Source organism: Muscardinus avellanarius (assembly GCF_963383645.1).
Source record: "Muscardinus avellanarius genome assembly, chromosome: 2".
NCBI classification, from domain to species: domain Eukaryota; kingdom Metazoa; phylum Chordata; class Mammalia; order Rodentia; family Gliridae; genus Muscardinus; species Muscardinus avellanarius.
Window position 1 is genome coordinate 21,006,123 of NC_137787.1, and position 71,336 is coordinate 21,077,458.

Consider the following 71,336-nt stretch of genomic DNA (forward strand, 5'->3'; position numbering starts at 1 on the left):
AAATACTTAGGAGAAAACAAGTTAAGACTGCATTATCCTGTAACTCATTACCAGTAACATATTGCAAAGCGAAACAGCTTGGAAAAGAGGGTGGGAGGGAAGGGGAGTGAGGCAGGGAAGATAAAAGAAAAGGAATTAAGTTGATCAAGTGGAATTCTTTTTTTCTTTTTTTTAATTCTTGGGAACTATAAAGTCCTTGCAAGCACAGCTCGTTTCTGCAGATTATTTTCCAAACGTGTACAAAATGGAACCCAAACGGAGAATCCCTTAAGAACCTGGAGAGGTGCAACGTGAAGGGCTACGATTATCCAGGAGCAAGTTCCAGCCTTCGGCCACCGGCGCGTCCTCCGTTCCCGAGAGTTAGCGGGATGAAAACGTCTTCCCCCTCCAAAAGCAGAGAGAAAGAGTGAAGGCTGGCTCCTGGCCGCCCTTTACTCCTGCCCCGCAGTCTACACTAGGGTGGGACCCCAAAGGGACACTGAACAGGAGGAGGAAGGCTCCTCAGGCAGAGGCACCGCAACCACGGCGCAGCCGCGATCCAGAGTCCACACGGCGGTCTCTGCCTTTCCCCCTGTGAACACTCAGGCTGGACCTGTGCTAAGCCCAGAAGGACATGACATGTACCAGGCAGCTGGGAGAATCACCGCCCAGTTTCTGGGTGGCTCAGAGAGAGGTGAATTCCTGACTGCAATCGTTTCCCAGTACCACTTAGTAGTTCAGGTTCCCACCCAGTGGACCCCACTTTGAGCGTCCACCGAGCAGTTTCTTAACCTTTCGCCAGAAGGGTGGGAGGTTTAAAGCATCTTTAGAACTCTCAAGGTTAAAGACATTTCTGCTGCTATGTGGTGGCTAACTTGGGCCTGGTTCTAGGCATGGTAAAGTGGTTTGTTTTTTTCTTTCTAGCTTCCACTCTCTCTGCTCACAGGATGTGGAGATGAGGACACCGCTTGTGGCCCACTCAGAAGTGAGACTGTCAATGCCACCTTCGGTCCAGTGGCTCCAGCCCAGCCCGCCGGCTTCACCTGGCACCGCTGGCCAGGCCACCAGCACCACTTTCTTCTTGGTGAGCGTGGGGGAGGAAAGTGGTCCTGCTCTACTTACGTGATTGTTTTCATTTCTTTCTTCTCGGCATCTGGGCGTGCACGGTTCAGCACCTTGAGAAAGTCCGATGTTTTTGCCCGCATACGTGTGTGAATATAGGCCTGGAAACAAGCACAGCAGGTACTGAGCGGTCCTGTTCCAGACAGAAAACTTTGCTTTCATTAGGGAAAGCTACTGGGCAGGTTTGCAAACATACACCCTCGGGATTGACCCAGGCCACCAGGAAGCAGGATGGGGAGCAATTCTAGAGACAGTCATTTCTCTGCTATAGGCAAAGGTGAGGGAAAGGGGAGGCAACTTCTTCCTTTCTCTGTCTCTGTCTCTGTCTCTGTCTCACAGTGTTGGGACTCAGTGCCTCGTGCCTGCTAGGCAAGCGCTCTACCAGCCCCTGTGACTACGGACTTCAGAGTCCTGTGAGCAGCCTGGCCGCCTCACCTTAGAGCACTTGATGTGGTAGTGCAGGTAGTCCCGGAACGTGTGGATCAGGTTGATGGTGTTGTCTCGAGCACTGGCACTGGTGTGGCGAGGGAACAGCACTGAGGGGAGGGCACAGACAGGCATCAGGTGGAGCATGAAGGCCAGGAAGCCTGCAGGCAACGTCACTCTCCCTGCGCGAGGGGCCCTGGGGCTCAGCTCTCCCGAGACAAAGCAGGTGAACAGCAGAGCCAACGTGCAGCCAACGAGCACAAGCAGGGAGCTCCCGGTAAAAAGAGGTGAGACCCCGGGCGCTCATTCTATGCTGGACTCTATTCCCTAAGTGCCACACGACTACCAGCTCCTGCCTCTGCAGCTCAGCAGATTCCAGGGTGATGCTAACTAGCTACCCGGGAAAGAGCAGACTTTAAGAAAATAAGGCATAGGAAACAAAGCTACCTGCCCTGAGTCCTTGGCACTGAAGTAGAGCAAGCCTTTGGAGAAACTCTATTCTAGAGAACATATTTTTTTATTTTCTGGTAATGGGGACTGAACCTAGGGACCCTCTACCTCCAAGCTACTACCCCTAGCCCTATTTTTCATTAAAATTTTTTTTTTTTTTTTTTTTTTTTGGTGGTACTGGGGTTCCTGGAAGCCCTTCTACCTCCGGGCTACACTCCCAGACCTATTTTTTATATTTTTATTTGGAAACAGGGTCTCCTAAGCCAGCGCGCACGGCTGGCTTCGAACCTGCGCGATCCTCCTGTCTCTGCCTCCCAAGCGCGGGGATTACAAGCGTGCGCCACCACGCCCGGCCTATTTTTCATTTTGAAACTGGGGTTACCAAGGGTGGCCCTGAACCTGTGAATCTCCTGTGTTAGTGTGGCACTGCACTTGGATAAGCATTCTATATTCTTGCCAGGAAAACAAAAACTAGAGTATAAGGATGTGAAGCTCTTGGCAGCCCAGACAGAAAGAACTGCTTTGCTTGGGCCTGGGCTCCAGCCACCTGCAGTCTTTACAATAGGACAACCCATGTCCTTCCTTTCCCTTGGGCTTTTTCAGAGTTTCTGTACCTCTGAACCTACTCTACCATTGAGCTAACAGTCAGCAAGACCCCCAGAGTTCAAGGGTGAGATTCCAGCTAGGCATGGTGGTACACACCTGTAATCCCAGCATTCAGGAGGCTGAGACAGGAGGATCGCAGTTTGAGAACAGCCTCAGCTACTTAGTGAGGCCCTTTGCAACTCAGTGAGAGCCGGTTTCAAAATAAATAAAAAATAGGGCTGGGACCAGGCATGGTGACACATGCTTGTAATCCCAGCATTTGGGAGGCTAAGAGAGGAGGATCATGGTTCGTGGCCAGCCTCAGCTACTGAGTGAGGCCCTTCACAACTCAGTGAGACCCTGTTTCAAAATAAAGAATAAAGAACCAAGCTGGGATGTAGCTCAGAGGTAGAAGGCCCCCAGGTTTCATCCCTAGTACTGTTAAAAAAAGAAAGAAAGAAATACTAAACGATGCCCAGCATGGTGGTGCACATCTATTATCCCAGTACCTGGAAGGTGAAGACAGAAGAAATGCAGGTTCAAAGCCAGCCTCAAAAATTTAGCAAGACATTGCTCCAAAATAAAAAATAAAATAGAGCTTGGGGTGTAGCTCAGAGGTAGAATGCATGAGTTCAATCAGAACTCTATTTGCTCAGCAGTGCTGATATCTCTCTCTCTCTCTCTCTCTCTCTCTCTCTCTCTCTCTCTCTCTCTCTCAAAATAAGAAGTTACCCCTTTTTCTTTAAGACTTAAGAAAAAACAGAAAAAAGTTACTGTACAAAACAGTACCTGAGCCGGGCGTGGTGGTGCACCCTTGTGATCCCAGCATTCGGGAGGCTGAGATGGGAGGACTGCGGTCATGGACAGCCTCAGCTACTTAGTGAGGCCCTCCGCAACTTAGTGAGACCCTGTTTCAAATGAAAAAGAATAAAAAATACAGCAAGGGGTGTAGCTCAGAGGTCGAATGCCCCTGGGTTCCAGCCCCAGACCCGCAAAAAAAAAACCCAAAAACAAAAACAAAATAAAAAACCAACAGTACCCGGCCTGTTCTGTAACCAGTGCTCTGCGACATTCTTCCACAGTGCCAGCAATGACAATGTGAACAAGCTGATACGCCTCCTCTTGCCCACCTTAGAACATCAACCCAGGCTCTCCAGATGTAGGCCTTCTGCTGTGTGCGCCCATCAGAGCCACACGAGGGGCAATCGCGCCCTGCTCACCAAAGGTGATGTAGCCAATGTTGTCGCCAACAGCGGCATCCGTGTCTTTGAGCTCCAGAGGCGGCTCCCTGTGGCTGAAGAGGACCTGTGGGGCCGTGTGGCTGGCTCTGCGTCCTTCTTTGAACTCCTGTCGAGACAAAGCAAGAAAAGTTGTGAGCGAGAAGCAGCAACTTACGCTGTGGGGTCTGTCCCGTACGGTCTCACCTTCGCTGCTCTCTGAACAGCGGACGGCTAAAAATAAACGACACCAAACCTGAACCACTGCAGTGCTGGCTGCTAAAAGTGCACTTCAGATTCACAAGGGAGAGGTTACAAAGTGCTCAACTAGCCAGATTTCCAAACTTTGATGCAAACTAGCGTTAATCCTCCCTTCCTTCCTTCCTTCCTTCCTTCCTTCCTTCCTTCCTTCCTTCCTTCCTTTGTCAGTACTGGAGACTGAATCTAGGGACATTCTATCCCAGCCATTTCTGAGACAGGGCCTCCCCAAGTTGCCTTGGCTGGCCTCAAACTTGTGATCCTCCTTCCTCAACCTCCTGAGCAGCAGGGAATACTGAGGTTATGCCACTGTGCACAGTTCCTTTCAATTATTTTAGACTACATAAGTAATAAGATTATATTTAAGACTAATTAGACAAATTACAAAGCACTGGTAAAAATTTTAAAAAAGCAATATTGTTGGGCTGATGGCATATGCATGTAATCCCAGCACTTAGGAGGTGGAGACAGGAAGACCACAGGTTTGAGGCCAGCCTCACTACTTAGTGAGACCTTCTGCAACTTTGTTGAGACCCTGTTTCAAAATAAAGAATAAAAAACTGAGCTGGGGGTATAGCTTGGAGGAAGAATGCCCCTGGGTTCATTCAATCTGCATCATGGGGGGTGGGAGGGAAGCAATGTTGTTTATTATTGCCTTATGATTTAATGTGAGAAAGGTCCCTGAGGCTTTAGCTGAAGGCTTTCTCTTTCTGGTCCTGGAGACTGAACCCAAGGGCCTACCCTTTATATTTTGAAAGCATCTTGCTAAATTGCTGCGGCTGTCTTTGAACCTGCAATCCTCATGTTTCAGAAGCCCAAGTGCTGGGATTATAGGTGCCTGCCACCACACCTGGCTTAGTTCAAGTGTAAACTCCTGTTTGTGCACGGAGAGCCAGCCCCTCACAAGTTGACCAATTTCCCATATGTTCACGATCTCCACCTCTACCTTCTTCCAGTTTCATAAAGATCATGCTATTTCTGGAAACCAGACTTCTGCCTAAGTCTTGTTTCACTGAGGTGTCTTAGGCCTGGACTGTTTAGAATTTGTCAATAAAAACTCTAGACCAAGTGCCAGGCATGGTGGTGCACGCTTGTAATCCCAGCATTCAGGAGGCTGAGACCAGAGGATCGTGGTTAGCGGACAGCCTCAGCTACTTAGTGAGGCCCTCTGCAACTCAGTGAGACCTGGTTTCAAAATAAAGAATAAAAAATAGGGCAGGGGGTGTAGCTCAGAGGTCGAATGCCCCGGGTTCCATCCCCAGACACACACACACACACACACACACACACACACACACACACACACACACAAACAAAACAAAAAAACCTCTAGAGCAAATTTAAGCCCTGAGAGCAGAAGACAATGAAATTAAAGAAGGTCACTTGTCTTAGTGTTCAAAAACAAAGTGAAGAGCTGGGCGTGGTGGCGCTCGCTTGTAATCCCAGCATTTGTGAGGCTGAGACAGGAGGATGGAGGTTTGTGGACAGCCTCAGCTACTAGTGAGGCCCTTCACAACTCAGTGAGACCCTGTTTCAAACTAAAGAATTAAAAAAAAATAGGGAAGGGGGTGTAGCTTGGAAGTCGAATGCCCCTGGGTTTCATCCCCAGACCCACAACCCCCGCCCCCCACCAAACAAAACAAAAACAAAAACAAAAACAAAAAAAAGTGAGAACTTAGGCCACGAGAGTCTGATTTCTAATTTTGGTTCTTGGATGGCCCTAAAAGACATATCAACATGTTGTGCTTTTTTAAAATACTATATAGACTGAACACAGAGGCATTCTTCTCCAAGCTTTTTATTTTGAAAACGGTCTTGCTAAGTTGTTGAGGCTGGCTTCAAGCCTGCTCTCCTGTCTCAGCCTCCCAAGCACTGGGATTACAGGTGTGGGCCCCCTACCCAACTTGCTCATCACTCTCAACAAATGTATCTGTACTCATCAAATTACCACAAAGGACTGGAGATTTAAAACTCAGGCCATTCCGTCCACATTCTAAGCTCCAGACATCAGGCTTCTATAGTTCATGCACACCTAGGTAATGGACGAGCAATACAAACCATCCTCTGGCTCATGCAGATCCCTAAGAACAGAACTGCATTTTCTAGCAATGCCAGGAACAAAAGGGTGGTTCAGATTTATCGTGTGGAGTGTGGGGCGCGGCCTGGTGGTGGAGTGCTGGCCTAACCTGTGTGAGGCCCTGGGCTGCCTGCCAGCACCACCTCACACCCACACACCCCCAAAAGGACTCGGGTTCATTGCGTGGGCCTTCCGAGACACGGCAGAAGCATGGAACGGAACAGGGGGCTTTCCAAGGGCTGCTGAAGGTTCCAAGGACCCTGCAAACACTCACACAGCCATCTGGCCTGCAATGTTCTACAACGCCGCCTCGCACAGCCAGGGACGGCTGGCTGTTCTTTTGCTGGAGCCGTCATCTCTTTCCCCAAACTACTACCATGATGATACTTTACTATTCATCCCCACCAGGTGGAACTCCTCGTCAAAGCTCCTGCTGTAATCTTCTTTGTTTCTAGTCCTCTGCTCATCAGAGCCTACCTAGCACAGGCCTGCCGAGGCAAAGCAAGCGCTTCTGCCCCAGTTGGTACAGGATCGCTGTACGGTTAAAGGAACAGAGACGCTGTTTCCATGCGCAGACAGAAAGTACACACACCGCTCAGCAGCCCTCAGTAAAGGAAAGACGTGTGGGAAGTCCCACGGCCTGGTCTGGGACGGGGCCTGTTTCACAAGCCACCTCCATGTCAGCCCCGCCTGGTTTCTTGGGGCTCATGGAAGAGAAGCGACCATGGGCTGTATCAGGTCAGCTTCCTTCTGAACATGTTCTGTTCCCCAGAGGAAAAGTGTCTGGCGAGGCAGAAAGGAGTCAAGCTAATACAAATGGAAATCCCAAAGGCAAAGCTTCTGAAATGGCCCTTCTTTAAAAAACTTTCATTTTGCTGGGCAGGACAGCGCATGTTTGTAATCCCAGTACTTGGGAGGCAGAGACAGGAGGATCACATGGTCATGACATGGCCAGGCTCAGCTACTTAGTGAGGCCCTCCACAACTTAGCAAGACCCTGTTTCAAAATAAATAAAAAATGGCTGGGGGTGTAGCTCAGCACTAGAACGCCCCTGGGTTCAATCGCGTGCACCACACACACATACACACAGAAAATTAGTCTCTAAATAAATTAGGTACATGTTTTCTGGGCGCGGTGGCGCACACTTGTAATCCCCGTGCTTGGGAGGCAGAGACAGGAGGATCGCGCAGGTTCGAAGCCAGCTGCGTGCGCTGGCTTAGGAGACCCTGTTTCCAAATAAAAATGTAAAAATGGGTCTGGGAGTGTAGCCCGGAGGTAGAAGGGCTCTCAGTCTGTATATAGAAAATAATAGATTGTGTGTGTGTGTGTGTGTGTGTGTGTGTGTGTGTGTAGTAATAGGAAGTGAACCCAGGGGTGTTCTGCCTCCAACCTACACCCACAGCTCTTTTTATTTTTTATTTTGAAACAAGGTCTTGCTAAGTTGCCAGGGCTGGCTGCGCCACCATGCCAGGCTGGAAAATAACACATTTAGGACCTGTTCAAGCTGGGTATGGTGACAATGGTATACACCATACTTGGAGACTGAGACAGGAGGATAACAGGTTAGAGACTAGTTTCAGCAACTTAGCAAGGCTGTTTCAAAACAAAAAATAAAAAAGAGTAGGGGTGTAGCTTGGAAGTAGAATGCCCCTGGGTTCAATCTCTGGTATTCCCCCCCCCCCACACACACACACACAGACTTGTTCAACAATATACCTCTGGTTTGGGATATTATCCTTTAGATAATCCTGTCTTTGCTTCTGGGTTCCCATTCTTCAACTATACTGAAAATCAATAAGCCAATCAATCCACCCATCTTCATTAGGTAAACCCACCAAAGTGCCCTTTCCTCTCTCCAGCTAGGATGTATTCCGAATACTGCTTCTTTTATCAAAATGTGATTCATCATAGGGAGTTTAGAGCAAATCCAAATAGATGCTAAGCTTTAGGATTTAGTATGTGATAATATATAAAGTTACCTTTTTTTGTGGTACTGAGACTAGAACTCAGGGGTGTTCTACTTCCAAGCTATACCCTCAACCCTTTTTTTCCCTTTCTTTTTTGAAATAGGGTCTCAGTGGGCGTGGTAGTGCAAGCCTGTAATCCTAGCATTTGGGAGGCTGAGACAGGAGGATTGCAGTTCTCAGACAGCCTCAGCTACTTAGTGAGGCCCTTTGCAACTCAGTGAGATCCTGTTTCAAAATAAAGAATAAAAAATAGGACTGGGGGTGTAACTCAGGGGTAGAATGCCCCTGGGTTCTATCACCAGTACTGCAAAACAAAACAACTATTGTCTCCCTAGGTTGCTAAGAGTCTCATTAAATTGTTGAGACTGTCCTCAAATCCATGGTTCTCCTGTAGTCTCCCAAGTAACTGGTATTACAGGTGTGATCCATTAGGTCCAGCTTAAAGCTAATGAGGATAGGAAGGGAGGGAGGGAGGGAGTGTGTGTGTGTGTGTTTGTGTGTGTGTGTGTGTGTGTGTGTGTTAGTTACTGGTGAATAGAACCCAGGGACACCCTACCTCTGAGGTACACTCCAAGAACTATTTTATTCTTTTACTTTGAAAAAAGTCTCACTAGGCTACGGATGACCTCATTAAGTTGCTGAGGCTGTCCTCGAACATACACTCCTCCTATCTCAGCCTCCAAAGTACTGGGATTACAAGCATGTGCCACCAACCCCAGCTTGAGGATAGGCTTTTAAGTAACTGCTACTAGAATTACTGTGTAGCTGTTTAAAAAAATAGATGGACCAATGGCCAGGCGAGGTGGCGCACACTTTTAATCCCCACGCTTGGGAGGCGGAGACAGGAGGGTCGTGCAGGTTCGAAGCCAGCCGTGCTGGCTTAAGAGACCCTGTTTCCAAATTTAAAAAGTATAAAAAATAGGTCTTGGAGTGTAGCCTGGAGGTAGAAGGGTTTCCAGGAACCCCAATATCACAAAAAAAAAAAAAAAAAAAGGACCAAGCGGGGCGTGGTGGCGAACACATTATAATATCGGTACTTGGGAAGCTGAGACAGGAGGATCACAGGTCCATAGCCAGCCTCAGCTACTTGGTAAGCTCTTCTGCAAGTTAGCCCCTGTTTCAAAATAAAGAGTAGCCAGGTGTGGTGGTGCATGCTTGTAATCCCAGCATTTGGGAGGCTTGCGGTTTGCAACCAGCCTCAGCTATTTAGTGAGGCCCTTTGCAACTCAGTGAGACCTTGTTTCAAAATAAAGAATAAAAAATAGGGATGAGGGTGTGTAGCTCAGAGGTAGAATGCCCCTGGGTTCCACCCTCAATATCACAAATAAATAAATAAATAAAATTAAAAAATAATAGGGCTTTGGATGTAGCAGAGGTAGAATGCCCCTGGCTTCAATCCCAAGTACCACACACACAAAAAAACCCCACAAACAAACAAAAAAACAAAGCTATAAAAATAAGAGGTAAACTGCTTTATAGACTGAGTATAGACTCAAGTAAATCTAACTATCGACTCAAATTCTAGAAGCCATAAAAGAAAAAATTTATCAGTTTGATTACGTAAAGATAAACCTGTCCATGAAAATCCCAGAAAACAGTTTGACAAACTGAAAAAAAAAAATAAAATAAAAATAAAAAAACCGAAATCGCAACTCATACTAGGGATGTAGCTCAGCGGTAGAGCGCTCCTAGGAGGCAAGCGCGAGGCCCTCGGTTTGACCCTCCGTACTGGGGAAAAATTACAATTCTTCTCAGAGACGAAAGGTTAATCTCTCTAGAAAGAAACTGAGAGCTGGTGGTGTAGCTCAGTAAGTACAGCACTGTCTAGCATGTGTGATGCTCTGAGTTTGATACCCAATGTTGCAAAAAAAAAAAAAAAGAGTCAATCTTCTGCTCGGCGTGGTGGCACACACTTGTAACCCCAATACTTGGGAGGCTGAGACAGAAGGATCGCAGGTTCAGAGCCAGCCCCGGGAACTTAGGCCCTCTGAAACATGAGACCCTGTTTCAAAATAGAAAATAAAACAGGGCTGGGGTGGGAGGCAGCTCAGAGGTAGAATTCCCCTGGGTTCAATCCCCAGCACCCCCCCACACACACACACAACCCTCAAATAAATAAAAAAGAGGGGGGGCCGGAGAGATGGAGGGAGAATGAAAGAAAAGGAGAAGGAAACTGAGATCAGTGACTCCATAGAAAAACGAGTAAGGGACACAGACATTCCAAGCCCGGCGTGGTGATGCGGCCTGTAATCCTACTACTCAGGATGGCCAGTTCGCCGCTAGCCTCGGCAACTTACTGAGCCCCTAAACAACTTGGTGACATCCTGTTTCAAAAAATAAAAAGAAGATGCAAGGGGTGTTGCTTGGAGGTAAAATGTCCCTGGGTTCAATCCCTAGAACCAAGGAGAGAGAAGACAGAGAACCATTTCGTAGGAAAAGAAAAGCAAATACCCTTTAACACGAGAAAAGACGTTTTGATATCACTTCAAAGAAAATATAATTTTTAATCTGTTAACAGAAGAAATCTAAAAGTTTGACAGGACACTCTTGGTAAAAGGGCAGTGTCTGACTGTACAGAACACGGCGCACTCTAGAGTCTGGTGATATGCACCTACGTTACTGACTGTGACCCAGTGTTCCCAGCAAATATCCTACAGGAGCCGGGCGTGGTGGCGCAATGCTTGTAATCCCCGCATTTGGGAGGCTGAGACGTTCGCGGACAGCCTCAGCTACTTAGTAAGGCCCTCTGCAACTCAGTGAGACCCTGTTTCAAAATAAAGAATAAAAAATACGGCAGGGGGTATAGCTTGGAGGTCAAATGCCTCTGGGTTCCATCTCCAGACCCACCCCCCCAAAAAAAAATCCTACAGGTATCATCACAGAGGTTAACAGGTGGGAAGGGCCCTCATAATACCTTCACAACTGCCTAAGAGGCAGACTGTGTCTTGCCCCTGAACATAAATAAACCAGTGGTTTCCATTTCACTTTTCTAGGTTACTGGCCTGACTTTAAGATCTTGAAATATGAAAAGAATTCCAGTTCGTCATATGCTAATTACCATATGCTTTTCGAGAAGTGAGTTTGAAAGGAAGCCGCCTAACAGACTTTCTTCGTGGCTTGGTTGGCATGTCCACAAAGACAATACAGCTCCGCGGGGAACGCAGCCCGAGTCTGCGCCAAGTGACAAAAGCGGAAGCCACGTTCTCATCTGCTCGCGAGTGCGCGCTGGCCAGGCCCACGGAGCCGCAGCAAGATCAGTGACCAGAAGGAACGTCCAGTGCTCCTGGTCGCAGCCCGCTCTCCTAGAAACTTAAAATTCCATGACGAGGGAAAAACTCAAGGCAATTTATTTTGGGGGGAAAATTTAGCCAAAGTCTAGTTTCTGTGGTTATCTTCAACAAATTACCCCCATTCTCGGAATTTGGACAGGGTGGCAGGGCAGATGGCTTTCTGATCCCAACCTTTCTGTATTCCTAGACGCCATCTGGCTTGCACAGCACCAGGAGAGTCACTAAGCAGAAATACTGGCAGTGGAAAAATGCAGAATGGGCTTGTTTCCTCTTTTAAGTAAGTGTTCTACCACTTGTACTTTGAGGGAGGAGCTTAAATTCATTTGCAAAAAATACAAAATTTTTTCCTCAGGAACAAATCTCCAGTAAACTCTCTAAGATAAGGTCTGTTTAAAAGTATAAAAATAAGTTATTTCCCAGAATAAAATGGAACAAAATTGGCAAAAACCCAGCCAAATCTAAATATACACTTCATAGCTTTTAAAATTAGTTCCTCGGTTTGACTACAGACCAATTTCTGAGCTACCACATTTAATTCCCCTGTCAATTCTGCATAAAATCACATGCAATGAATATAGAAAGGCTTACTTTTAGGGCGAGGAGTTATGAATATATATCTGCATATGTAAATTTTCATTAAGTTCAGTACTATCAAAGGCTGAAATGTCAATATTCCAACTTTTCTACTTAGGGACTCCCAAACTAGAATTTCTGATTAATTAGCCAACACAAAAAGCCACCAGAGATAGAACAAATTGAGGACATTAATTTTGAAGATTTCTCAGGCCACTTATAAGGCCACATAGCCACATCACTATTATGTTAAGCACAGCTGTCTTTCAACTCTATTTGGCAAAAAAAAAAAAAAAAAAAAATTCTATTTTAAAATCTCATCACCCTGCCAAGGCACAGAATGAACGTACTGAAGTTTAAAAAACAGTTAACCAGCCAGGTGTGGTGGCGCACGCTTGCAGTCCCCGCCCTTGGGAGTCTGAGCCAGGAGGATCACACAGGTTCGAAGCCAGCCTCAGCTACTTAGTGAGGCTCTCAGAAACTTATTGGGACCCTGTTTCCAAATAAAGTATAAAAAAAATAGGTCTGGGAGTATAGCCTGGAGGTAGAAAAGCCCCTGGGTTCCGCCCCCCCAACCCCGTAAACACACACACACAAACACACACACATACACCCACCCACCCCAAGTTAACCAGTCTACTAGATTCTGAATGCTGAGCTATCTCAGAAGAAACCAGCCTGAGGCTGGGTGTGGTGGTGCATGCTTATAATGCCCGCACTTGGGAGGCGAAGATAGGAGGATCGCGCAGGTTCGAAGCCAGCCTTGCTGGCTTAAGAGACCCTGTTTCCAAATAAATATATAAAATAGGTCTGGGAGTGTAGCCTGGAGGTAGAAGGGTTTCCAGAAACTCCAGCACCACCAAAACAAACAAAAAGCAAACAAAAAAAAAGAAAGAAACCAGCCTGGACACCTGAACAACGAGTGATCGTGTCCTACAGCCAGCAACTGGCTGGAGACAGGTGCCACAGTGTTTTACAGTGAGCATGCGTGCCTGAGCCCAAAAGCCCAATCACTGTCTTCCAAAGTACAGTGCTCTTCTTAGACAATGAACATCCTTTCTCAGCAAGCACTCTAAGTGACTCACCGCACTCGAGCTTTGTGAACCTGTCCCCGCCAAGTCAAGAACAACCTACAAATACAGTACCTTCTACGTAAGAATTGCTACAGATCATCCTGAAAATCTTAGGACTGAAATAAGCCAAAAGTGGACCTTGCTAGAAATCGGAGGAAACACAAGGGGGTAGAAATGTGATCAGGGCTTAGATCTAAGATCCCATGGTAGGAAGGATACTTAATATTCAGTCATGGTTAGTACATTAATATCCAATTCACCCTCTTAATCCTGTCTTGCAAAAGGCCAGAACCACCAAGAAAAAATATAATATTCAATGAGTTTGGTGTGGGCTGTTTATTAAATTTTACCATCAACAGAAATTCTAGTTTCTCTTTCTAAACTTTTGGTGCAAATATATAAATCACCATGTTGTGGTTTTCCCCCAAGATGACTTCTCCGTACCTGCATGAACACCTTTCCAATGACCACGTCATCATCATCCTTAAACACTGTACTGAAGACTACCGTGACTCTGTCCTTCTTAGATTCAACATACCTGAAGGGAACAAAACCAGAAAAGCATAGAATCAGAACAGGGTTTTGTCAGTAACTCCAAGTACAAGTGAACTAGAAGCCTTCCAGTCATAAGTCTTTGAACCTGTAAAACAAAGGTATGCCGAGACACTAGTATTTGTGGTCAAGAGAAAGGAAGTATAAATGACCATAAATAGGTTTCTTGAATTTGCATATATGGTATAACCCAGAATCTAGAGTTAATGATTTTCAAAACACCACTCATACTATGAGATTTGTAGTGTGGAGGTAATTTTTTTTTTTTTTCTGGTGGTACTGGGGTTCCTGGAAGCCCTCCTACCTCCGGTCTACACTCCCAGACCTATTTTTATACTTTTTTATTTGGAAACAGGGTCTCCTAAGCCAGTGCAGCTGGCTTCGAACCTGCGTGATCCTCCTGTCTGCCTCCCAAGTGTGGGGATTACAAGCGTGCGCCACCACGCCCGGTTATAATTTTTTCTGAATTTTTTTTTGGTACTGGGAATTGAATCCAGGGGCATTCTACCTCTGAGTTACATCCCCAGCCTTATTTTTATCAGTACTAGGGATGGAACCCAGGGGCATTCTACCTCTAAGCCACACTTCTACCCCTATTTTTTCTTTATTTTGAAGCAGGGTCTCACTGAGTTGCAAAGGGCCTCACTAAGTAGCTGAGGCTGTCCATTGATCTGCGATCCTCCCGTCTCAGCCTCCTGAAGGCTGGGATCCTAAGTGTGTGCCACTATGCCCGACTCTTATTCTTTTCTTTTATTTTTATTTGGAAACAGAGTCTCACTAGGTTGATGAGAGTCTTGCTTCTTGCTGAGACTGTCCTTGAACCTGTGATCCTGTCTCAGCTTCCCAAGTACTGGGATTACAGGCATGTACCACCATGCCTGGCTGTGTGGAGATAATTTATGATCTGCAATAACAAAGAGTCTATGGTCAGCCTTTGCTGCTTAATTATCTGTGATTTTTTTTCTTTTTCTTTTTCTTTTTTTTTTTGGTGCTGGGGATTGAACACAGAGACACTACCTCTGAGCTACACCCCCAGCTTTATTTTATTCTGAGACAAAGTCTAAGTTGCAGAGGGCCTAAGTTGGTGAGGCTGTCCTCAAACATGTGATCCTCCTGTCTCAGCCTCCCAAGTACTGGGAATACAAGGGTGCACCACCACATCTGGCTCTGGGCTATTTATTCTCTTAAAAAGATTCAAAATAGTGGTGCCTTAAAGGAAAGCTGGGGTTTTTCTTTTCATCTTTTGTCAACTCAAAATATATAGAGCCTATGGAAAGTGGTCAGTTTTTTCCTATCAACTACATCATGAATTAAGAAATTTTATGAGAAAAAAACTTCAGAGAGATTCAGACAATATATTGAGTTTAAGGTTTAATCACACTGTATTTCTTTCGCTAAGTGCTATCTGGGCATATCTGGGCAAGCTTTAAGACCAAATTCTATACTCACATGGTCTCATCATCCCTATAATGGATGACTGCCCTGTTCTCTCCTTCCTTGCCCTCTTCTTGGAATTGAAAGTATTTCTCAAAGACAGAGGCAAAACAGTTTCGCTTCAACATGCCAGCCTGATGCACAATAGAGTCCTTGGATGCAGGCAGATTTTCAAGGTCGTATAGCAAAGACACATTGTATCCTAGAGGGGAAAAATAACACCCAGCAGTTAGATTAGAAACCAAACCAAACTCTCCCAAGTAAACAGACTAGCCTAGCCCCCCCCCCCCTTTTGTACTAGGGATTGTACTCAGAAGCATTCTACTTCTAAACTACATCCGCAGTCTTTTTATTTTTTATTTAGTAACAGAATTACACTATGATGTTGAGCATCTCACTAAATCACTAAGGCTGACCTTGAACCTGGGATCATCCTGTCTCAGTTTGGACCACTGTAGCTAGTATAAGGAAAAAAAAAAAAAATTTTTTCCCCCCAATACTGGGGATGGAACCCAGGGGCATTCTACCTCTGAGCTATACCCCAAGCCCTATTTTTTTTTTTTAATATTTTCATTTTTGAAACAGGGTCTGAGTTGTGAAGGACCTAAGTAGCTGAGGCTGTTCGTGAATGGGCGATTCTCCATTCTCAGCCTCCCAAATGCTGGGATTACAAGTATGCACCACCATGCCTACCCCCCCCCAATTTTTTTTTTTTTTTTTTTTTTGTGTGTGTGGTACTGAGGGTGGAACCCAGGGGCTTTCCTACCTCTGAGCTATACTCCCAGACCTATTTTTATACTTTATTTGGAAACAGGGTCTCACTAGGTTGCTGAGAGCCTCCCAAGCGCAGGAATTACAAGCGTGTGCCACATGCCTGGCTCTAAGAAGTTTTTAAAAAATTGCCTCTAGAAGGGCGTGGTGGTGCACGCTTGTAATCCCAGCATTTGAGAGGCTGAGACCTGGAGGATCACAATTCGCGGACAGCCTCAGCTACTTAGTGAGGCCCTCTGCAACTCAGTGAGACCCAGTTTCAAAATAAAGAGTAAAAAAATAAGGCAGGGGGTGTAGCTCGGAGGTCAAATGTCCCTGGGTTCCATCCCCAGCCAGACCCGCAAAAAAAAAAAGGAAAAAAAATTGCCTCTAGCCAGGTGTGATGGCACAGGCTTTTAATCCCAATACTTGGGAGGCTGAGACAGAAGGATCACAGGTTCATGGTCAGCCTCAGCTACTTAGTGAAGCCCCCCACAACTTAGTGAGACTCTGTTTCAAAGTAAAAAATAAAAAAATATAGGGCTAGGAGTATAGCTTGGAGGTAGAAGGCCTCTGGGTTCAATCTCCAGTACCACAAAAAAACAAAAAAAGAACAACAAGAAAAAATGCCTCTAGAACCAGGCATGGTAGCCCATGCCTATAATCCTAGTACTTGGGAGAATGAGACAGAAGGAACTCAGGTTCAAGGTCAATCTCATCTACTTAGTGAGCCGGTTTCAAAATTATAGCATGGAGGTAGAACACCTCTGGCTTCAATTCTGAGCACACACACAAAAAAGCCTTTTCAGATTCTGAGGACATTTTACTTTGTCTCAGTGTCTGTGGTTTTCATCCCAGGTACAAAGTTATCCATTTCCATCGGAAAAAAGGTACGGGTTAAGTGTGGGAGGCTGTTGTGAGCAGTGAAGGCATATATGGTATATAAGTGCTGGAACATAGAATAGGGACTGAAATCCAAGCATCATTGTGCCTCTATGGCACGTCAACTATGAATTCCAAGAAACAGAGCTGGAACATTTACATAACCAAGTGATTAATAAGTGCCCCAAAGACTAAATGTTTTTTGTAAGAATATGTGTATACCACAGGGGGTTATTCACATTCTAGGCTACTGATGAGAATAATTTTTTTCTTTTTTTTTGTGGTACTGGGGGTGGAACCCAGGGGCTTTTCTCCATCCAGGATATACTCCCAGACCTATTTTTATACTTTATTTGGAAACAGGCTCTCACTAAGTTGCTGAGAGCCTCACTCAGTAGCTGAGACTGGCTTCAAACCTGTGGATCCTCCTGTCTTAGTCTCCCAAGCACGGGGATTACAAGTGTGAGCCACCACACCCGACTCAATGAGAATAATTTTAATAGGACTGTTTAAATCCCAAACTTTTGAATATCTTTGTTCTATCTATGTTTTATTTTTTTTCGCCAAAAACATTTTTTTTTTTTTTTTGGTGGTGGTGCTGGGGATTAAACCCAGAGGGGTTCTACCCCTGAGCTATACCCCAGGCAAATTTTATTTTATTTTATTTTTTTTTTGAGAGTCTGGGGATGGAACTCAGGGGCATTTTACCTCCAAGCTACAGCCACTGAAACTGGGTCTCACTGAGTTGCAGAGGGCCTCACTAAGTAGCTGAGGCTGTCTGCAAACCGTGATCCTCTGGTCTCAGCCTCCCAAATGCTGGGATTATAAGCGTGCACCACCACACCCGGCTCAAATTTTATTTCTTATTTGGAAGCAGAGTCGCACTAAGTTGAAGAGGGCCTTGCCAAAATTGCTGAGGCTGGTTAGAACCTGTGATCCTCCTGTCTCAGCCTCCCAAATGCTGGAATTACAAGCATGCATCACTATGCCCAGATAGCTTCTAGCACTCATATTAAATTATATTCTAATTGGGGTACCTGAGACCCAGGTATGCATGTATAAAAAGATTTGACAAAAAAAAAAAAAAAAAAAAAAACTAGAGCAAGGCACCTTGGTGGACACCTTAAATCCCAGTACTTGGGAAGCTGAGACAGGAAGATGGTAGGTTTGAGGTCAGCTCCAGCAATTTAAAAGAATCTATTTCAAAATAAAAATAAGCCAGGCCCACTGGTGCATGCCTGTGATCCCAGTACCTGGGAGGCTGTGACAGGAGGATCACTGGTTCCAGGACAGCCTCAGCATCTTAGTGAGACCATGTTTCCAAATAAAAATTAAATTGAACTAGGAGTGGGGCTCAAAGGTAGAATGCCCCTGGGTTCAATCCTCAGTACCATACACCAAAAAATGTTAATAATAATAATAATAATGATAGTAAATAATAATAGACCAGGTATGGTGGCAAATGTTTGTAATCCCAGTACTTGGGAGGATGAGACAGGAGGATCACAGGTTCACAGCCAGCCTCAGCTACTTAGTGAGGTCCTTTGCAACTTAATGAGACCCTGTTTCAAAATAAAGAATAAAACAGGGCTGGGGGTGTAGCTCAGAAGTATGCCTTTGGGTTCAGTCTGCAGCACAGGAAAACAAAACCAAAAATAAATGTAGCATCCAGCTGTGGTGGCGCATGTCTTTAATTCTGGCACTTTTTATTTTGAAATAGGGTATTGCTAAATTGCTGAGGCTGGCCTCAAACCTATAATTGCCCCTCTCAGCCACCCAAGTACTGCATTACAGGTGTGCACCACCACACCCAGCTTCCTTTTTTTTTTTTTTGGCGTGGTACTGAGGATGGAACCCAGGGGCATTCTATCTTTAAGCTACACCCCCAGCCCTATATTTTAATCTTTATTTTGAAACAGGTTCTCACTGAGTTGTAAAGGACCTCACTAAGTAGCTGACTGTGAACAAACCACAATCCTCCTGTCTCAGCCTCCCAAATGCTGGGATTACAATAAAGCCAATACACCTGGCCACACCCAGCTTCCCTGATTCCTCTTAAAGCCCACAATATTATTTGTGTGATACAATTGTCCTTTCTATTTGAGGATTAGTGTATGTATGTATGTATGTATGTATGTATGTATGTATGTATGTATATATATATATATGTGTGTGTGTATATATATATATATATATTTTTTTTTTTTTTTTTTTTTCCCCCAGTATTCTTTACAGATTCCTGTTGAAGCTTTGAATCCAAGGGCTGGGGTCATAATTCAGTGACAGAGAGCTTGAGGCCCTGGGTTCCTTCCGTAGCACCTCCGAAAAACAAAAGCTTCCATTCATAAATACTCATAGTAACAAAGTACATTCTAAAGGTACTTTTTATTTTTTATTTAAACTTATTTTTTGTGGTACTGAGGTGGAACCCAGGAGACTTCTACCTCCGTGCTATACCTCCAGACCTATTTTTATATTTTATTTGGAAACAGGGTCTCACTAAGCTGCTGAGACTGGCTTAGAACCTGTGAGATCTTCCTGTCTCAGCCTCCCAAGCACTGGGATTACAAGCATGTGCCACCACACCGGCTTTAAAAGTACTTTTATTAAATATTTTGTTTCCAGAATCAGAAAGAAATATAGGAGATGCGAAAGAATTCTAATCAGTTGGTGAAGTGGTACAATACTATGAATGGGTCAAATTAAAACAGTGGAGAGAAGCAAGGTGTGACAGGAGGATCATGGTTTTCAGACAGCTTCAGCTACTTACTGAGGCCCTGTTTCAAAATAAATAATAATAAAAAAATCGGGCTGGGAGTGTAGCTCGGAGGTAGAATGCCCTGGTTCAATCCCCAGCAACACACACACACACACACACACACACACACACACACACACACACACACACTATAAAAACTATAATAAAAAAAATACTGGGAGAAAAAGCTAGTTGAAATATCTGCTGATAATAGAGAGACACAGAAATACAGAGACACCTTCCTTCTCAGAACAGTTTGCTACTCAAGGTACCAAAGTAACACTATTTGAGTAACAAATGTCTTGCTCAAATGGTCTCACTTCTTGGTTCTCACTCTGGGGCCCTGTTAAATACCCCAGACGTTACTGCGATGGGCTACTGCATCACAGAGGTGAAAACTGCTCAGCTTTCTGCTTTAAGCCTCCTTTCAAGTGGTGTAACATACCCATGCTACTCAAGGGTGGCGGGGTGCCTTCTAATTCCTCCCGCCAGAGAGAGATCATCTGTTAGAAGAATGGATTAAAGAGAGTGCTGACATTTTTGTTACTTGAAAATAGTGTTGGTGAATATTTCCCTTATTTTCCCAAATATACAATGTATAGAAAAAGGTGTTACTAGGGGCTGTGGGTGGGAATCAGTGTTTGCGTGGTCTTTTCAAAGGCATGTTAATCACCACTGCTAACAAAGGTGGCCCTCTAGCTGAAAGATAAAATAAGAATCATTTCCGGACCTGTCAAGTAAATCTTAATGACACCTGAGTTCTGCACACCCCACTGTGCACCACACTGGTCAAAGCAGTGCCCCTTAAAGGCTATTTTTTACAGAATGAGGATTGGGACCTAGGCTCCTAGAGAAAAATGTGTAAAATGAGTAGTATTTAAATAAAATCATTTGGCTAAAAATAGCATAATACAAATGAGACATGTCTCTTTCCAAAGTTGCTCACATTATTACATACCTGATTCTGGATTTACCAAGAAACTCCCGTACACTCTCTTTAATAACTAGGAAATAAAAACAACAACAGAAAAGTTAATCCAAAGTCTCTGATAATAATAATTTCTTTTGTGTTTAAATTGGTACTGGGAACTGAACCCAGGGGCATTCTACATCCAAGGTACATCCCCAGCTTCATTTTATTTTTATTTTTGGTAGCACTGGGGATTGAACCCAAGGGCATTCTACCTCCAAGCTCCCTCCAAAACCCCATTTTATTTTTATTTGGAAACAGTCTTCTCACTAGGTTGCTGAGAGCCTCACTAACTTGCTGAGGCTGTCCTCAAACCTGTGATTCTCCTCTTAGCCCCCCAAGCACAGGAATTACAAGCATTAGTCACCAACCCCAGCTCCACTTTTTGTTTTTGAAACAGGGTTTCACTAGGTTGCTTGGAGTCTTGCTAAGTTGCTGAGGCTGTCCACGAACCTATGATCCTGCTTCAGTCTCCCAAGTACTAGGATTGCAGGCATACACCACCACACACAAAAGTGTTTGCCAAGCTCTTCCTAGCAGCATTCTGAACTTTCATTTGACAGGCTGAAAATGGAGGTACAGGAACAGATGGTTGCATGGATGATCTAAGTCACCAACAGGTCCCTTATAAGACTGGATTAGAATCCAAAAAGTTAATTTAAGTCCTGTCTTTCAAAGACTTGATCAGTCGGATGTCTTCTGTTCTCCTTCAGGTCTTATATTACTCAATCATCTTTTGTTTTTGAAAGATCAAGATAACTGCAAGTGAGAGAATGTATTGTTAGCTGTCAACTAAACATAGGCTAAGCCACTCATTAAGGTGAATAAACAGATAAAAATGGGATGTTAGAAACTGATTTCTAGGTAAGCCTAATTTTATATGCTTTAAAATTCCTAGCTGCTAGCCGGGTGTGGTGGCGCATGCTTGTAATCCCAGCATTTGGGAGGCTGAGACAGGAGGATCACGGTTCACCCATAGCCTCAGCTACTTAGTGAGGCCCTTTACAACTCAGTGAGACCCTGTTCCAAAATAAAGAACAAAAAAATCGGGATGGGGGTGTGCCTCAGTGGTAGAATGCCCCTGGGTTTAGGAGGCTGAGACTGGAGGATCACAGGTTCAAGGCCTCAGCTACTTGTGAGGCCCTCTGCAACTTAGTGAGACCTTGTTTCAAAATAAAGAATAAAAAATAGGGCCGGAGGTATAGCTCAGAGGCAGAATGCCCCTGGGTTCAATCCCCAGTACCACAAAATAAATAAATAATAAATAAAATTCCTTAGTTTATGACCAGCTTCTAAGCAAAGGACAATGGATAATGGAATCTCAGTCAGTTATTAATATTGGCCAACTCCACAGAAGTTGCACACTACCTGGCTTTCCCCCAAAACCAATACAAACTGCTGGCTACTTTCCATCTTTTTGAAGTAGATGACAGAACAAAAGCCCCATTTGACACTTTTTAAATTTTCTCTCTGCCAGTATGACTTTTTACTTAGTAGAACCTGGTCCCTAATGGACATGGTTTAATTAACAAACTTTTTATTTGGGAAGGAATAGGACTTAAATGTTATATGAAACACATTAAGTGATGGAGATACAGCTTTTTTTTTTTGGTGGTACTGGGGTTCCTGGAAACCCTTCTGCCTCCAGGCTACACTCCCAGACCTATTTTATACTTTTTTATTTTTGGAAACAGGGTCTCTTAAGCCAGCGCGGCTGGCTTCAAACCTGCGCGATCCTCCTGTCTCTGCCTCCCGAGCGCGGGATTACAAGCGTGCGCCACCACGCCCGGCGAGACATAGCTTTTTGAAGGTAGAAAAAAGGAGCTATCAAAGTAAGTAACTCATAAGCATTTTGGAGCCAGGCCTGGTGGCGCACATTTGTAATCCCAGCATCTGGGAGCCCGAGACAGGAGGATTCAGATTCGCACCCAGCCTCAGCTACTACTTAGGCCCTTTGCAACTCACTGAGACCCTGTTTTCAAAATAAAGAATAAAAAATAAAAAAATAAAGAATAAAAAAATAGGCTGGGGGGGTATATCTTGGAGGTAGAATGCCCCCAATTTCTATCCCAGTACCCTTAAAAAAAAAAAAAGCATTTTGGTGCTTAGCAGTCTATATGTTTAAGAGTCAAAACACAGACACGGGTATTAAATACTTATAATGAAGGAGGGAAAGGATCATCAATATTCCACAGAAGAAACAGCCCAAGCTGGGAGTGGTGGTGTATGCCTGCAATCCCAGTACTACTTGGGAGACTGGAATAGGAGGATTGCAGGTTTGTGGCCAGCCCCAGCACCTAATCAGTGAGGCCATTCATAATGTAATGAAACCCTCTTTTTTTTTTTTTGAAACACCCTAACTAATGGCCTGCAAATAGTCCATAGAACAATAATTTCCTAATATTCCAGATATTTATTTAATCATTTTCCTATAGCTGAAAGAAACCCTCAATCTGCAAATCTTGGTTAACTACATGGACTTCAAAACATGAATCCATGATCATACTTTACACAACGGTATTAAGTAAGGAGAATCACGTGTTGTTCTTAGCTGGTGATCCTAGGGACAAGGGGTCTTTTATAGAAGAGGAACTGAAGGGAAAGATTCAAGGTCAGAGCTTGTGGATCCCAAAGAGATCCGACCTTCAAGCATTCCATATACCCCTTCTCCTAAAGAGTTTGGGAAGAAAAAGGTAGCAAACATACATGTCTACCAGAATTTTAACCTTTATGCTACTTTGAGTTACATTTCTATACTGCATGTACTACCGGAACTTGGAGGAAGGGGAAATCAGATTTGGGAGAAAGCACCATCCTTTCCATTTAGTTTAGCTGCGCGCTGCTAAGTTAATATTCTGCGACCTATGTGTCACTTAGAGCCAAATTCATACCCTATTCAACTCCTTGGCATAAGCAGCCAACATTTCCTTATTATTTCCCTTGCACTTTTAACTACGATTCACTTTTAAATTTGTCTTCCACTCCCCCCAACCTGACACCAGGAGAAATGTGGAGGCAACCAGTCATTCTTCACCACTAGATCTGCCCACCTGAGCAGCAGAAACAGTCTGCTTTAAAACAGCCCTTTCAAAAGGGCCTGTGACAAAACGACAGGCCTGCTGCGGCTATCGCAGGCTGGTCACTGTTTAACCAACCCAGGGAGCCATTTGCTGTGCACTCTGCTATCACTCCACCCACTCGAGCGGGTGAGGTTGGCTCTTTGACCTTCTGGTGGCTGTAAGAAAAGCAATGTGTTCTGGAGTGCCATTGTGAGCAAAGCACAGAATGAAAGGGGATGTGAGAGCCCTAACTCCATGATTCCTTCCCCTTTCAGGATTATTATTGCACTTAAATATTTAAAGAGAGGACTGTGTAGGGAGAATGACTACACAACTTGTAGCTGTCTGTTCAAATGTTTTATACTTATTTTGGGGCAGTCACTTTAAGGCTAAGCTAACGCAGGGCAGCCTTCATGACCTTGCTTCCTGAGCTCTCATCTGGTGAGAAGAGTTGGCCACTATCTTTAGATACTAATCTTCCGTAAACTTTAATAAAGAACTAGATATTCTCTTGAAAATTGTGTGTGTGTGTGTGTGTGTGTGTGTGTGTGTGTGTGAGAGAGAGAGAGAGAGAGAGAGAGAGAGAGAGAGAGAGAGAGAGAGAAAGAGAAACAAGCACCCACAAGTACCCTCAATGCAAATTCTCTCCATGTTCCTTGTTTCCTTGAACTTATGGGGTAAATCAACTACACTGGAATAACTAAGAGAAGTATTACCTGTGGTTCTTGGCATTCTGTTTAAGATGCATTTTAGTACGCATGTAGGTATGTATGTATTTATTTGTACAGGGGATTGAACACAGAGGCATTCTACCTCCAAGCTACAACCTCAGCCCAATTTTATTTCTTATTTGGACACAAGGTCTCACTAGGTTGCTGAGAACCACACGAAGTTGCCAAGGCTGGATTTGAACCTGTGATTCTCCTGTACCAGCTTCCCAAGTATTAGTATTACAAGTGTGCACCACCACTACCTGGATGAATTTTAGTTTTTATATAAAAATATCTACCAAGCTTTTGATTATATTCCTTTCCAAAAAATCTCGTTATTTAATTGTAAAAATTATTCCAATCTACTACCCTTTTCGGGAAAGAAACTAATAGCTGTATCTTCATTCAACGTTAAGGAAAGCCTCGTTTGTTAAAACCAAGATATTTGAAAACTGATTCAGGAACTGAGTCATACTTCCTGCTTTGAGACCCAACCACAATGTGTGCACACAGTGTAACAGCATTTTCTTTCTTCCATAAATGGCTTTCCCCAGAGCAGCTACAGTTTAACAGGAACCAAACCTGCTACTTTAGCTATCAAAAGAAGCCAATGCACAAGGCACGGCCACCAAGAGTTTCATAAGGTCTGGACATCTTTTTATTTCCCCAAAGATAGATATAAGGAAGAAAAGCTAGTTAATGAGGTTAGTTCAAAAGAAAATTAACTTAAAGGGCAATCATTTGTGCCTAAACTTCTAGGATGAGAAACAAAAATTATAAAACTTAAACAAAAAGTAAGTTATAGACCTGCCTTGATAATATTCTAAAGTCAGAATAGAACCTGTCTTGTTTTCCCAATATTATTAGTGTGTGTGTTTTACTGGGGATTGAACCCAGGGTCATTCTACCTCTGAGCTCTACCCCCAGTCCTATTTATTTTTTTATTTTGAAACAGGGTCTCACTAAGTTGTGGAGGGCCTTGCTAAGTTATGGAGGCTGGATAAAGACATGTGGTTACAAATGTGTGCCACTACACCTGGCTCTGTTGACGACTTAAAAAAAAAAAGCTATCAAAGTCTATCAAAGTATACTTTGCTCTCTTTTGGAGAACGAAGACTTTTTGTTTTTGCTGTCTTATAGAGTTCACATGTCCTATGTAATTTTAAAAAAGGCAAATCCCTTCAAGATACTAAATAAAGTTATTAAACTTTGGTTAAAGAATACTTTTATTTTTCCAAGATAAAAAGCAAGCAAACAATCAGGGCAGAGTGGTCCATGCTTGTAATCTCTGTTACTAAGAACGCTGAGGCAGGAGGATAGCAAGTTTTTTTTCCCTCCAGTACTTGGGTTGGAACCCAGGGGCATTCTACCTCTGAGCTACACCTTCAGCCTTAGTTTTTATTCTTTGTTTTGAAACAGGGTCTCACTGAGTTACAAAGGGCCTCACTAAGTAGCTGAGGTGGTCCACGAACCATGATCCTCCCACCTCAGACTCCCAAATGCTGGGATTACAAGCGTGTGCGACCAAGCCCGGCTTAGGATAGAAAGTTTGAGGTCAGCCTGGGAAACTTAGTAAAACCTTGCCTCACAAGAAAACTAGAAAATGAGGCTGGGAAGTCAGGTGTGGTGGTGCACGCTTGTAATCCCAGTACTAGGGAGGCTGAGACAGGAGGATCCAGGTTTGTGGCCAGCCTCAACTATTTAGTGGGGCCCTCTGCAACTTAGTGAGACCCTGTTTCAAAAATAGAAAATTGGGCTGGGAGTATAGATTGGAGGTATAATGCCCCTAGCACCAAAAAAAAAAAAAAGAGAGAGAGAGAGAGAGAGAGAGAGAGAGAGAGAGAGAGAGAGAGAGAGAGAAAGACTGAAAAGCTATGTGGTGGCACATGCCTGTAATCTCAGTACTTAGGAAGACGAGACAGGAAGATCACAGGTTCAAGGATAGTCTCAGCTGGTCAGACTCTCATCAACCCTATTTCCAAATAAAAATAAAATAGAGCTAGAGGAATAGCTCAGAGATAGAATGCTCCCGGGCTCAATCCCCAATACCCCACCAACACCACATCTCCCTCTCTCTCTTCTCTCTTCTTCTCTCTCTCTCTCTAACACACACACACACACACACACACACACACACACACACACACACACACAGCTAAAACCTTTTTCTGGGACACATCCTTCTCTTTCTTTTTTGTGGTACAGGGAATAAACCTAGGGGCATTCTACTTCTGAGCTACACCAGTTCTATTCTATTATTTTGAAACAGAGTCTCAATAAGTCACAGAGGGCCTTATTAATTACTGAAGCTGGCCGTGAACCTGCAATCCTCCTGTCTCAGCCTCCAAAGTACTGGGATTACAGGGGTGTGCCACCACACCAGGCTCTGGGAAACATATTTCTGCATATCACTCTGGGAAATGAAGCCAAGAGTCCTTGGTTAGCTGTGCGAGCTGTGCAGAGCATCTCATAGCCGTGGAGCGATTCAGGGTCATGGATCTTGAGTGGCAAGCTGCCAACAAAAGGTATGGGATAAACAGGAGTCCCACGGATGTGGAACTTACCTCATCAGCACCGTGCGCCTGAAGTTCCTTGTAGAATTTCAAAGAAATGCTGACCATTACTTTTGTTTTGTCTCCATTAGGATTTGAAATATGATAGAGGACACCATCAAAATCTGTAAGAACAAGTAAAATTTCTTAAGTACCTGCCTTAGAGACCATAAGGATGGCCAAGATGAGAAGGCATGTAAATAATGTTTACTTTAAATCCACGTGAGAAGTCAGCAGAAACAACAGGACAGAATTACTCAGTGACTAGCTATACTTTTTTTGTGTGTGTGGTACTGGGGATGGGGATGGAACCCAGGGGCATTCTACCTCCGAGCTACACCCCCTGCCCTATTTGTTATTCTTTATCTTAAAGAGGATCTCACTGAATTGCGAAGGGCCTCACTAAGCAGAGGAGGCTGGCCGCGAACCGCGATCCTCCTGTCTCAGCCTCCCGAATGCTGGGATTACAAGCGTGTGCCACCATGACCAGCTTACAAAAGTATTCTTACTCTAACCACATCTGGGTTCTAAAAGAACTTCAACTTTGAGAGATAAAGAAGACTCTTGTAAAAACCTAACTACAACACCACTGCCATGCCAAAATTTTTTAAAAATATCAAATATCCAGTCAACTGTTAAAATATGAATTCTGAAAAACCGGGTGTGGTGGCGCACGTTTGTAATCCCAGCATTCAGGAGACTGAGACTGGAGGATCGCAGTTCAAGGACAGCCTCAGCTACTTAGTGAGGCCCTATTTCAAATTAAAGAATAAAAACTAGGACAGGGGGTATAACTCGGAGGTCAAATGCCCCTGGGTTCCATCCCCATACCCACAAAAAAAAAAAAAAAAAAAAAAAAAAAGAATTCTGAGCTGGGTGTATGGGTGTGGTGGTGCACTCCTGTAATCTTAGTATGTGGGAGGCTGAGATAGGAGGATCACAGGTTTGAGGAGTCTTAGCAAGTAGTGAGACTCTTGTCAACCTGGAGAGATTGTTTAAAAATAGGTATAGCTTGAAGGTAAAATGCCCTGTGGTTCAATCCCCAGTACCACTATCACCAAAAAATATATATAAATAAATAAATAAAAAGGAAATCTGTAACACTGTTGTCTAGTTTGAATTAGGATTGAAGATCTTTTTTTTTTTTTTGTGGTACTGAGGATTGAACCCAAAGGCATTCTACCTCCGAGCTACACCCCTAGCTCTACTTTATTTTTATTTTGAAACAGGGTCTCATTAGGTGATGAGAATCTCACTGCTTGCTGAGTCTTTTCTTGAACATGTGGTCCTCCTGTCTCAGACTCCCACGTCCTGGGATTACGGGTGTGCAACACCTTGTCCAGCCTCCATAGAAGACCTTGCCACTGTATATGGTTCTCTTTTAAGTTTCTTCTAATCTACAGACCTCGCCCCATTTTGGGCTCTCTCTTCCCGCAGTATACAGCAGACTGATTCAGTCTGTGCGACTTCTGGAGCTAGGTGCTGAGTGTCATTATACAGAGTTGGCAAAAGAGACGGAGAGGTGGCGCTGCTAAGAAGGTAGGGAGGAGAGGGACCATGTGCCTTCCATGGCACTCAGCTGAAGCCTTTCGAGATCAGTTAGTTGGGCACTCACATTACAGAGGATGAGTGTATGAGTCCTCATAGCTTAAACAGCAAGCAAGCCGTATCATCATCCAATTCTTATTTTTCTTTTAAGGGACTGGGGATTGAACCCAGAGCTTTCTGCCGCCAAGCTACACCTCCAGCCCTATTTTTTTTATTCCTTATTTTGAAACAGCATCTAAGCTGCGGAGGGCCTTACTAGGTAGCCAGCTGGTCACAAACCCGCAATCCTCCTGTCTGAGCCTTTCGCGCCTGGGATCACAAGCGTGCGCCACCACACCCGGCAGCACCCAGCTCTTTCCACAGAGAGAAAGTAGCAACATCGCACTGACTTGAACAGGGCTCTAGTGTGCTCATTTCTCCAGGACTCCAATGTGCGCAAACTAAGATAAGGGCTAGTGGAAGATGCTGTAGTATTTCCAAATTTAAAAGGAACCCAGAACTTCGAAGGCATCAGGAAGTATCTCATCTAAGTCCACCAGACTCTGAAGTCAGTCACCGATGGATTAAATTCATGAAACGGTCATCTACAATAAGGCCCTCGCTGCCGAGGCTGGCCTAAAACCTGCAATCCTCCTGTGTCAGCCTCACCAGAACTGAGATCACAGGGATGCAGTCACCATGCTGGCTACAGTATTATTATTTATTGTACCATCTATTAAGAAGGTTGAGATAAGCTGGGCGTGGTGGCGCACACTTGTAATCCCCAGGCTTGGGAGGCTGAGACAGGAGGATCGCACAGGTTCAAAGCCAGCCTCAGCTACTTAGTGAGGCTCTCAGCAACTTAGTGAGACCCTGTTTTCAAATAAAATGTAAAAAAAATAGGTCTGAGAGTATAGCCTGGAGGTAGAAAGCCTCTGGGTTCCACCCCCAGTATCATCAAAAAAAAAAAAAAAAAAAAAAAAAAAGGTTGAGATAAAGACACTCACCTGCAAATGTTACTTCTACTGCTTCTGGTTTGTTTCTGTAAAACAAAACAAAAAGACCCTTAATTAAACAACTACTGCTGCTCGCCTTTAAGGGGACTTTGAAAGGCTCCTGAGCTTGACTTAAGATCAGATTATCTGCATATATCTCAGGCTTAATGTTAAAGATAAGTACAATCCGGTTTCTCATGCACCTGAACCTTTGGACTTGCTTCAAGTGTGGGTGGGGAGGCAGGGGAGCTACCGCTTTCGTTTGTATCTACTGTTCAATCTCTTGCCATGGTCAGTGCTCATTTTAGCTCTGAATTTCCTGAGAGCTCGACTATGTCAACCATGAAACACCGTCTTATGTTCGATGCCTCCCCCACAAGACAGTGGCGATGGGAGTAACACATTCAGCAAGCAACGCCTAAGTGTATTGTAGAACAGTTTTAATTTGCTTAACGTGAAGGGATGATTTGGGGGCATAAACAACATCAAGTTCTGTTCTGTTTCTAAGACCATCTGCAAGTTTTCCTACACATCTTTCCTTCTTCCCGCATATCACCAAAGAACTTACCACTCTCCTTCATGAGGCCCCTCTTTGGTTCTACCTTAGTTTTATTCTGAAATCCCAGTTCTGTACTTATGGAGAAAGTTACACACAAGATAACAATGGAATCACTAAGGAGAACAGTCAAGACACCCGTTTCCAACTTAAGCCCTTTTATCATGCTTATGATTTGGAATGAATTAACATCCTTACACCTTTGTTTTTCTCATCTATAAAATGGGAGAAGAGCTGGGTGAGGTGGCACACACCTGTAATCCCAGTACTCGGGAGGCTAAAATGGGAGAATCCCAGGATCAAAGACAGCCTCAGCAACTTGGCAAGATCCTGTTTCCAAATAAAAAATAAAAATGGGTTGAAGCCAGGCATGGTGGCACACACTTGTAATCCCAGTACTTAGGAGGCTGAGATAGGAGGATCACAGATTCACAGCCTAGTGAGGCCCTCCACAACTTTGTGAAACCCTGTTTCAACATAAAGAATAAAAAATCGGGCTGTGGGTGTGTGTGGCTCGAAAGTAGAATGCCCCTGGGTTCCATCCCCAGCACCACAAAACGAAAAAAAAAAAGTATAAAAAATAGGGCCGGGGTACACACACACACACACACACACACACCAATAAAGAATAAAAAATAGGGCTGGGGGTGTAGCTTGGAAGTAGAATGCCCTTGAGCTCAATCCTCAGTACAACAAAAAAAGAAAGAAAAAAAAAAAAAAAGAAAGAAAGAAAAAGTTCGGCATGGTGGTGCACACTTGTAATCCCAGTACTTGTAAGGCTGAGACAGAAGGATTATAGGTTTGAGGCCAGCCTTAGCTACTTAGCAAGGGCTTCTGCAACTTAGTGAGACCCTGTTTCAAAAATAAAAGAAACATGGCTGGAGCAGCGTGTGGTGGTGCATACTTGTAATCCTAGTACTTGGGAGGCTGAGACAGGAGGATCACAGGTTCAAAGCCAGCCTCAGCTACTTACTGAGACCCTCTGCAACTTAGTGAGACCCTGTTTCCAAATAAAACAGAAAATAGGTCCGAGAGTATAGCCCCTGGGTTCCATCCCCAGTACTGAGGAAAAAAAAAAAAAATAGGGCTGGGGTGCAGCCTGGAGGTAGAATGCACCTGAGTTCAGTCCTCATTACCCCCAGCTTCTTCCAAGCTATCTATGACAGAAAATACAAGCTGGGTATCTGTCTCTACAACGGAAGCATCGAGTGGACTGATGGAGAAGCAGTGAGGTGAGAATATGAGAAAAGAGCTAGATGAAAATGGAAACTGTTTCTGATCTTTCACTTTGAAACTACAGCCAGGAAACAAAAGGGCAATGCCAACCACCATTCTCCACCTCTAGAACACAAGCGCACAGGAAAAGAAAAGGAGACGCAATCTATGGCCCATCCAAATGACATACTAAGAGGATGGCCAAGGGGAGAAGCAGCAAGGTATGCTTCCCCGGGGAAGGCTGGCTGTGCTTGAGTCAGGGAGTTTATAAAGTCCACACTGCTTCACTTGATAGGTGGTTACCGGCCCCCTAACCTTCAGGCTTCTGCTCAGTCAAGGGAGGGCTCAGTTTCTTTCTCTCCCACTTCATTACATGACCAGAGAAAAACCAACAATTAAAAAAGAACCTTGGACCCGGGCGTGATGGCGTGTGCTTGTAATCCCAGCATCTGGGAGGCTGAGACAGGAGGATCACAGCTTGAGGACACACATCCACAGCTATTGGTGAGGCCCTTTGCAACTCAATGAGACCCTGTTTCAAAATAAAGAATAAAACATAGGGCTGGGGGTGTAGCTTGGAGGTAGAATGCCCCTGGGTTCCATCCCCAACACCACACGCACGCACGCACGCACGCACGCACACGCACACAGAACCTTGGGATTCCAAGGTATAAACATTCTGACTCCAAAGTTTTCAATTTCTCCAGGCTTAAAGTTCTCTGAACACAGAGAAAATTTGCCAAGATCGATTCTAAGTGGTTTCCTGCTTGACTTAGGAGTGTCAAATCACTGCCATGAATATTTTAGTTTATTATTCATGGCTGCACAAGAAAGGTTTGAAGAGAAAGTCTGCTGAGGACATTGGGTCACAGGAGACTTGAGAAGTCGCCTGGGAGTTACAGGGCTAACAATTCTGTCCCCAACAAGGAGGCTGCTGAGTGGGAGACATGCCATAACAGGGTCGTGTCTCAATCCCAAGATCAGGGGTTTATTATTGTATTTTTGTAGTTTAACATTACGGCAACAGAGGGGTAGAAAAGACTGCTTTGGGGTGAAAGAATACCATTTAATAGGCAAAAAAGGTAAATAGTTATTCCTTTACTGGTCTACTGTCCTCCAAAATTTCAGGTGCAATGGGTGAGTTTACAAAGCAAAACCTTGAGAGTTGGCTGTTCTGAGCTCTGTCACTTACTGGCCATGTGACCACGGGCAAAGATAATGAAATTGGCTGACCCTCACGTTCATCTTCAATAAAACAGGGATAACACACCCACCTCACAGAGCTGCCATGGAACCTGCAATGAGGCACAGCAAAGGATCACAACTAAATTACAGAGATGCTGAGAGAATGATCTCCACAGTCCTCAGAGCAACAGTGGCAGAAGCTTTAGGCCAGGCCACCTACCCACACATGCCATATCAAGAACGACCATGTCCCGCCGTATGATAAAGGTCAGGAATCAAAGCGACAGAATCCCAGCACAATCCTTAGCACGGTCATGTCTATACCCGCACAATCCCTAAGACCCTAATTTTCAAGTGTCATGGGATCTATTATCTGCCACACAGGTACATTTTGAAATTCAACGAGCCACACGTGATGGAACACGTTTGTAATCCTAGTACTTGGGAGGCTGAGATAGGAGGATAGCAAGTGTGTGGCCAACCTCAGCTACTTAGTGAGGCCCTCCACAGCTTAGTGAGACCCTGGCTGGGGGTGTAGCTTGAAAGTATAATGCCCCTGGGTCCAATCCCCAGCTCTGCAAAAATTAAATAAATAAATCTGTTGAAGTGTGTAATGCAGTGCCTAGCTCACAGACAATGATGAACAAATTAGTTGTTGTTCTGGAAGGAGTCAGAGACCAGATTTTGAAGCTGCATGTTAGCTCTCAGAATCGGGAATTGATTAGCAGTTCCTACAAGGAGAAATAGGACTCCCATTAGCATCAGACTGTTGTAATTCCTGGAATTCAAGAACAAGCCAGCTGGATGGTCCTCAGGGTTACTGCTAGGACAACTCATCAAGACACTAAAACACAGTTCATTCAGCTGGACTTCACAAACTAGTCCTTAAAATCCCATAGGAAAAAAATCCCGCCCAGTGTGGTGGCACCCACTTGTAATCCCAGTATCTGGGAGGCTGAGACAAAGACTGCAGGCTCACAGCCAGTCTCAGCTGCTCAGTGAGGTCCTCTACAACTTAATGAGACTCTGTTTCAAAATAAAGAATAAACAACAGGAGCCGGGTGTGGTGGCATAATCCCAGCATTGGGCAGCTGAGACAGGAGGATCGTGGTTCAAGGACAGCCACAGCTACTTAATGATGTCCTTTGCAACTCAGTAAGACCCTGTTATAAAATAAAGAATAAAAAATTGGGCTGGGGTGTAGCTCAGAGGTAAATGCCCTGGGTTTAACCCTCAGTTCCAAAAATAACTTTTTTTTTTTTTTTGGTGGTGGTACTGGGGTTCCTGGAAGCCTTTCTACTCCAGGCTACACTCCCAGACCTATTTTATCTATTTTTGAAACAGGGTCTCTTAAGCCAGCGCGACTGGCTTCAAACCTGCGCGATCCTCCCGTCTCTGCCTCCCAAGCGCGGGGATTACAGGCATGCGCCACCACGCCCTTCTACTTTTTTCTAAGGAAGCTTCTGGAATGTCAACAATTGGTCAATAAAAACTCCTGGCAACTGTATATCTAATTTTCCTTTTTTCATTAGGAACACTGGAGTTTTTACCCCTGAGTACGTCCTAGGCCCTAATTTCCCACTGGGGCGTTTGTGCCCCTCATCTAGCTATCCCCTCTGTACTCTGAGTTATAGGACTTACTGAGCTCGGCTCACTCTAAGGTCTGATCACTCTCCTCCACAAGGCTCCCGTCATTCTTTCTGAGGAAAACCTATCAAGCAGATCGCACAGGAGAAGAAGTGGTCTCTTTGCTAAGCTCTATCTCAAAATGTGGAGAACAAAGAATTCCAGAGCTGACTCACTGTCAGAAAGGTCACAAGCTTCTAAAGAACCCCAAAATCATTTTTAGTTGCCTTCATTTTTTTCCTTAAAAGACATTTATAAAACGAACTATATGTATATTGACAATGCTGGCGAAACAAAGACGACTGAAATTACAGAGCCATGGCTACAGAAACCGTCTGGTGGAGTGCCGCTCTCAGGCCCAAAGTGGTCCCAAGGAAGCCGGAGGACGGGCAGCAGCGCGGACCTAGAACGTCCTGTAAAAAGACCAACCAGCGCTCGGTGAGTCAGACACTACACTCCGCTTTTTCTAAACGCTTAAACAATGTCCTAATTCTGATACACTTCAAACGGTCTGTCTCTCTGAGGACATATGCAGCCTATCTGGGAATGAGAACAAGGTATCAACAAGACTTAATTTATTCCTTTCTCAAACTTCTCCTCCCACAGTCCCCCGCCACCCCCACTGGCACTGCCTGCGTACGGAGCCTCCCTCCCCTCACAAACCCTCGATCCCGCAACATGAACAGGCCCTGGCAGGAAGCCAGCAGGCACTTCAAACCGACGGCACCCTGCCTCTGGCGGCGCTGCCTCGGTCCTGGACTCCAGACTGTGCTGAGTTGACAGGCCTTGCTTCTGAGGCTCAAAAGGTTCTTGGTGTGTGGATATGGCAACAAAGGAATTCAATCAATTTGCCAGATTACTTCTGCCTTAACTGGGGGGTCTGGGTAGAAATTACTAAGTCAAAAGGCAATGCTGTTGATAAAACCTGTGCATGATGTTATTTGTGGTGTTGGGTAAAGCTTTTTAATCAACCACATTCTCTTGCAGGCTGTCAGGAAGACACTTTACTAATAATGAAGACATGTATATGGATAGTTCAAATAAGCCACTCTCCGGGATTGTGGCAGGAAAAAGAAGCAATTTGTTTAAAACCAAACTTTTTTTTTTTTAAGTGGTACTGGGGTGGAACCCAGAGGCTTTCTACCTCCGGGCTATACTCCCAGACCTATTTTATACTTTATTTGGAAACAGGGTCTCACTCAGTTGCTGAGAGCCTCACTAAGTAGCTGAGGCTGGCTTCGAACCTGCGTGATCCTCCTGTCTCAGCCTCCCAAGCGCGGGGATTACAAGCGTGCGCCACCACGCCCGGCTTAAAACCAATCTTAAACTTTGTCAGAACTGCCTCCAAATTAAAAGGTTATTGTGAGCCGGGTATGGTGGCATACACCTGTAATCCCAGTGTTTGGGAGACTGCAATAGGAGGATCACAGGTTCGAGGCCAGCCTCAGCAACTTAGCAATTCCCTCGGCAACTTCATTAGACCCTGTTTCAAAATAAAAAGGGCTGGGAGCGTAGCTTGGGGATATAATGGCCCTGGGTTCAATCCCCAGTACCACAAACATGCACACCCCAAAAGGTTGTGACCCAATATATTCTTAAGCAGTAATAGATAATAGAATTGCTTTACCCAGAAGAAGTTCAGACATTTATTTATTTATTTATTTATTTTGGTGTTCCTGGAAACCCTTCTACCTCTGGGCTACACTCCCAGACCTATTTTATACTTTTTTATTTTTGGAAACAGGAGGAACCTGCGTGATCCTCCTGTCTTTGTCTCCCAAGCACAGGGATTACAAGCATGTACCACCACGCCTGGCTAAGTTCAGACTTTTAGTAGGCTGTCACAGGCAAAAAGATCCAGTAAGATGATCTGAGAGGCATCATTAAAAAAAAAAAAAATCAACCTCCAGTAAGATGTATGACTACTATGCATCAATAAAAATATAAAAATAAATCAAACTCCAGTACTTGGGAGGCTTTGACAGGAGGACCACAGTTTCAAGGCTAACTGCAGCTACTTATAGTGAGGCCTTGTGCAACTTAGTGAAACCCTGTTTCAGAATAAAAACAACAATAATAAAAAATTGGGCTGAGGGTGGGGTTTCCATCCCCAGCACCACCAAAAAGAAAAAAAAAAAAAAAAAAAAAAGAAACCCTCAAAAGTAAAGATAGCGCAACTGTAATCTGAAGTATATGCCACAAAGTTACTTTTAAGATATCTCATGAAGCCTGGGATTATGTAGCTCAGCTGTAGCTCAGTGGTTAAGTGCTGTCTAGGACACAATGCCCTGTGAACACCCCAGCATTTGGTGGAGAGGGTGACAAGGATCTCATGCTTTCATTTTCAGTTAGCTGATCAGTGCTGTCAGCTGTGCAATAGAACATTCTGTAGAACAGAAACTTTCTACATCTGCACTGTCCAAATAGAGCAGCTACTAGATACACATGGAAACTGAACACTAGGAATATGGCTAGTGTGACCGAGGAACTCAATGTTACTTCACTTTTTTTTCCTCCTCCTCCTCCTCCTTCTCCTCCTCTCTCTCTCTCTCTCTTTTTTTTGTGGTACTGAGGATGGTGCCCAGGGACATTCTACCTCAGAGCTATATTCTTAACCTTATCTTGTTATTTTATTTTGAAACAAGGTCTCACTAAGTTGCACAGGGCCTAAGTAGCTGAGGCTGGCTGAGAGGTTGCCATCCTCCTGTCTCAGCCCCCAAGTACTGGAATTACAAACATGTGCCCGGCTCTCATTTTAATTTTTATTTAAATTTAAACAGCCACATGTAGTGAATGCCTATTGCAACACTGCAGAACTAGAAGATGTACTCTGGAAAAGGCTGCTCTGAACCATCATTTCCCCAACTGGTTTATTCTGAGAAGTGTAAAATGCAGGGTGGAGATGACCTCTTCCAGCAGGTTCCCACACTTGCAGAAGCCTCTCAAACCTCCAGGGTTTCTCCTCCAAGCTACTCCCTTGAACATCTTTCTCTGATCTCCACTCGAACACAATTCATCCCTTAGCTCTCCCACAGCTTTGCTAATATGGTCTCTCAGAAAGGCCTCTTTTTTTTTTCTTCTATTGATGATTAGTAATAAGCACTGGTAGAATCCCATAAATGTTTACGATAATCACACAAGTTACTCTTGTTGCAAATCTCCTACAGGCATGCCTCACCTTTTTTTTTTTTTCTCAGTACTGGTGATAGAACCCATGGGCATTCTACCTCTGAGCTATACTCCCGATCCTATTTTCCTTTTTTGAAACAGGGTCTCACTGAGTTGCAAAGGGCCTCCCTAAGTAGCTGAGGCTGGCCCTGAACCCCGATCCCCAGTCTGATCCTCAGGTCTCCGCCTCCTGGATGCTGGGATTACATGCATGCACCACCACACCCAGCTTCACCTTCTTAGTACAGCTGGAAACAGGCTTGCTTGGAAAGCAGGCCTCTCTTGGGTGGAACATTTACAGTCCTAAGAAAGCTTTACTTACTAGGCATAGTACCATGGTCTCTTTTCAAAGATTTAGAAAATAATTTTCAGCAGAACGGTTTTGTGCTCATTTATTTAAAGTGACATCTCAAAAGGGAGATGGGCCAGAATAAAAGACAAAGTTTACTAATCCCCTATATTCAGCAATGTTACAATGTATATCTTCATAAAAAATATCCTGAGCCCAGTGGTGGCCATACATGTAATTACAATACTTGGGAGGCTGAGATAGGAGGATTGCAGGTTTGTATCCAGTCTCAGCAATTTAGGTAGGTCCTCCACAACTTAGTGAGGACCTATTTCAAAATAAAAATAAAAGCCGGGTGTGGTGGCGTACTCTTGTAATCCCAGCATTCCGGAGTCTGAGACAGGAAGACTGCGGTTCACAACCGCCTCAGCTACTTAGTGAGGTCCTTTGCAACTCAGTGACACCCTGTTTTAAAGTAGAGAATAAAAAATAGGGCTGAGAGTGTAGCTTGGAGGTAGAATGCTCCTGGGTTCCATTCCCAGTACTGAAAAATAAATAAATAAATAAATAAATAAATAGGAGTGGGGGGTGTAGTTCAGAGGTAGAATGCCCCTGGGCTCAATCTCCAGCATCCCCCCTCAAAAAAATGTTCTGGTAATTAAACTTTATGACTTCCAAATTTGAGAGCCTATTTTAGTCCCTTTGAAAGGGTTAGCTGTTCTTCTTAAGAAGAGTTTTCTAAAAGAAAGAGTTAAGTCAAGTTTTGGATAATTGTGCCACATTTTGAAATCACAAATTACTAATACACAAATGTGAAATACTGCATCAAAAGGCATGACTGCACTTGAAACACACAACCACTTATCTTGTAGATCAGCTTATAACCACCCAGGTCTCATTCTTTACTAGTCTGGACTTGAGAATTCATTAAGATCAGTTGCGAAAATGCAGAAGTGAATCCAACTTCCTCCTATGTGTTACACTACTCAGAAAAAGTACATGGCAATCACCGAAAATAAGACCCTAGACTGATTCACTTTGAATATTTAAAACACAAAGGAACTGATTCAGAAAGGCCAAAGAGAAGCAGCAAGTCAGGCTAAAATAAAAGCATCCGCTGCTCCTGGCAGGTAACAGGACTGCCCACTGCATGCATACTTCAAGTAAGGTAGTGCTTTGTTTTACAGATAAAATCTGTGACCTTATAAAATAGGGCACACTGTATATTCAGTTTAAGCGGTGGGTTAGTGCTTTAATGCCTGCAAGCCACAAGCCTACTATGACCACCTAAAATTCCCCATCTATCTGCTTTCTTTTCCCTTCCATGGATCTCCAAGTACTCACCTTCCTATTTCTAGTTCCCAATTCACCAGAAAGTTTGTACTTATTTCCTAACTGTGAAATGAAACCAAGATGTAAATCGCCATCCTTACAGATGGGGAAATGAGGCAAAAGGACCACTGGCAAGCCCTTTAAGTTAGAAGCTAAAACCCAATACCTTCGCTCTGGTTTTAAATATATTCGAAAGGAAAAGCAGCTTTGAGGGAGAACGATGTTTGTCTCTGAAATGTGTCTGACTGAGAAGGCTGTCTCAGAATATGTCCCAAGTCCATCTTTAGAAGACCAATGTTAAAAAAAAAAAAGGTTATCTAAGAACTTCATAGAATCCGGAGGCTTAAGAGCTATCACTGGACCAGGATTATCACAGAAGAAATTGCAGACTAGGAGGTGTTTTGTATAAAAATTTAAAACACAAACAGATAAGGGCTGGATGGGGGGAGGTGGCGTGAAAGAGCATTAGAATCACGGAAGAAAGGTAAGGAAAAGAGTGGATGAAACGACCATTAGCTTTGCTTGAGAAATATATAACAAAATGGCCAGTGTCGCTCACAGGAGAGTTCGGGGAAAGGACGCTGGGGAGATGGCTTTTTTTCTGGCTGCAAGACTAGGTCTGCGTTCAGTCTTCCTCCTGCTCCTTCTAGAGGAGGTGGGGGTGGGGAACCTGAACGCCGGTGGTGATCCGGGCCGGTATCTTCTTCCCACCTCCATTCCTGGGGTTTCCTGGATCTCCTTCCAACCCAATCCCAAAGAGGCTCTCTCCAGATTCGGAACAATGACGGGAATACAGAAGCAAGTGGGTTCCCGGCTGCCCTCACGTCCCACAGGTCCCCGTGCTCAGGCCGGCACGCTGCGGTCCACTCGCTGCTTCCGCATCCCTGCTCCGAGCCTCTCCCCACGCATCTCTGCCCCTCACCCCACCGCGCCCAGCGGCCTCCCACGTCTACCCGGCCGGGGCAGCCCCTACGCCCTGCCCGGCCCTCCGTCTCTCTCCTCCAGGCTTGGGGGCTGGACGACACTGGGGTTCAACTGGGGTCAGCTCTGCCTCCCCCGCCACCCCCGGCCCGGGCGCGCGCTCACCCGGCGGCCGCGTTCTCGAACTTGAGCGCGAGCGTCTCTTCGATGATGCGGTTGTTCACCTCCAGCAGGATCATGGCGGCGGCTGCCCCGGGCAGGGGAAGGAGAAACAAGGGCCGGTGAGGGTGGGTAAGGGAGGGAAGGACAGAGGGAGCAGCCCCGCTGCCCCCTGAGGAGGGGGGCTGGGTGGGGTAGGAGGCTAGGGAGAGCGGAGAGGGGCCGAGGTGGGCAGGAGGGGAAGACGCGCGCCGGCCCGCTCCCGCACTGCCTGTGGAGACGCCCACCCACCCGGCAGACCTGGCCCCGAAGCCTGCACCCGCCTGCCGAGCCGCCGCCGCCGCTGCCGCCTCCCCGACCAGCCCGGTCCCCGCCCAGCCCCCGGCTCTCGCCGGCCACTTCCGCTCTCACACCCACTTCCGCTCGCCGCCCGGACGCGCGGCCCCGCGCAGCCATTTCCGCTCCGACGTCTCGTGCGCGCGCGCGCAGGCGCGCCCAGGGACCCGAGGCCGCGAGTGCGCGTGCGTGATGCCACTGCCCCGCCTCTATTTTCCCACAGAACCCCATCACGTGCGGCCTCTGAGAGCAGGTCTTCCGCGACCTGTCATTCCTCAAGTCCTGCCTCACTGTCCAGCTGTTCCCTCCCTCTCTTCTCTGAGGCCAGCTCTAGCTTGTTCGCTGTGGGTGTCCCTTTCCCGGACTAATGGTTATCTAGGGATACCATCATGGATTCATTTCAACAAATATTTAATGGGATCTTGCTCTGTGCTGGGGATGCAGTGGTGAATGAAATAGACAAGGACCTGCCTCCTGGAGTTAGTAGTCTAGTAAAGGAAACAATTTCTCAATTCTGTAACTGCTCATTGTTAAAAGGCAATGAAGAAGCCGGGAGTGGCAGTGCACACTTGTAATCCCAGCATTTGGGAGGCTGAGACAGGAGGATTGAGGTTCGAGGACAGCCTCAGCTACTTGGTGAGGCCCTTTGCAACTCAGTGAGACCCTATTTAAAAATAAAATATAAAACAGGGCTAGGGTGTAGCTTGGAGGTAGAATGCCCCTGGGTTCCATCCCCAGTACACACACACACACACACACACACACACACGCACACACACACGGCAATGAAGGAAAGGGATGAATGGTCATCTATTGGGCAACCTACAGGGCCGGTCTGGATTCCTGTCATGCCTCCACCTCTGTGCCTGGGGAGCTGCCTCGGGTGCTCTGGAATATTCTCAAGTTTTCCATTACTTCTGTTAGGAACATTTCTTCCTACTCATCTGCTTGCAGAATCTGAATTCATCTAGGTGGCACGTCTGTACCTTGTGCCTGTGTACCCTGTTTTGCATTTTCCTTCTTTTATGGAGAGTATAACAAACTTAGTAGAGTCCTTTCTGCATGCAGTGAAATGACTTTACTTAAGCCTGGCATGGTGGCGCAGGCTTGTAATCCCAGTGCTCGGGAGATTTAGGAGGATTGCAGGTTCAAGGAGAGCCTCCGTAAGTAGTCATTCTCACAACCTAATGAGACCCTGTTTCAAAATAAAAATAAAATAGGGCTGGGGGTATAGCTCAGAGGTAGAATGTCTCTAGACTCGATCTTCAGTACCACACACACACACAAAGAGAAATTACTTTTATTTTTTAGTATTGGGGAGGAGTTATTTAAAAATGAACAAAAAACCTAGTCCTATCATCAAAGCCCAGGCAGCCCTTTAGAGCAGTTTTTTTTTTTTTTTTTTTAGTACTAAAGATTTAACCCAGGGGCATTCTACCTCTGACTTACACTCCCAGCCTGTTTTTTATTTTTTTATTTTGAAACAGGGCCTCACTAAGTTGTGGAGATCCTCACTAAGTATCTGAGCCTGGCCTTGAACCTGCAATCCTCATGTTTCAGTCTCCCAAGTACTGGGATTACAAGCATGCACCACTACTCCTGGCTAAAGCAAAAAAAATTTTTTTCTAAAGACAGATTTTGAACCAGACATGATGACATACACCTGTTATCGCAGTACTTGGGAGGCTGAGACAGGATCGGAGATTCAAGCAAATCGTGAAACTTTTATTAACCTCCAGTACCAACAAAAATAAAATAAAAAATAAAAAAAATAGGGCTGGGGGTGTCGCTTGGAGGTAGAATGCCCCTGGGTTCTATCCCCAGTACTACAAAAAAAAAAAAAAAAAAAAAAAGCCAGGCATGGTGGCGTACATCTGTAATCCCAGTACTTGGGAGGCTGAGACAGGAGGATCCCAGGTTTGCAGCCAGCCTCAGCTACTTAGTGAGGGCCTCCACAACTTAGTGAGACCCTGTTTCAAAATAAAGAATAAAAAATCAAGCCGGGCGTGGTGGCGCACACTTGTAATCCCAGCATTTGGGAGGCTGAGACAGGATGACTGTGGTTCACAGACACCCTCAGTTACTTAGTGAGGCCTCTGCAACTTAGCGAGACTGTGCCTCAAAATAAAGAATAAAAAATAGGGCTGGGGGTGTCACTCGGAGGTAGAATGCCAGTGGGTTGCATCCTCAGTAACACACACACACACACACAAACACACACAAACACACACACACACAAGGGCTGGGGGTGTAGCTGGGAGGAAGAATGCACCTAGGTCCAATCCCAGGCAACACTAAATAAATAAATAAATAAATAAATAAATAAATAAATAAATAAATAAATATAAAAATAAAGTACAATAAGACTGGGAATGTAGATTGAAGGTAGAGTGTGTCTGGGTTCAATCCCCAGTAACAAGAAAAAAGAAAAGAAGAGAAAAAAGAGTCTAGCAATAAGGGATGGGATATGGCTCATTTACCTAATATCTGTAAGGCTCTGGATTCAATCCTTAACACTGAAAAAAATAAAAAGCATAGCCATATACTTTTCATATATTCAAATCTAATTTCTACTTTGTCTCTGGAGCCTGTCCCAGAGCCTGCCTTTCTTTTCTTTCAATCTGATTGGCCTTTCTCAAACTTGCGGTGCAATCTGTCCTTCTGATATTTTCCTACATTGCTATTCTGGGCTGGTTTTGTCTGTTTCCTAGGTCTCCTGTCTTCCTCTTTCTTGGCTAGTTCCTTGTTTTGCTTAAGCACCTCTTCTAGTAACTTCTTGCTAGAATTTGTGTATATCTGAGCTTCGTGTCTGTGCATGCCTGCAATCCCAGTACTTAGGAGACTGAGACAGGAGGATTGCAGGTTCCAGGCAGGCACCTGCTAACTTAGTAAGATTCTGTCTCAAAATAAAAAATGAAAAAGGCTGGGGGTGTAGCTCAGAGGTAGAACACCTTTGGTTCAACCCTAGTACCATACACACACACCCAAGAATCTTTGCATACTTGAAAATGTCTTTTTTAAAAAATTTGGTACTGACAGCCGGGCGTGGTGGCGCACGCTTGTAATCCCCGCGCTTGGGAGGCAGAGACAGGAGGATCGCGCAGGTTCGAAGCCAGCTGCGCTGGCGTTAGAGACCCTGTTTCAAAAATATAAAATAGGTCTGGGAGTGTAGCCCGGAGGTAGAAGGGCTTCCAGGAACCCCAGTACCACTAAAAAAAAAAAAAATATATATATATATATATATATATATATATAATAAAAAATTTGGTACTGACAATGGAACCCAGGGACATTCTACCTTTGAGCTACACCTCCAGCCCCATTTTATTCTCTTATTTTGAAACAAGGTCTCATGAAGTTGTGAAGGGCCTCACTATGTTGCTGAGGCTGGTGGTGAACTTGCGATCCTTCTGCCCCAGCTTCCTAAGTACTGAGATTACAAGCGTGCATCAACCTGCCTGGCTTGAAAATGTCTTAATTATATATACATTTTTTACGGTACTGGGGATGGAACCCAGGGGAAAATCTACCTCTGAACTATACTCCCAGCCCTGTTTTTTATTCTTTACTTTGAAACAGGGTCAGTAGCTGAGGCTGTCCATGAACCATGATCCTCTTGTCTCAGCCTCCCAAATTCTGGGATTACAAGTGTACACCGCCACACCCGGCTTGTCTTAATTATATTCTGACATTGATTTGTAGCTGTGCTGGATATTCAAGTTGGAAAAGAATTTCCCTTATCTTCTTCAAAATATTTCTCCATTTTCTTTTTTTTTCTCTCAGTACTGGGGATTGATCCCAGAGGCATTCTCCCTCCAAGCCCCATCCTTAGCCCAATTTTATTCTTTAAGACAGGATTTCACCATGTTGCGAAGGACTTCATTAAGCAGGTGAGGCTGAGGCTGGCCTTCAACCTGCAATCCTCCTGTCCCAGCCTCCCAAGTATTAGGATTACAGGTGTGTGCCACCACACCTGACTTGAAATAACTAATTGATAATGAGAAAAATTTTGTTTGGGTTCATGGTTTTGGAGGTTCCACCCTTATTGATTTGTAGCCCTGACAAAGTAGCACAGGTGCATGTGGGAAGCAAAGAGGAAGAGAAGGTGTGTCCTGATGATGTAAGGGATGACGTAAGCACCGCCCACTTACCCCTACCTCTTTTTTTTTTTTTTTAAAGAGGTAAATAAAGAATAGAAGAAATTGGGCTGGAGGTGTAGCTCAGCGGTAGAATGTCCCTGGGTTCCATCCCCAGCACCACAAAACAAACAAACTAACTAACTAACTAACCAACAGACAGAGGGATGGGCTTGGGAGGATGAGACTGGAAGATCACAGGTTCGAGGTCAGCCTTAACAACTTAATGAGGTCCTCAGGAACCTAATGAGACCCTGTTTCAAAATAAATAATAAGCCGGGCGTGGTGGCGCACGCTTGTAATCCCCGCGCTTGGGAGGCGGAGACAGGAGGATCGCGCAGGTTCGAAGCCAGCTTCACTGGCTTAGGAGACCCTGTTTCCAAAAAATAAAATAGGTCTGGGAGTGTAGCCCTGAGGTAGAAGGGCTTCCAGGAACCCCAGCACCACCAAAAAAAAAATAAATAAATAAGTAAATAAATAAATAATAAAACAGGGCTAGGGGGTAGTTTGGAGGAGCCTCTGGGTTCTGTTCCCAAATCCACAAACAATCAAACAAAACCCACTGGGGGGGGGGGGTGAAGGATTTTGTTACTGATCAGGAATGCTGGCTGGTGTTGGTTGTGGGTCTCAGTGCTGTCCAAGGCTGGCCGGCCTCTTCATCAATTCTTTTGCACTTTCCCTTAGGTCCAGGCGGCAGCTGCGGCTCTAGCGATCACAGAAAGGAACAATAAGGAAGAAAGAGGCGGCACCAAGCAGTTTTTCACTTTTGTTAGGAAAATTGTGATATTTTTCAGAGTTCTCTCTCCTCCTCCTCCTCCTCCTCCTCCTCCTCCTCCTCCTCTTTTTCTTCCTCCTCTTTTTCTTCTCCTCCTCCCCCTCCTCTTCCTCCTTTTTTTGGCAGGAGTTGACGAGATGGAACCCAGGGGTATTCTGCCTGCGAGCTACTCCCCCAGCCCTTTTTATTTTGAAACAAGGTCTCACTAAGTTTCAGAGGCTGGCCCCCAAACTGCAATCCCCCTGTCTCAGTCTTCCAGGTCCTGGGATCACAGGCTGATGTCACCATGTCCACCTCTCAGCAGACTTCTTAAGCCTCCTTGGCCAGAACCATATACACTTATACCACTGGATGCAAAGGGTTCCGGGAAAGTGGACAATAGGTTGCCGCACTTGGCTTAGACTGTCCTTATCAAGCTGAGGCCCTGCTAAGTGAGGACGGAAGGCTTAAGGCTGGTGGATAAACTGCCGTCTGCCTCAGGGGGATGTGCAGACCTGCAGACAGAGCAGCAGGGGGAGACATATGGCCCTGAAGAGAACCGCACACGGGCGTAACATCAGAGGGCGGTTCCGATCCCACGGTGACAGGCTGTACTTCAGTGCCTGTCCTTGCAAGGTGGCGAGATGATCTGTTTTCATCAACTCTCCTTTGACTTGAGCTCATCAGAGTGGGTTTCTGTTCATGACAGCCCTAGCAGAGTTTGGGCACATTATTTATTTATTATTTATTTATTTTTGCAGTACTAAGGGATGGAACCCACCTGCATTCTACCTCTGAGCTACAGCCCAGCCCTATATATATATATATATATATATATATATATATATATATATATATATATATATATTTTTATTCTTTATTTTGAAACAGAGTCTCACTGAGTTGCAAAGGGCCTCACTAAGTAGCTGAGGCTGTCTGCAAACCGAGATCCTCCTGTCTCAGCCTCCCAATTGCTGGGATTACAAGTGAGTGCCACCACGCCCGGCTCCTTATTAGTATCTTTATTTTCCTAAGAGGAGAAAAGAGGCTCTGAGTGGGGTGAGTTGCCCAGCTTCAACGACTGTAACCTAGGTTCCTAACGACCAGCACGTTCTTCATGCTGTCTATCTTTAAAAGGGAAGTGTTTGTTCTCTAAATAGCACCAAGCGGACAAAGGAAATAAACAAGAGAGATGGAGTTCCCTCCGGGGCCGTCAGTTCACCCACTGGCTCCGTCCCTGGATTGAGTCAGAAGGCGGGAGGCAGTCAGTCTCTGTTAAGAATCTGGGTCCTGAAGATCTGGGGAATGTTTAGCTTTCTGCTTATCTATTTCTAAACTTTACGGTGTAATTTATTGTCCTGATTACAACTTAACATGTTCGGAAGATGGGAGACATTCAAGTCACGGATGCATGCGAGAAGCCCGAGAGAAAACAAGTGCTTCTGGGAGCTGTGTCCCTCCGCCTTCTCACGCCATGGTCTCCTTGAGACGATGACCTCGGCCTCTGTGGTTTTATGACCACTGAGGTGGTGCTGGCTCTCCACATGGCAGAGCTCGCTTTTCGGTGACTTCCTGGTGGAGCCGACATCCCGCTCCCTCGGGAGTGGTCCAGCCGTCCAGGCCGGAAGTCCTCGCCCAGGCCAGCTCGCTCGAGCTCCCTCCTCGCCCTCGGCGGACTGTTCATCAGTCTGTTCCTTTTCACAGGGCGGGGCCGCAGTCTCCGGCTCAGTGCTTTCCTGGGGGTTGGAAAACACAGGGTGCTTGTTAATCATGGAGATTCCCAGCCTCTTCTAGGCTCCGATGCCGAGTGCCCCAGGCGATTCCTCTGGGCGGGTCCTTGCTCTTCTCCCTTACCTAGGTCTCCTGCCAACCAACTACATTCTGCTGTAGAAGTAGCTTCCTAAATGTCCCAGTGAGCCAGGCGTGGTGGCGCACGCTTGTAATCCCAGCATTTGGGAGGCGGAGACAGGAGGATCTCCCAGGTTCTAAGGCAGCTTCGCGCCGGCTATTTAGTGAGGCTCTTGGCAACTTAGTGAGACCCTATTTCCAAATAAAATATAATATAGGTCTGGGAGTGTAGCCCAGAGGTAGAAAGCCCCTGGGTTCCATCCCCAGTACCACACACACACACACACAAAAAAAAAAAAAAAAAAAAAAAAGAAATAAAATAAATTAAATATGCCAGTGGCTGTTCGCAGCACAAAACTCACACTCTGTAGCATGGCCAATAGGGTGTGATTTGGTCTCCACCTCCCTCCCCAGCCTCATCTGCTTTCCTTGGGCTCTAATAATACAAGCTGTTTTTGTTCTGTTTGTTTGTTTTTGCAGGTCTGGAGATGGAACCCAGGGGCATCTGGCCTCCGAGCCACACCCCCCTGCCCTATTTTTATTCTTTATTTTGAAACAGGGTCTCACTAAGTTGCGAAGGGCCTCACTAAGTAGCTGAGGCTGTCCGCAAACTGTGATCCTCCCGTCTCAGTCTCCCGAATGCTGGGATTACCAGCGTGCGCCACCACGCCCGGCTGCAAGCAATCTGTTAACAATGAGGATCCCATGTTCTTTCACGCTCAATGCCTTTGCATATGCTGTTCGTTCTGGCCGAACAGCCCTCCTTTCCCAGGTCTACCTGGAAAACCATCCACCCTGCAAGACTCAGTTCAAGTGGTTCCTTTTATTTTGGGAGGCCTTGTCTTGCCATCCTTGTAGCTTGAACATACATTGATTATTGCAGTTACCCCACTGGCTCCTCTGCGGCAGAGACTTCTTGGCCCACAAGTGCAGTTAGCGTTTGTCATAGTAGGTGCTCATTATACCTGATGGTTACAGATAGCTTTTCTTAAGTGAGAGGAAACTTAATGAAAGCAAATAGGGTGGTTTCCAAGTGGGGCACGATGATGCATCCCTGTAATCCCAGTAGTTGGGAGGCTGAGACAGGAGGATTGTAGGTTTGAGGCCAGCCTTGGCTACTTAGTGAGACCCCCAGCAACTTATTGAGACTCTATATCAAAATAAAAAGTAAAATAGGGATGGAGGTGGGTGTAGCCCACAGGTAGAGTGCCCTTGGTTTCAATACCTAGTACAAAAAAAAAAAAAAAAAAGAAAAGAAAAAGAAAAAGAAAAAAAAATGGCGGGGAGACTTTCAATTTCCCTGTGAGTTGAAATTTGGAAGGTTTTTGTTTGTCTTTTGTGGGGCTGAGGGATGAACTCAGCCTCGTGCATGCAGAGTACATGCTCTCCCGCTGAGCTACATTCCCAGCCCATTGAGAGTTTCTTGATGTGAAAATCAGCCATCACTTTATGTGTTTACATCCATAAAGCCAATAAATTACACTGTGTAACACTAATAAATGCCTGCCCGGGTACCGGTACAAGGCGGCAACTCCGCATTCACCACCGGACTTCAGCAGCGGACGAGGAAAATGAGGCTCGGAGTGAATTAGTTCGTGCGAGGTCACAGAGCTGGCAGCAGTGACACTGCTTCTGTGACAGCATGAGATAGGACTTTGATTTCCATCTGTGGTTCAGGACTCAAAATTCCTTCCCCAAGGTAGGCGAGACTTGTTTTCCCCAAGGCAGGTCATCAAAACTCTAATCTCCCCGTCTATTTTCTTTTTGTCCTGGAGCTGGTCAGAAAGAAATGCGCTGGCCTTTTCCAGTCACATTGTATGTCATAAGACCTCATTCCACAGGGTCCCTGCCCTACCCCCTGGAGGGAGGTTGCTGCACGGTGGGCCAAGAGGAATCTGAACAGACAGGCCTCCATGGCTTAGGAGCCTGGAGCCTCGGGGAGGAACAATCAGCCAATGCAGTGACGTCTCTGTAAACACCCAAAAGCATGTGGGCGCTGTGGCACACCCCTGTAATCCCAGTTACTCGGAAGACTGATGCAGGAGGATCACAAATTCCAGGCCGTTCTAGTGAGACCCTGAAAAAAACCCAGCTTCAGTGGCACGTGCTTGTAATCCTAGTACTTGGAATTGCTGAGACAGGAGGATCGCAGGTATGCGGCCAGGCTCAACAATTTAGAGGCTTAGTGAGACTCTGTTTCAAAATAAAAAAATAAATTGGGCATGGTGACGCATCCTGCAATCCCAGTACTTGGGAGGCTGAGACAGGGAGATTGCAGGTTTGAGGACGGCCTTAGCAAGTAGTGAGACTCTCATCAATCTAGTGAGACCTTGTTTCAAAATAAAAAAAAATAAAATCTAGGCAGCCGGGCGTGGTGGCGCAATATTTGGGAGAATGAGATAGGAGGATTGTGGTTCTCAGAAAGCCTCAGCTACTTAGTGAGGCCCTCTTCAACTCAATGAGATTCTGTTTCGAAATAAAGAATAAAAAATAGGGCTGGGGCTGTAGCTCCATGGTAATGCCTCTGGGTTCTATCCCCAGTCCTGCAAAAACAAACGCCAAACCAAAACAAAACAAAAAAAACTGGTGTTGGTGGTGCCTTGCCTGTAATCCCAGTACTTGGGAGGCTGAGATAGGAGGATCCTAGGCTTGAGGGCAGCCTCAGCAAGTAGTGAGATTTTCATCAACCCAGTGAGACCCTATTTTAATAATAAAAATAAAATAGGGTTTGGGGTGTATCTCAGAGGTAGAATGCCTCTGAGCTCAATCCTTGGTACCCAAATAAATACAAATATAAAAGAACAGGGCTGGTGTGTGTAGCTAAGAGATAGGAACTGCTCCACCTCCTGCATCAGATTCAATCCCCAGTGCTACAGACACAAAAATAATGAGGACTGGGGACGCAGCTCAGTGGCAGAGAGCCCCGGGGTTCAATATCCAGGACTACAAACAAAACAAAACAGGAAACAAAAAGCCAAAACCAAAGCACCCCAAAACGGATGAAGTTCAACATTGAGGGGGCCTGGAGGCTGGGGTGTGGAGAGTATGGCAGCTCCATACCCTCCCCATAGCGCTGCCTCTGCCTGCTTCCCTTACACCCCCATCTGTGATGCTGGGGCTCAAACCCAGGCCTCGCGTCTGCCAGGCAAGTAGTCTACCACTGAGCTATACTCCCTCACTACTACCATTTCTTCTTTTCTCCTCCCCCCCCTCCTCCTCCTCCTCCTCCTTCTTCTTCTTCTTCTTCTCTGTCAATTGAACCCAAAAGCATTCTACCACTGAGATATAACCCCAGCTCTTTTTGAAATTTATTTTGAGACAGGATCTCGCTAAATTGCCCAGGCTGGCCTCAAACTACCTACCTACCTTTCTTCCTTCCTCCCTCCCTCCCTCCCCCTTCCTTCCTTCCTTCCTTCCTTCTTTCTTTCTTTCTTTCTTTCTTTCTTTCTTTCTTTCTTTCTTCGGTACTGGGGATGAAACCCAGGGGCATTCTACCTCTGAGCTACTCCCCCAGACTTATTTTTTATTCTTTATTTTGAAACAGTGTCTCACTGAGTTGCAGAGGGCCTCACTAGGTAACTGAGGCTGTCCGTGAACCGCCATCCTCCTGTCTCAGCCTCTCGAATGCTGGGATTACAAATGTGCACCACCACGCCCGGCTGAAATCTTTTTATAAGGTTTTTACAAATATGTACTCCTGTATAATCCCGACTCCCATCAATACAGACATCACCCTCCTCCCTACAAATCCCATTGTCTACCCCTTTTATTTATAGCCAACGTAGATTTAATGTGATCAATTTGTGCTTTCTTTTCTCAATTTTTTGTTATAAAAATACTCTTAGCTGTAACCCAGTAGGCATTTTTCCAATTAGCTAGCCTTGCTGCTGTAAGCTGCGGTGACTTGTCCCAGGACCCAATCCTCTTTCTGTCCAGCATCTGTAATGGCTTAATAACCCCCCTTCTTTTTGCAGTGCTGGAGATCCAGCCCCAGCCCTCAATAATCCCTCTTCTTTTAGAGATGCCTCGGTCCCGAGAGCTGTGGTTGAACATTTGCCTCTTGGTCCTTTGTGCCCTAAGAGCAATTCCAAACACTTGTATGAAGGGCCTGCACCTTCCTAGGCACCACAGAAACCTCATCTCCTAGGTTTACATTTCACTCTGGTAGTGAACACTCAAAAGCTAGGGGTGTGATTCAGAGGTAGAACTCTTCTGGGTTCAATCCCTGGTAACCCCTTTCCCCGGCCCCCAACGACAAAACAAAACAAAAACCAAAACAAAATGAGACCTTTGGTTTGGGGAATGTCTCCAAGTGGTAAAGCTTGTATTTAGTACACGTAATGCCCTGGGTTCGAGCCCCAGCACGACATAAAGGGGGAAAAAAAGCCCTTTGATTTATAATTCAGTTGACATAAACCCATCCTCCTGCTAGAAGGACCTCTTCCAGTCCACATGCCACAGGCCTGATTCAGCCTGCAGAAGGGATTCTTTGACCACACGGGATTGTTTTCTGTTTGTTCATTTCAATTAGAATTGATTTCTGGTGTTTAGAAGGACAGCTGTGGGACTGGAGGGCAGTCCCTAAGAAGTATCACTGCTTCTTATTGGTAGGGGTTGGAAGCAGGATGTGGCGGTGTCTGGGGATGAGGGGTGGTTGTGACAGGATTTAAGGTTTTAATATACATTCTAGAAAGTGCAAAAGTCCGATCAGTTTGGCCAGCAGCTGGTAGCTGATTAATCTTCCTTCTCTCTCCTCCTCCATCCCCTAGTCTTTGTGATTAAATTGAGGACATCTTAGAATTTTTTTTCTTATCACCAGAATGCCCGCTTTGAAAGGAAAGGAGAGTGTAGGCAGCTAGACAGACCAGGGACAGGAAAGAGACAAGGACCAAGGGCTGATTTGGAGACAAATCTGGAACAGAGGGACTAAAGGGAACAATATCCTCTACGCTTAGCACCCAGAAACATGTTGCCTGGATCAGCTGAAGGCCCCTCAGCTCTGTGGGCAGAAGTAGAGACAGATCCTGCCAGAGACATAGAACCACAGTGGCCAGAGCTCATGGCAGGCTGCTCAGCGGCACCAGACTGCTGCTGCCAGGCTCAGGTTATTACTTTATTTGCATTTCAAAATTATTCTTTACGTTTAAAATGTATTATGGAGCCAGGCATGGTAGCACATGCTTATGATCTCAGTACCTGAGAGGCTGAGACAGGAGGATTGCAGGTTCAAGGATAGACTCAACAAGAAATGAGACTCTCAGCCGGGCGCGGTGGCGCACGCTTGTAATCCCAGCATTTGGGAGGTTGAGACCGGAGGATCGCGGTTCGCGGACAGCCTCAGCTACTTAGTGAGGCCCTCTGCAACTCAGTGAGACCTGGTTTCAAAATAAAGAATAAAAAATAGGGCAGCGGGTGTAGCTCGGAGGTTGAATGCCCCTGGGTTCCATCCCCAGACCCGCAAAAAAAAAAAAAAAAAAAAAAAAAAAAAAAAAAAAAAGAAATGAGACTCACCAACCCATTGAGACCCTGTTTCAAAAAAAAAAAAAACCTAGCCGGGCGTGGTGGCGCACGCTTGTAATCCCCGCGCTTGGGAGGCAGAGACAGGAGGATCGCGCAGGTTTGAAGCCAGCCGCACGCGCTGGTTTAGGAGACCCTGTTTCCAAATAAAAATATAAAATAGGTCTGGGAGTGTAGCCTGGATGTAGAAGGGCTTCCAGGAACCCCAGTACCACCAAAAATTAATAATAATAAATAAAAACAAAATAAATACTGGGCCTGGTGGTGCACGCTTGTAATCCCAGCATTTGGAAGGCTGGGATAGGATCGTGGTTCAAGGACAGCCTCAGCTACTTAGTGAGGCCCTTTGCAACTCAGTGAGACCCTGTTTCAAAATAAATAATAAAAAAATAGGACTGGGGGTGTAGCTCAGAGGTAGAATGTCCCTGGATTCCATCCCCAGTACTGCCAAAATAAATAAATAAATAAATAAATAAATAAATAAATAAATAAATAAAAAATAGGGTTAGGGATGTATCTCAGAGACAGAATGCCCCTGGGTGGTTCTGTCCCCAAAACCACATAGACACACACACACACACACACACACACACACACACACGTATTATTGAAATAATTTTACATATTTCAAGAAATATTAAAAGCTATTAATGAAAAGTCTTCTTCCCACCTGTCTTCCATCTGCCTAGTTCCACTCACAGCCCCTCCGCCCCCAGTAACCCAGCCGTGTGGTTTATTTTTACTGCAGCCAAGGATCTGACTTTGGCAGCTGAGTCTGTCAGACAGAATGTTGACTGTGTGGGTTGGGCTACATAGGGTAGAGCTTGGTATAGTTGGCCTAGGGGAAGAGAAAATAAGCAAACCTACATCAAAGACACATAAACATTTGTTAGAACTCAGCGGGACGTAGCACACGCTTGTAATCCCAGCATTCGTGAGGCTGAGACAGGAGGATCTGGGTTCACGGTCAGCCTCAGCTACTTAGGCCCTCTGCAACTTAGTGAGACCCTGCTTCAAAATAAAGAATAAGCCGGGCGTGGTGGTGTACGCTTGTAATCCTCACGCTTGGGAGGCTGAGATAGGAAGATTGCAAAAGTTTGAAGCCAGCCTCAGCTACTTACTGAGGCTCTCAGCAACTTAGTGAGACCCTGTTTCCAAATAAAGTATAAAAAATAGGTCTGGGAGTATAGCCTGGAGGTAGAAAAGCCCCTGGGTTCCACCCCCAACACCACATACACACACAAAAGAATAAAAGAACAGGACTGGGGGGTGTAACTTGGAGGTAGAATGCCCTTGGGTTCCATTCCCAGTACCGCAAAAAAAGAAAAAAAATTTCTTAGAACTCGCAAGAACCTTGCTTCATGAACACGTAAGAGAGCGCTACCAAAGAAGGGGACTGGTCCACACAGTGACCCGGTGCTTGTTATGGATGGAAAACTTGGATCCTTCCCCAATTAATTCAAATATTGAAGCTTTAAATACTTCAAGCGCCCCAATATGATGGTGTTTGGAAATGGGGCCTTGGAGTGGTCATTAGGTTCAAATGAAGGCATAAGGGTGGGGCCCAAGATGGGATTAGTGTCTTTATAAAGAGAACAGGCCAGAGCTTCCCTCCCCTGCACGTGTGTACAGAGCACGGGACATAAGACAGCTTCAGGAGCTCATAAGCAACTTGTTTGGACAGTATATGGCTCAGACTAACACGCCTGTACTGAGTTAATGGACCCGTGGGTTACAAATTTCTTCTTGCATCTGATCGACTTATGTCATCAATACATTTGTGGTTACTAACAGGCATCCTGTAAGGTTAGACAAGCCTGCCAAGGACACTTGACAGCACCTACGGAGTCTTAGAAAAGGGCAGCCTTTTCAATACATAGGGCGCTGAGCTATTGCTTACGCCATAGTGAGTCTGCCATGTGTTCGACTCAAACCCAGTGACTTAGCTCCGGCCCTGCTCTTGGCTGGCTGAGGGTCAGTGCTACTCTTCAGCCTTCTAGATACCCAGACCAACCTTGGAATCTCCTCTATTCCTGGGCTTGGTTCTTCATTCCTTCTCCCTGCTTGTTTGTATTTGCTAATAATTTGAAGTGCTCGAATGATAGAACTTGTATATTGTCTAGTATGCTTCTTTGACATAATTTGTTAGTCTAGTAAACCATTAGAATTGTTAGAAGTATTAGTATGAGTGCCGGGCGTGGTGGTCCACGCTTTTAATTCCAGTTCTTGGGAGGCTGAGAAAGGAGGGTCTCAGGTTCATGGCCAGCTTCAGGTACTTAGTGAGGCCCTCTGCAACTCAGTGAGACCCTGTTTCAAAATAAGGAATAAAAAATAGGGCTGGGGGAGTAGCTCGGAAGTAAAATGCCCCCTGGTTCAATCCTTAAGAAGTGTTAGTGTGAAGTGTACCATTGGATGTTCAGAGTTAATCACCTTTGGTAGAGCAGCTGCCCAGCATCTGAAACTCACTTAACTTAGAGAATTCCCTAGTAATATTCTGTGTGCTTTAACCTTGAGTGTTGACTAAGCCTTGAGACATTGTGGAAAGACACAAATCATGTGTGATGTGACTTATCGGTTTTAGGACCTGTCACCGTTGTTATGACAACAAGTGGACACATCCAGAAGGCAGCCCTCACCAGAACCCACCCATGCTGGCACCCTGAGCATAGCTTTTCCAGGCTCCAGAACTGGGAGAAATACATTTCTGTTAAGTCCCCCAGTCTATGATATTTTTGCATAGTAGCCTGAGTTGGAGGACCAAGAAGTGAGTTCCAAGAAAACTGAAAAAGTTTTCAGTCCTCCGAAACTTGGATTAAAAAAAAATTTTTTAAGGTACTGAGGATGGAATCTAGGGGCATTCTACCTCACCCAGCCCTGCTTTTTATTCTTTATTTTGAAACAGGGTCTCACTGAATTGCAAAGGGCCTCCCTAAGTAGCTGAGGCTGTTTGTCTAAATGTGATATGCTTTTAAGTGGGTAACTCAAAGTCTGAGAACCTTCTGGAGGAAGAGGAAGGGTCTGCGCATTGGAAAGGGGGTTGGACCTAGGGACACAAGTGGTAAATGCTTGAGTTCTGTGGCAACTTGAATAATTTGGGAGCACAGGTGATACATGGTTCACCTATTCCGTTTAAACTGCTCACACTCTGGTATTGCTACACTTATCTGGGAGGTCTTTTGGGGAGAATGATGTATGTAAACAAGTTTCTAACCTTAAGTTGTGTGTTAGTTTCTAGACGTGGGCTGCCCAGCCCAGTTCACAATTGTGTGCAGCTACGGGGCAGCCGGACTTCCCAGTGGTTTACTTGCTGTCCCTCTTCAGTGATTTGGTTTGCTTTGAAGACAATGCTGCCCTCTCCTGGACTGGTCTTGAAATCACAGCCTCTGGCCTCCAGCGGTGGTGCGTGTCTTCTTTTCTCCTCCATCTCAGGTGTCACTGGAATAAGCTCGGCTTTGGTAAATAATTTCTTACAGCTGTGGGGGCTGCACTTTCCTTTCATTGTTATTTCCTAGAAGCTGGAGGTGAGAGACACAAAGAGTAAATCACTAGTGCATCTTCCAGTTTCTAGAAATAGAATCCATTTTTCTCTGGGTGTGGTGGCGCACGCTTGTAATCCCAGCTCTTGGGAGGCTGAGACAGGAGGGTTGCACAGGTTCAAAGCCAGCCTCAGCTACCTAGTGAGGCTCTCAGCAACTCAGTGAGACCCTGTTTCCAAATAAAGTATAAAATAGGTCTGGGAGTATAGCCCGGAGGTAGAAACCCACTGGGTTTCTACACACACACACACACACACACACACACACACACACACACCTGTTTTTCTTTTGAGTTTCTTTCTGTAACATCACCATCACCATCTACACCACCACCACCACCACCACCACCACCACCACCACTCTGTTTCCAAGTGATAAAATAAAAAGGCTGGGGATATAGCTTAGAGGTAGAATGACCCTAGGTTCCATCCCCAGAAGTGTAAAAATAAAATAAAATAAAATAAAATATAGCATCTCACTGAGTGCAGAGGTTGGCCTCTAACTGCGACCCTTCTACCTCAGCCTCCTGAGTGGCTGAGGTCACAGGTGTGCTCCACTGCACCTGGCTTGCAACGACGTTTATTGCACTCCTCACTTCCTGAGCTGTCTCCTAGAAACTTGGGATACAGTGGTCAAAATAGATAAGGATCCCAGTCGTTCTGCCGCTCATAATCTCAAGAAGAGGGAGAGAGAAACAAAAAGCAACAGGCTGTATGATATGCAAGCAAAGTCTGGTATGTTATGTGATGCTAAGTGTGGAGGGAAAGAACAAGGTTTAAACCCAGAGCAGGGTGAGGAACATCAGGAGGGCCGGGGAGGTGCGAGCGCAGACAGGTGAGCGGGTGGGTCACCAGGGCAAGGCAGCGTGCGGAGGTACTGGGGATGTGAGGGAGCTGCAGGGTATGGAAGGAAGAGCTCTTGGAGCAGAGAGAACAGATGAGTCTGTGCCCCAAGGCAGGAGAGGAGCCAGAGGGCACAGCAGGAAGATGTTTCAGGTTGAATCGTGTCCCTTTCCCACAGTCATATGTTGAAGTCCTCACCCCAGGGCCCCAGAATGTGATCTGTTTGGAATTAGTGTTGTTGCAGATGTAACTTGTTAACATGTGGCCTTTAGAGGGGCCCCGGACCCAATCCGACCTGTGTCTTCACGGAAAGGGGAGATTTGGACACAGACCTGTGGACACAGGGAGAATGCAGTGTGGAGACCAGAACAGAGACTGGGGAAGCTCCGACAGGCAGTGCCAACAACTGCCAGCAAACCCCGAGGAGCTGGGGAGGGGAGCGAAGCCGCAGACGGTCCTGCACAGTCCTCAGAAGAAACCAGCTCTGTGCACACCTCGATCTCGGGCTTCTAGCCTCCCACACTGTGAGACAGTGGATCTCTGTTGTTTAGATCCCTCAGTTGGTGGTCTTTGTTATAGCACCCAAATACAGAGGGGCGATGAGGTGGGATAGAGGCAGAGGGCGGGGGAGAGAGAAAGTAAATGGTTTTGAAGGCCAATTAAGGAGCTTTTATCAAATTTACTTTTTTTCCCCGCTGGGCGAGGTGGTGCACACTTGTAATCCCCGCGCTTGGGAGGTGAAGACAGGAGGATCGCGCAGGTTCGAAGCCAGCCTTGCTGGCTTAAGAGACCCTGTTTCCAAATAAAAATATAAAATAGGTCTTGGAGTATAGCCCGAGAAGGATTCCATCCCCAGTACCACCAAAAAAACAAAACAAAACAAAATACAAAAAACCCCCTTTTTTCACGAAGTAGGTTTTATTCTAACAATTCAAATATTATTCAACATCAGAATGCCATTAATTTCCAGGGTAATATATCTGAGAAGAAAAAAAAAGACATCTATTTTCTTTTGAAAGGAGAAAGTCTTTGGGAAAATTAAAACTTATTTCTGATTTAAAAACTCAAGCCAGCGTGTGGTGGTTCACACTTGTAACATCAGTACTTGGGAAGATGAGATAAGAGGATCACAGGTTCGTGGCCAGCCAAAATAAAGAATAAAAAATAGGTCTGGGGGTGTAGCTCAGAGGTAGAATGCCCCTGGGTTCCATCCCCAGCACTGGAAACAAGAACAAAACCCAAACAAACAAACAAACACCCAACAAGCCGGGTGTGGTGGCGCACGCTTGTAATCCCAGTACTTGGGAAGCTAAGACAGGAGGGCCGCAGGTTCTTGGCCAGCCTCAGGTACTTAGTGAGGCCTCCGCAACTTAGTGAGACCCTGTTTCAAAATAAAGAAGAAAAAAAATAGGGCTGGAGGTGTAGCTCTGAGGTAGAATGCCCCTGAATTCAATATCCAGTACCACACACACACACACACACACACACACACACCAAAAACTCAGCCGGGTGTGGTGTTGCACACTTATAATCTGTAATCTGAGTATTTGGGAAGCTGAGGCAGGAGAATCACAGGTTCAAGGCCAGGCTCAGCAACTTTGTGAGACCCTATTTCAAAATAAAAGAATAAAACATGACTGGGCATATAGCTCAGAGGTAGAATGTCCCTGGCTTCAATTCCCAGTACCTTAAAAAATAAATAAATAAATAAATAAATAAATAAACTCAAGCTGGGTGCGATGGTGCATGCTTGTAATGCTAGTACCTGAGAGGCTGAGACAAGAGGATCGCAAGTTTGAGGCTAGTCTCAGCAATTTAGCTAGATCCTGTTTCAAAGTGAAAAATAAAAAGGGCTGGGGATGTATCTTGGAAGTAGAATGCCCTTGGGCTTGATCTTCAGCACAAATAAAATAAACTCAAGTACAGTGGATAACAACTTTAAAAGCAACTATTAAGACGGGGATGGTGGTGCACGCTTGCAATCCCAGGACTTGGGAGGCTGAGACAGGAGGATTGCAGATTCGCAGCCAGCCTCAGCTACTTAGTGAGGTCCTCTGCAATCTAGTGAGACCCTGTTTCAAAATAAAAAATAAAAGATAGGGCTGGGGTTGGAGCTTGGAGGTAGAATACTCCTGGGTTCAATCCCCAGTACTGAAAAAAAAAGGGCAACTAATAACTCCAGATTTTATTTGGAGTAAATTTTATTTAGTTAATTTTATTTGCCCAGTGTGTGTGTGTATGTGTGTGTGTGTGTGTGTGTGTGTGTGTGTGTGTGTGTGTGGTACTGGGTGTGGAACCCAGAGGCTTTCTACCTCCGGGTTAAACTCCCAGACCCATTTTATATTTTATTTGGAAACAGGGTCTCACTAAGTTGCTGAGAGCCTCACTAAGTAGCTGAGGCTGGCTTCGAACCTGTGCGATCCTCCTGTCTCAGCCTCCCAAGCGCAGGGATTACAAGCGTGTGCCACCACGCCCGGCTTATTTGCCCAGTTTTTCCATGATCTTTTCTTTCTGATCCAGAATCTGATGTAGGGTGCCACAATGCATTTAGCTGTCAGGTCTCTCCTGTCTTACCTCCTGTGGATTTGACCTCCAAGCCACATCCTCTGCCGTATTTTTATTCTTTATTTTGAAACAGGGTCTCACTGAATTGCAAAGGGCCTCACTAAGTAGCTGAGGCTGTCCGCGAACCACGATCCTCCGGTTTCAGCCTCCTGAATGCTGGGATTACAAGCGTGTGCCACCACGCTCGGCTCAGCCCTATTTTTTTTATTCCTTTTTTTTTTTTTTTGGTGGTACTGGGGTTCCTGGAAGCCCTTCTACCTCTGGGCTACACTCCCAGACCTATTTTTACATTTTTATTTGGAAACAGGGTCTCCTAAGCCAGCGTGCGCGGCTGGCTTCGAACCTGTGCGATCCTCCTGTCTCTGCCTCCCAAGCGCGGGGATTACAAGCGTGCGCCACCACGCCCGGTTTATTCCTTTTTTTGAAACAGGGTCTTACTAAGTTGCTGAGGGCCTCACCAAGTAGCTGAGGTTGGCGGCAAACCCAGATCCTTCTGTTTCAGCCTCTCAAGCACTGGGAATACAAGGGTGCTCCATCAAGCCAGGCTCAGATAAGGATATTTTGATACATGTTAACAAACTTGTCCAGGATTATAAACTAATAAAGTAGAGCCAACATTTGTGTCATGGTCTGTCTAGCTCCAAAGAAGGGCTTTCCGGTCCTTGATGAGGATTTCTGAATCTGCTCCAAAGGGTCCTCAGGAATTCACTTCTCAAGGCTCTTCTCCAGTTTCCAGGAGCTTGGCCACCAGGACTGCGAGGTCTGTGTCTGGCCAGGCCCCGCCTCTGCTGGGCCAGCGGGTCCTTTTGTCATCCTCTGGACTCTGTGACTCATCGACATTCCTTCCCTCTCCTCTCATCCCACACCACTTCGGATTTCCAGAACTCTCTCCGTTGGGAGTGGCTTCAGTTGTAGGATACAGAAAATTCAACTTGACTATCTTAACAAAAGAGAATTTACTGGCTCCTGTACCTGAAAAGGACGGGGAGACGATGGCCCCGGGCATGGTTTGCTCAGGACCCCGGCTCCGGTTCTCAGAGATTCACTCAGCTCTGACTTCCTCCCAGTGTGTTAGTTTTGGCCATTGGACCGGTGTTGCCATTTATAGCAGCAAAATGGCTGCCGGCTCCAAGACCACATATTTACTTTTCCACAGGCCCTGAAACAACATGCTGACCTGTGTTCTGACTGGCTCATCTTGGGTCACATACTTCACTTCTGAACCTGTCCCTCTGGCCATGGGGATGTCACAGGGAGAGGGAGGGCCCTCCTCCAACCCCCGTTCCTCCACACTGATCTGCAGAGCTAAGCAGATTCTTCCAGAGTGTTGTGAAGAGATGCTTAGGAGGGCATCACAGCTGACACAGGGACAGGAGAGATGCACTTAAACCATGTTGTGCTGTGTACACCATCTTGCAAGGAGGTCTCCATATTTACAGCAGAGTGGTAAGAACAGTATTATCTCAAAGAGACTCTACTTTCTTTTTCCAGCTGTTGGGAATTTGGGCTGCACCTGTCACAGGTATCTTTGTGGCACTGAGCCTTTTTTTTTTTTTTTTTTTTTTTTGTGGTGGTATCCAGAGGCTTTCTACTTCCGAGGCTATACTCCCAGACCTTTTTTATATTTTATTTGGAAACGGGGTCTCACTAAGTTGCTGAGAGCCTCACTAAGTACCTGAGGCTGGCTTCGAACCCATGTGATCCTCCTGTCTCAGCCTCCCAAGCGCGGGGATTGCAAGCGTACGCTACCATGCCCGGCTCTGAGCCTTTTTTTTTTTTTTTTTTAAGACTTTTAAAGTTTGAAAAAGTGTTTTACTAAGTTGCGGAGGATTTTGCTAAATTTCTGAGACTGGCCTCAAACCTGCAATCTTCTTGTCTCAGCCTCCCAAGTACTGGGATTACAGATGTGTGCCACCATGCCTGGCTCCTTCCTTTCTTCCTTTTTCTTTTCTTTTTTTGTACTGGGGATTGAACCCAGGGGCATTCTACCCCTGAATTAAACTCCCAGCCCTTTTCCCTTTTAACCTGAAACAGGGTCTCACTAAGTTGCTGAAGGTCTCCTTAAATTGCTGAAGCTGGCCTCAGGCCTGTAATCCTCCTGCCTCGGTTTGCTAAGTACTGGGATTATGGTCATGTACCACCACACTCAGCTTCTGGAACCTTTTTGAGTAGAAAAAAAATTTATTCCAAGCTTATCTCTACTTGCCTTTTCTTCTCCAGAGAAGTGTTTTTTTCCTACCATGAAGTGAAAGATTCTTTTCAACCCTTGTCCTTTATATCCCTCTTTTTGTGGGGACCTAAGCAGTCGCTGTTGTCACCACCAAGCTCATCCAGGCAGACTGATTCCCCTTTACTTCTGGGATCTGGGCTAGAGCAGACCTTTCCCTGAGCCCGCTGTGATATGTTAAAGTATACCAGAAGAGCTGGGTGTGGCAGCACACACTTGTAACCCCAGTACTTAGGAGGCTGAGAGTGGAGGATCACAGGTCTGAGGACAATCTCAGTAAGTGCAAGTAGTAAGACTCTTATCAACTTAGCGAGAACTTGTTTCCAAATAAAAATAAAATAGGGCTGGGAGGCCGGGCGTGGTGGCGCACACTCGTAATCCCCGCGCTTGGGAGGCTGAGACAGGAGGATCACACAGGTTTGAAGCCAATCGCTCTGGTTTAAGAGACCCTGTTTCCAAATAAAAATATAAAAAATAGGTCTGGGAGTATAGCCCAGAGGTAGAAGGGTTTCCAGGAACCCCAGTACCACCAAAAATAAATAAAAATAAATAAGTAAATAAATAAAATAAAAATAGGGCTGGGGATGTAGCTCAGAGGTAGAATGCCCCTGAGTTTAATCCCCAGTACAAACAAACAAAAACCCCAAAGAACAATGAACTGACTTGACCTAGGGCCTAGAAAGAGCAGAAAGGGACTGTACAAAAAGAAAAACTTAAAAGTGTACCTTAGCAGGGCTTGGGCACATGCTTGTAATCCCAGTACTTGGGAGGCCGAGGCAGGAGGATTGCAGGTTTGCGGCCCACCTTAGCTACTTAGTGAAGTCCTTTGCAATTTAGTGAGACCCTGTTTTAAAGTAAAGAATAAAAAATAAGGTTGAGGGGTAGAGTGATCTGGGGTTCAATCTCCAGGACTACCAAAAAAGAAAAATAGGGCTGGGTGTATAGCTTGCGGGTAGAATGCCCTCGAGTTCAACCCCTGGCACCACAAAACAACATCAACAAAGCCAGCCTTGGCGACTTTGTGAGATTCTGAGCAGCCTAGTGAGACTGTTTCCTAATAAGAAATAAAATTGGGCTAGGGTTGTAGCTTGGAGGTAGAATGCCTCTGGATTCAATCCCTAGTAACAAACAAACTGAGCCTTAGTTATGATTGCCCTTGGGCCTAAACTTTCTCAGTATGTCCCTCATTGTCTAGCACCTGCTGCCCCCTTGTGGCAAAACCTCGCTCTTGCAGTGCCTCCTGCCCTTGAGTGCAGGTAGGTGTTTTGTGGTCTAGACCTCTCCCGGTCGGTCGTCCTTTCCTGTATCATTAGTCAGTCCCCGCTCTTTCGGTGCTGGTGATGGATCCCAGGGCTTGTGCATGCTAGGCAAGCGCTCCACCGTCGAGCCGCACCCCCAGCTGGCAATCACTACTTTCTGCTTCAAGAGCTGCTTTTCCCCTAGATGACTAATAGCAGGAGTGTCCCTTCCCTTCCAGGACTAGCCCATCTTCAAGTCCTTTCTAGTTGAGGGGTCAGATCCCAACAGTGCAGCGTCAGTAAAGCAGAGTGTGAGTAACTCCGGGGCAACTGTCTCCTTAACCTTCCTGCCACTGTTTAGAAATGTGAAAAGAACCCAGGAGAGCAGGAGGTTGGCACTACGGGCACCAGTGACATAATACACTTGGCACTTAGGTGAGGGCCAGGGTTCACACTCACGCAGATTGGTGCTGACAACAAGGAGGCTGGACAGGACCATGGTCAGCCAGACCAGCCTGGCCCCATGAAAGTGAGACTTCCAGACATACCTCGGGTCTTAGTGTGCGGCCAAAAGTGACTGACCCTTGGGTGCTGCTGGTCACCCATGCTTCAGGGACGCACCTGAGAGGCATCATTGCTTCCAACACTGTTGGCTGAGCACTTGAGATCTTCCTTGGTAGAGAATGCGAAGATGAATCAGACAGGGCCCTTGCTTTCTAGCAGTTCACAGTATAGGGGAGGAACCTGACCTGCAAACACGATCACAGTGGGGCTCATGTTGAAATGGAGACGTGATCTAAGTGCCAGAGGCATAAGGGCGGTGGACAGATATTAGCTGCTGGGGACTTGAGCTGGGCGTGGTGGTGCACGCTTGTAATCCCTTTGCTTGGGAGGCTGAGACAGGAGGATCCAGGTTTGTGGCCAGCCTCAGCTACTTAGTGAGACTCTTTGCAACTCAGTGAGACCCTATTTCCAAATAAAGAATAAAAAATAGGACTGGGGTGTAGCTTGGAGGTAGAATGCCCTTGGGTTCCATTCCCAGCACCACATACACACACACAAATCAATCAGTGAAGCCAAGCATGGTAGTACACGTTTGTAATCCCAGTACTTGGGAGGCTGAGACAGGAGGATCGCAGGTTCGTGGCCAGCCTCAGCTACTTAGTGAGGCCCTCTGAACTTAGTGAGACCCTGTTTCAAAATAAAGAATAAAAAGCAGGGTTGGGGGGTGTAGATTGGAGGTAGAGTGCCCCTGGGTCCATCCCCAGCACCCAACACACATACAAAAAGTGAGTGTGTGTGGGGGGGCTACTAAATTATTGCACCCTGACCTCGAACATGCAATCCCCTGTCTCAGATTCCCAAGTACTGGGATTATATGCACGTGCCACAGCACCTGGCTACAAAAGTTAAATTCTAGCTGGGTGGGATGTGGTGGTATACGCCTGTAACCCCCGTACTTGGGAGGCTGAGACAGGAGGATCACAGGTTCAAAGTCAGCCTCAGCAACTAGTGAGGCTCTTAGAAATTTAGTACGATCCCGTTTCAAAATAAAAGGATAAAATAGGGCTGGGGGTATATCTTGGGGATCGTATGCCCCTGGGTTCAATCCCAGTCCCACAAAATGAAATGAAATGAAATGAAATAAAATAAAAGAGTTTGTCCATGGAGTAGAGAACTCAGATAATAGCTCCCTAACCTTCTTTCACACCTGGTGTTTCTGATCCAATTTATGAACCTTTGGAGTCTCTGATGGGCTGGGATTCTGTGATTGAATCTGTTCCCCAAATGCAGGAGTGGGTGGGGCTCAGGAAGGGGAGTGTAGCCTCATGTGGTTTCTCTGTTTCCTTTTATTCATCCAGTTCCCTCTAACCCTTAAGTCACTTTGGTCTTCGAGCTGCGGGCCCCTACTTGGACACACCTGGCTGGTGCCTCAGGTAAGAAGCCTCTTCTGTTTGCCAGGACTTTCTTTGGGGGAGGAAGGCTTGATTCGGCTTTATTTTAGAAATGGCACTTATTTCTCTGGGACCTGAGGATTTCTGCTAACCTGGTTTCCTGCCTCCTCCCTGTGGACATGCATTTATTTCTGCCCTCTTACAGGGTTGTGGTTGGCAAGAAGGAGGCTGAAGCTTCCTCATCCTTTGTTTTTTATTCCTTGCCCTTTTGTGGGAAAGAGGTTGACAGTTCCCCAATTTGATGGTTATTGTCTTACCCTAAGACTGTCTTTTATAAGAACGCAAACACTAGCCGAGAGAGGACCTCCTCAACCGTAATGAACTTATCCTAGAACCTTAGTCGTGGAAGCAAAGGAGAGTGATCTCTGTCTTCCTCAATTTGGAGATGGGAGAATGGAAATGGGGTAAAAGGGCTCCACCAACGTCACAAAAGAGCTGGGCCTGTTGCTGCTTGCCTGTAATCTCAAGTACGTGGGAGGTTGAGACAGGAGGATCACAGGTTCAAGGACAGCCTCAGCAAGGGGTGAGACGCTCATCAACGTAGGGGATCTTGTTTCAAAATAAGAATAAAATAGGGCTGAGGAAGTAGCTGGGAGGTAGACTGCCCCTGGGTTTAATCTCTAGTGCCAAACTAAACCAAACCAAAGTGACAAAAGACAGTATGAACGCTAGGTACCTAGTCTCATTCCCAATCTGGGAAACTTCAGACTGTCCTCTGGAGAGCTCTGGGGCTTAAGGAGGCTCTTTAGAGGCCCAGTGGGGAGGGCAGCATGCTCTCTCCCCAACCCCAGCAGCTTGGTTGAACTGTTTCTCATACTGGGCTTCTGGGAAGGTATTGTTTCAACAAATAAATTGTTTCGTAATAAAGAACTGTTTGAACACTCCCGCATGATTCTGTGGATGTTTAGGAAGGGATTCCAGGGACCTAGGTAGAGACTTCATCCTCTCAAATGCTTAAACTTCCTTTAGACACAGGACTCAAATTGCACATTTAAAGACAGGCTTAAGATTTGGGTGGTAAGCCGGCCATGGGGGCACACGCCTGTAATCTCAGTCCTTGAGAGGCTGAGGGAGGAGGGTGGCAGGTTTGAGGACAGCCTCAGCAAGTAGTGAGACTCTCACCAACTTAGGGAGATCCTCTCCGTTTCAAAATAAAGATAAAACAAGGCTGGCGGTGTAACTCGAAGGTAGAGGGGTGTATCTTGGAGGCAGAACGTTCCTGGGTTCAATCTCTAGTAACAGGCAGACAGACAGACAGACACACACACACACACACACACGGCAGGTGGTCACTGACTTTGGATGGTTTGGCTTAAAATCTTTCAACTTTCCGATGGTATAAAAGCATGCCCATGCAGCTATTTATTCTGTTTTTCACTTTCAGTACAGTATTCAGCAAATTACACAAGCTAGTCAGTACTTTATTACCAAATAAACAGACTTTGTGCTAGAAGATTTGCGCCAAGCGTAGGCAGATGCGCATTCAAGGTAGGTTGAGGCTAAGCTGGGAGGCGGGTTAGGTGTATCAAGTGCATTTTTTACTTATAATATTTCCTTTTTCTTCTTTTCTTTATTTGTGATACTGAGGACTGAACCCAGGGGCATTCTGCCTCCAAGTTATACTCTCAGCCTTATTTTATTTTGAAACAGGTCCTCACTTAGTTGTGGAGGTCTCATTATGTTGCTGAGGATGGTCATGAACCTGTGATCTTCCTGTCTCAGCCTCCCAAGTGCTGGGATTACAAGCATGTGCTACCATATCCAGCTCTTATTTTTAATTTTGAAACAGGGTCTCGCTAGGTTGCTGAAGCTGGCCTTGAACCTGAGAGCTTCCTGTCTCAAAACCTTCCAAGTACTGGGATTACAGGTATATGCCACCACACCTAGATATCTTCTCTGTATTCTCTCTTATCCTATACTCATGCTGAGTCTCAGAGTTATAGCAGGTTGAGAACACTGGGCAGTCAACTTCCAAAGAAGCTCAAGTTGCCTAAAAATGGCACTTATGTTTATGTACAATGACTGTCATATTCCAGTGATTAGAGCTGATTTTCAAGATAAATAGCCCTAGAGTTAGAAACAATTATTTGGAACTGGCAAATTCAAAATAGAAGATAAAAGTTTAAAAAATTGCTAAATAATAATCTACTTAAATTTTTTTTTTTTTTTTTTTTTTTTTTGGTGGTACTGGGGTTCCTGGAAGCCCTTCTACCTCCGGGCTACACTCCCAGACCTATTTTTTTTTTATACTTTATGTTTGGAAACAGGGTCTCCTAAGTCAGCGCGCGCGGCTGGCTTCGAACCTGCGCGATCCTCCTGTCTCTGCCTCCCAAGCGTGGGGATTACAAGCGTGCGCCACCACGCCCGGCTTAATCTACTTAAATTTTACTTTCATGACTTCTGAAAATAATACTCCATTATTCAGAAATAATAGGCAAGAGAGTCAATAATTTTATAGTAGTCAGTCTTTTTTTTTCTTCAGTACTGGGGATGGAACCCAGGGGCATTCTACCTCTGAGCTACACCCCCTGCCCTACTTTTTATTTTTTATTTTGAAACAAGGTCTCACTAAGTTGCAGAAGACCTCACTAAGTAACTGAGGCTGTGCGATACTCCTGTCTCTGTCTCCCAAATGCTGGGATTACAAGCGTGCGCCACCACTCCCGGCAGTAGTCAGTCTTTATACTAAGTTTTGAAAAGGCAATCCTAGATTTTTATGTACATAAGTAGTTTGTTATTTTAGTGTTCGAGTTGCCATTATATATGGGTATATCTGTATGTATAAATATCCATATATATCTCAATACGCGTAATATATAACATTCTCCTCAATATACAAATAATAAGATTAAATATATTCACTCATTTAAAAAAATGAAGCTCAAGTTGGAGATGGGGACGATCTAAGGTGGCCCAAACCACAGAGAAGCAAAATATATCCCAGGAACTGTTCTCACATCCTTGCTAAGGTAACTCGAATCTGAGTTACTAAATCATATTTTTTCTAACCTCTCAACTAGATCAAATCATGGTTGCAGTTGATGAAAGCATCTGGAATACATCTGATTTCTGGTTGTTTTATGACAACTTTCCAAACTTCACTGGCCTGCCACCTTCAGATGGATCCTCCAGCCCCTGTGAGGTTGACGCTGAGATGCTCAACAGGTACGCTGTGGTCGTCATCTATGTCCTGGTGTTCCTCCTGAGCCTGCTGGGAAACTCCCTGGTGATACTGGTCATCTTATGTAGCCGCGTCAACAGCTCTGTCACCGACGTCTACCTGCTGAACTTGGCCGTGGCCGATGTGCTCTTTGCCCTGACCTTGCCCATCTGGGCAGCCTCCAAGGAGAAGGGCTGGACTTTCGGCACACCCCTGTGCAAGGTGGTCTCGCTCCTGAAGGAGGTCAACTTCTACAGCGGCATCCTGCTGCTGGCCTGCATCAGCGTGGACCGCTACCTGGCCATCGTCCACGCCACTCGCACACTGACCCAAAAGCGCCACTTGGTCAAGTTCATATGTCTGGGCATCTGGGGACTATCTTTGGTTCTGTCCCTTCCCTTCTTCCTCTTCCGCGAGGCCTACACTCCAAACAACTCCAGTCCGGTCTGCTATGAGGTCCTGGGTAAGGACACGGCAAAATGGCGGCTGGTGCTGCGGATCCTGCCCCAGACCTTCGGCTTCGTCCTGCCGCTGCTCGTCATGCTGATCTGCTACGGCTTCACCCTGCACACGCTGTTCAAGGCCCACATGGGGCAGAAGCACCGGGCCATGCGCGTCATCTTCGCGGTCGTGCTTGTCTTCCTGCTCTGCTGGCTGCCTTACAACCTGGTCCTGGTCGCGGACACCCTCATGAGGACCCACGTGATCCAGGAGACCTGTGAGCGCCGCAGTGACATCGACCGGGCCCTGGACGCCACCGAGATCCTGGGCTTCCTCCACAGCTGCCTCAACCCCGTCATCTACGCGTTCATCGGACAAAATTTTCGGAATGGATTCCTGAAGATCTTGGCTACCCGTGGCCTGATCAGCAAGGAGTTCCTGGCCCGCCATCGTGTTCCTTCTTATACTTCTTCCTCCATCACTATTCCATCAAATCTCTGAAAAGCACCAATGAAAGACAATGTCACCCTCATAAAGGAAGACTAGCCATCAACCCACGGTCCTCTGGGCTAGCCTGGCCCCAGGCAGATGCTGTCTGGGTTTGGAAGGGAGGCGATGGCCTGTGGGGAAGGGGCACCTGTGTCTTCGAGCCTATGCCAACCTTCTGAGGAAGTGCTGAGAGACCTCTGAGGACTGGTTTCACAATCCATAAAAAGGAACAGCACCATTTCTGTCGATCTGGTGAATTCTTGCTTCTTTGACCCACTAACTAGATAATCAGTACCATCGCATCCACAACCTAAATCCCACACTAGAGCAAAGAAGCGGGGCCAAAACTGTCTGCTCGCACGGGCTCACTCTTTTGTCGATCCTCTCTGGAACAGCACCCCAACTTCTGAGAATGTCCCAGCAAGCTCGGTAGCTCTGTGTCTTCTGCTCTGAGCCCCATCTCCTGTATGTTATAATGTCTGCTGGGGACATGGAGGCAGGCACTGATGAAACATCAAACCACCAGGGGGCTTTAGGAGATTGCTGGAAAGCATTCCCCCTGTGTATAGTGGGTGAACAAAGGGTGTTTGGGAAGCCAGATCTAAGACAAGAGAATTCCGTTTACCCCATGACCAGCATCATAGACAAGAGGACTATGTGTAGGTGTGCGCTGAGCTATGGATGAGACAAGATCAGGTGCTTGGGCCCTTGTCTTCTTGGAACTTCCAACTTGACATGGAGGACCAATAACCTCACAGACCAGCGCGTAGTTGACAATCAGCTGAACAGTCAGTTATTTCTAATAAAATTTCTGTCTGGGTTTGTCCATGTGGAACTGCATTGGTCGTGACATAGAATTAAAAAGTGAGTGTGGCATTGCTGGTTGTTTCTGCAGTAAAATGGGGGCAGCACTCCCCAAAGAATATCTCTTATTTATTTATTTATTTATTTATTTATTTATTTATTTATTTATTTATTTTGTGGTACTGGGGATTGAATCCAGGTGCATTCTACTTCTGTGTTATACCCCTAGCCCAATCTTTGTTTGTTTTTTTTTTTTTTGGTGGTACTGGGGTTCCTGGAAGCCCTTCTACCTCTGGGCTACGCTCCCAGACATATTTTATATTTTTGAAACAGGGTCTCTTACGCCAGCGCCGCTGGCTTCGAACCTACGCGATTCTCCTGTCTCCGCCTCCCAAGCACGGGGATTACAAGCGTGCGCCACCACGCCCGGCTATTCTTTGTTTTGAAACAGGGTCTCACTAAGTTGCAGAGGGCCTCACTAAGTATTTGAGGCTGGCTTTGAACCTGCGATCTTCCTGTCTCAGCCTCCCAAGTACTGGGATTACAAGTGTGTGCCACTACGCCCGGCTCCCAGAGAACATCTCTAGGGTTTGATGAGTAGTATTCCTGGACTTTCACCCCGCTAGAACAGTCTCTTGAAACATAGAAACTCGCCTTTGCTTTCACTGTCTAGGCTGAGGAGGACCCTTTTGCTCATGAATGAAAGGAAATTTTCCTGCAGCCTCTGCTTCGCTTCTACTTCAGCATCGTCTCCTGGGTGGACCTTGTCTGGCTCATAGCTCTCCCCTCCTGCAGACACTTGCATGGACTTGCAGCTAGTCCTTTGCCTTCTTCTGTGAAGTAGGAACCCATTTTTTTTTGTTCACTCTACATCCCTGGTGTCAGACACATTGCCTCAAGCTCATTGAAATTTCTGGAAAGCCAAAAGTGGTAGCCCATGCCTATAATCCTAGTGTTTGGGAAATTAAGACAGGAGGATTACAGGTTCAAGGCCAGCCTCGGCAATTTAGCAAAGCCCCAGCAACTGAATGAGACTCTATTTCAAAATAAAAATAAAACAGGGCTGGGGATGTGGCTCAGAGGTAGAACGTCCTTGGGTTCAATCTCCAGTACCACAAAAAACTAAACACCCACACAAAAAAACTCCTTGGTAGATATCTACTGAATGAATCAGTGTGAGCTCAGCTCAAACTCATCTGCATTGCACACCATCTACTCAGAGCACTGTCCCCTGCCCTTCACTCTCCTGCCCTCCTCATCAAGCTTGCCTTTGGGGGTCATCTTCTTTCTTTTCTTACCTGTGTAAAAATGTGGCAAGAGAGTACTGAGGACAAGAGAGCTCCTTTGATCACTGGTGATAGAAACAATTCCTACCAGCTTAAGCAAAATTGAGAAGATGCTGGAAGGTGTGGGTTGGGGCATTTCTGATCAAGGTTAAGGCTGGGATTAGGGATTGAGACTGGAATCAAGAGATGAGGTGGGGGATGCAAGGATGGGGCAGTGGCTTAGGGTGAGGTGGAAGGTCAGAGAAGGATGGATGTCTGGACTAGGGAGAGATCTAGAAACAGGGAGAGTCTGGAGGAAGGGTGAGTGTGACTCAGGGATCCAGTGAGGTCTTGGAGGTGGGGAGTGTCAGCTATGGCTGGGACAGGTTGGAGGGAGGCTCAGAGGTAGGATAGGAGCGGAGGTAGGATAGGAGAGGCTCAGGAAGGTGTCAGAGGTAAAATGATGTTAGGATGGGTGAGTGGCTACCAGGCTGGAGCAGAAAAGACCTCACTGGTATGGGCACCGTCTTCTCCAGAGAATCATCGAAGATGCTCTTCCAAGTTGG

General features: G+C 45.7%; 2 protein-coding genes across 2 annotated transcripts; one reads left to right on the top strand and one right to left on the bottom strand.

The window, feature by feature from the left end:
- Nucleotides 1-297: 297 nt before the first annotated feature.
- On the bottom strand, nucleotides 298-39,996 carry ARPC2 (actin related protein 2/3 complex subunit 2). Its single transcript, XM_080719843.1, has 11 exons — nucleotides 39,958-39,996; nucleotides 39,664-39,745; nucleotides 29,219-29,253; nucleotides 26,697-26,809; nucleotides 20,352-20,397; nucleotides 15,019-15,205; nucleotides 13,462-13,555; nucleotides 3,783-3,909; nucleotides 1,537-1,637; nucleotides 1,102-1,202; nucleotides 298-385 (listed from the first exon to the last, which is right to left on the bottom strand). Exons 2-11 carry the CDS (start codon nucleotides 39,735-39,737, stop codon nucleotides 361-363), a joined length of 903 nt encoding a protein of 300 aa, XP_080575969.1. The 5' UTR covers nucleotides 39,738-39,745; nucleotides 39,958-39,996; the 3' UTR covers nucleotides 298-360.
- Nucleotides 39,997-67,639: 27,643 nt separating this feature from the next.
- CXCR1 (C-X-C motif chemokine receptor 1) lies at nucleotides 67,640-68,713 on the top strand (the record flags this gene model as incomplete). Its single annotated transcript, XM_080689326.1, has 1 exon — nucleotides 67,640-68,713. The coding sequence occupies one exon, from the start codon at nucleotides 67,640-67,642 to the stop codon at nucleotides 68,711-68,713; it is 1,074 nt and encodes a 357-aa protein (XP_080545452.1).
- Between the last annotated feature and the right edge of the window lie 2,623 nt (nucleotides 68,714-71,336).

What these genes read in the sequence shown, in the direction of transcription:
- ARPC2 (XM_080719843.1), bottom strand. Translation starts at nt 39,737, where the DNA reads ATGATCCTGCTGGAGGTGAACAACCGCATCATCGAAGAGACGCTCGCG. An exon ending in AGTAGAAGTAACATTTGCAG is followed by an intron (nt 26,810 to 29,218) that starts GTGAGTGTCTTT and finishes TTGTTCTTACAG; the next exon opens with ATTTTGATGGTGTCCTCTAT. An exon ending in ACCACATCAAGTGCTCTAAG is followed by an intron (nt 1,203 to 1,536) that starts GTGAGGCGGCCA and finishes GCTTGTTTCCAG; the next exon opens with GCCTATATTCACACACGTAT.